The sequence below is a fragment of the Ornithodoros turicata genome, unplaced genomic scaffold, assembly GCF_037126465.1.
Source record: "Ornithodoros turicata isolate Travis unplaced genomic scaffold, ASM3712646v1 Chromosome49, whole genome shotgun sequence".
Taxonomy (NCBI): domain Eukaryota; kingdom Metazoa; phylum Arthropoda; class Arachnida; order Ixodida; family Argasidae; genus Ornithodoros; species Ornithodoros turicata.
This window is the reverse complement of record NW_026999379.1, coordinates 230385-302473: the sequence shown is the minus strand read 5'-3', so window position 1 is coordinate 302473 and position 72089 is coordinate 230385. Positions and strand designations below refer to the sequence as shown.

At 46.2% G+C, this 72089-nt stretch overlaps 1 long non-coding RNA gene across 1 annotated transcript; it reads right to left on the bottom strand.

Annotated features, from left to right (window-relative positions):
* Nucleotides 1–31053: 31053 nt before the first annotated feature.
* On the bottom strand, nucleotides 31054–34378 carry LOC135374248 (uncharacterized). The gene is made up of 5 exons (XR_010416807.1): nucleotides 33546–34378; nucleotides 32956–33050; nucleotides 32675–32782; nucleotides 32024–32132; nucleotides 31054–31264 (listed from the first exon to the last, which is right to left on the bottom strand). It is a non-coding gene; the product is annotated as an uncharacterized LOC135374248 (long non-coding RNA).
* Nucleotides 34379–72089: the final 37711 nt, after the last annotated feature.

Below are 72089 nucleotides of genomic sequence, written 5' to 3'. Positions count from 1 at the left end.
GCAATTTCTCCTCTCCCTGACTCGGTGTCACCACTTCTCAACTGACAACAGGTTGTTCCTGAAATCATGGAACATCCCGCTTTGTCCCTGGAGCGAGGGAAATAGCGATGTTGTTTCTCAGTCTACATTATCATAAAACGTGCCGTACTTGATTTTCTTGCCGCGTTATCTCGTTTGATCTGCACAACACATTTCGCGATGTGATGCGATAAACGTCACGCAATAAAACTACAAATGCATTGCTGTAAAAACGTGGCAGATAACAAAAGGCAATCACCGATTCCGCTGCTTAATAAATGTCTGCGTTGTATCAGAGTTTAACAAGAGAAAAACAACGAGGAAGCTAGGAAGCGGGGGCCCAAATGTTTTGAGGAACAGCGTGATTTCAGTATCGTCAAACGGTGACAGTGAAGGTGATAGGTAAGAGCGGCTGCCGAACTCGCGGCAACTCTCGACGATAGTACATTTTCGCTCATTTTTTAAGGGCACAGAGAAGTATTACCGTTTCGATTCCTGCTGACTAGACTTCTCAGGGTTGTGTTCTCCCAATTTGGAATTGCGCGCTCAGCTTGTTTTCAGGAATTATGAAGATTCATTACAAAAATAATTAACGGCCGCACTAATTACATTGATAATACACATACCGTCTACAACTATTGCACTCGAGACATTGTGCTGCTTGGGCATCTCTCTTCCTTTTGTCTTTGATTCGAGCGCCTATTTGAGCAACACCTACAAGATATGGAGAAGGCCTGTCCCTTGCGTCGCATTGGAAGGCCTGCTGTTACTATTGTGGATGCAGCCATGAAGTAAATGAAAGAACGAACGAGAAGAAAGCTCGAAGCAGGTCGCTGGCCTCCATATAGGTGACGTAAGCGTACATGTTCGACATTATTTAGGAACTGTTGGTTTCGGCAGTTTCTTGTGCCGAACGTGACTCTGCTTTCACCTCTAGATGTTCTGAAAATAAGCAGTCTTCCGCTTGTTTATTTTCTTATTTTTATTTCTCTAAGGGAGGGATTGATAACCGACAAGCATTCTTGATGGTGCCGGGAAGAGACTAAGACGCAAAATTTGGAATTATGGATTGAAGTGTCCTCATGATAAGGCCAAGAACAAACTGAAGCGTACGATACAGTGATCACTGAGTAACAAGGTGCAAGTAACAAAGTGAGGTGCGGTTACTGAATTCGCTTTCTTAGCTTATCGAGCATAATTTCTTTTCAGCATAATGTAGGATATTTTCTGAGCTTTTCCTGAGACGCTGTCACACATACGCCCCAGGACAGCCGGCGGAGCCTATACTGTGCCGTGCATAATGTGCATAAAATAGGCTCCGCCTCCCGTTTTCAACAAATCTAGGGCGAGAACGTTGTTATTCGGGATGTTGGTTGGCTAGGAGCGTCGTATGTGGTGAAGTTCATTTTTAAGAGTGATAGCTATAAGCCAGGTCATCAGTTCAGTCTAATCTTCCTTGGAGTGACCATGTGGATAAGGTGGTACAAAAGTCACTGCAGAGATTGTTGAGTTAAGACCAATGCTGAGGTACACTCTAAAAACAGAACTTCACCGCAAAGCACGCTGTGCGCCAACCATTGCCACGAATGATAGGGTTATTGCTTGTGATTCGAGGAAAGGGGTGGGCGTACGCGTTTTTGTGGCAATTTGGATATATGATAATTGCCACAAAAAGGCGTACGCACTCCTCTCTCCTCGAATCAGAAGCGATAACCCTATCATTCGTGGCAATAGTTGGCCCACAGCGTCCTATGCGGTGAAGTTATGTTTTTAGAGTGTACTCCACATTCGAGGTTAGGTTAAAGGAGGTATAAGGAGGTATCCTATCTGCAGGGATTTAGTTACGGGTGTAATAGGTGTAATATTGTTCTTCTACGCTTTGTAATTCTATTTACAATTTATTGTTCAATATTTCTCCTTTATAACGTGTGCTGCGTTAATACAAAAACGCACTTTTTTTCGGATACGGGCGACTAGACGCACCGCCATCCAGATACCTCTATCCATTGTTACGTCATTTGAAGAACTGTAGCACCAATCAGACGCCAACGCGGAGGTACACATAACGTTCTGCTCTACACTCTTAAAAATGAGGTGGTGGTGATGGTAACGAAGAACCGGCTTGTCGTTGTTGGCCTCACGTATGTGGGCTGCGTCACGACAGTAGCCAGGATGAGGTGAGATGGTGCGATAAGAGATGAAGGAATCATGATACCCGAAATTTAAGATTTAGGGCTGTTACTGCAGAGTTGCCGATAGGTCCGAGCAGCACTTATAGCCTTTGGGCGAGGCCAGATTCCTGGAGAAAGTAGACGAGGCTGCGAATTTTGGAGTGTCTTTCCGCGAAAGAGCCTTTGGGATGTAGGACATCATCCACCGTACAGGGCCAAGGTATTTCTCCCGCACCGCAGCATATGCACAGCAATGCAGTACACTGTTAAAACAGAACTTCACCACAGAGCACGCCCCTAGCCAACCATCATTCCGAATTATGTCATTATGTGCATTGATTTGTTGAAAATGGGAGGAGGCGCCTATCTGGGACAGAATATCTTGTCCCAGATAGGCGCCTCCCCCCTGTTTTGAACAAATCATGACACAGAATGATATCATTCGGTATGATAGTTGGCTAGGAGCGTGCTATGTGGTGAAGTTCTGTTTTAACAGTGTAGGATGTGCTCGATACTTTCAATTTGCTGACAATGTATGCAGTTTGCGTTGCCTAGAGAGCCAATCGTGAATAGTTGTGATTTAGTGAAAGTGCTTCTTGTTCGTTACCTGAAGAGCAGAGTTTGTGTACTGCGGGAAAGTTCTTTCTGCGGGAGATCAAGTCGATGATTTTCCAGGATGTCCCGGACCCCAGGGTGCTGCATAAGAACTATCTCATTGACGTCTAATTTTCTGTCGCTGTCTCCCGGGGTTGGCAAACTAGGGCTAGTGCTGTGGTGTGCCGCAGATGCTAGTTGGTCCGCTTTTTCGTTGCCACTAATGCCGACGTGGGAGGGGATCCATTGCAGGGAGATGTCTCCACCGATTGTCTTGTGTTGGGCACATGACGTTCGGATACATCGGGCTAGAATGTTATTGCATGTGGGGTTCATCACCATTTCCAGAGCGCTACGAGAGTCAGTGAGGATGACAGCCTTGCTGATTCCCTTGACCTGTACCGCAGCTGCTGCATGTAATATTGCCAGAAGCTCAGACGTCGTAGATCATATTGGGTATCGAACTGATTTTCCTTGCCATGCCACATTTAATGATGGGATATAAAAGGAGGAAGTAGCGCTCCTACACTCTGCATCAACAGAGCCGTCTGTGAAACCAGAGTGTGAGCGTGGAAACTGTCACTAATTAGGATCTCAGCAGCTGCCTTGGCTTCCAGTGAGCTGGATTCGCCCTTCTTCCTTAGCCCTGGAATGTGCAACGAGATATTGGCGGGGGGGGGATGTTTATTAAGAAAAAAAGAAAGGAAAGGTTAGCCAGGCAAAGAGCCGGCTTGCTATTCTGAAAAAAAGTAAAACAGGGGGAAGGGGAAACGAGAGGAGAGGGGAGATATTGGGCATTACTTCACGCCATGGAGTAGCAGGTCGTGGGATACATTCGTCGTACGGTAGGGGGCATTTGGCTTGCGACCTAGCCAGGCGGCCTAGGGGCGAGGTGAGGCTGTCTTGAAGACCGGTGAGGAGTTGTTTCTTGCCCAGAAGTTTTGCTTTGTCTATGAACTGGAGCCCTCTGAGTTTTTAATGGAGGCTGACGGGGTTTTCCTTTGACTCCAGATAGGTATAGGTAATGCTGGAGAAGCTGGGAAGACCAAGCGCTGTTCGTACACCGGCTCGATGGAGGCGCTCGAGGTGCAGCCATTGTGTTGGCGACAGGTCAGCGTACGGCGTCGCATACAGAATCCGAGATAGAATAAGAGCTCTGTGCAGAGTGAGCATGGTTCGTGCATTACAGCCCCATGCTTTGCCACTGATTCGTCTGAGCAAATTTAGCGATTTCTTCCCTTTAGCAATGGTTTCGTTCACTTGCTTCGTCCAGCGTAAGGAGCTGTCAATAGTGACACCAAGGTATTTGCATGCTTTACATCTTGGAACAGGGATGTTATTGATGCTTTGACGTGGGAAGTCCCTACCAACGTGTTTCCTTGGGGGGATGCAGACAAGACATTGGGACTTTTCTGGTGATATCTCCAGCCCTCTTTCCGACAAGGCCTCGTTGATGGCGTTTAGTGCTACGTCAGCTGAGTCGCGAATCTTCTCCTTGTTCGTTCCTGCTATGCGGAGACAGATATCGTCGGCGTATATGGTCAGTTGTGGCGCATATGGTGTAGGGCGCATTCGTTGTGGATCCCAGTCATGATTAAGTTGAACAGCGTGGGGGACAGTACACTGCCCTGCGGGACCCCTCGCGAAAAGATTTTGTGGAACTAATGTGGCCGCTAACAGACACGTCGAACTTTCTGTCTGACAAAAAGTCTAAAATAAATCTCAGGAGACGCCCAGTGATCCTGACTTCAGTTAGCGCCAATAAACAGGCTGAGTGCTTTACAGAATCGTACGCTTTCTTCACATCTAAGAACAGGGCAAGAGCGAATGCATTTGACTCCCTCGCCTGCCACTCCTGTGGCCACTTCAGCAATTGCGTCCGACGTACCTATGCCTTCCCTGAAGGCTGCAATATGTTCAGGGAAATGGTGACCTTGCTCTAAAGTCAATGACAGCCTCATTTGAACAATTCTTTCCAGTAGCTTGCCAACACACGAAGTGAGAGCAATGGGACGATACTGAGGACAATTGATCAGGCGGTCTGCTTTTCTTTAATATAGGGATGACACGGGCGTGTTTCCAATCAGGGGGTATGCTTCTCGAACACCAGACCTTGTTGAATAGCTGGAGGAGAGAGACAAGTTGTTCGTCGCTTAGGTTCTTCAGAGCCTGATTCGATATTCCGTCTGGTCCAACGGCGCTGCGTCGTTTTAGGCCCTTGACAGCTTACTGTAGCTCAGTCATGGTAATGTGTTGGCGAACCATCGGAAGCTGAGACCCTAAGCGATGGACGAGGATCATTGCAGCTGGCCACTTGCGCTAGTTCTGTGGCAAACTCTTCTGCAAGATTCTTAGGCTCTCTTTTGGAAGAAACGGAGAGCGTGACCAACGGGTTTGACGGTTGAGGGAGGCATTCAATGGCCCTCAGTGTACTCCATACTTTTGTGACAGGGGTGTGAGCATTAAGGGACTCACTAAACTGCTTCCACTGTGTGCGCCTCAGTTTTAATACGTGTCTTCTATGTGCAGCCCAGATTCGCTTGTACGAGATCCAGTCGACCTCTAGCCCAGTTCTTATTGCTCTTCTCTGTGCCCGACGTCGCACGGTTCGTAGATTGAGGTACTTAAGGTCAGGAACAGGCATTGATGGGGGATAAAATACTGTCTTAAAAATGAACTTCACCACATGGCACGCTCCTAGCCAACGACACTCTTATAAATGGTGGTGGTGGTGGTGGTGGCGTAAACCGGCTTACCGTTGTTGGCCTCACGAATGTGGGCTGCGTCACGACTATAGCCAAGATGAGATGAGATGAGGTGATAACAGATGAAGGAAAATGAACTTCACCACATAGCACGCTCCTAGCCAACCATCATCCCGAATGACAACGTTCTCGCCCCTGATTTGTTGAAAACAGGAGGCGGAGCCTATTCTGTGCCGTGCATAATGGCCACAAAATAGGCTCCGCCTCCCGTTTTCAACAAATCTAGGGCGAGAACTTTGTCATTCCGGATGATGGTTGGCTAGGAGCGTGCTATGTGGTGAAGTTCATTTCTAAGAGTACACCATCCCGAATGACAACGTTCTCGTCCCTCATTTCTTGAAAACTGGAGGCGGGGCCTATTTTGTAGCCAAAATGACGTACATAATACTACACAATAGGCTCCGCCTCCCGTAATTGAAGAATCAGAAGCGAGAACGTTGTCATTGGGGATGATGATTGGCTAGCATCGTGCATTATGCGATGAAGATACGGACCTATCAGATTCATCTATACAAAAGGTGTCACAACCAACAACTTAAAATCGCCGTTTGGAATCGACACAGTCTGCGAGCTAGCTTGGTAGAGTTCATAGCCCCTTTAATAGCGTACAAATATCTTGTTCTGCCAATAATGCAATATGCCTGTATAGTCTGGGATCCGCATCTTAAAATTCATGGGTAGAAATTAGAGCGGGTTCAAAGGATAGCCGTCCGTTACATTTTTAAAGAGTACAACTACATCCGCATCTGTATTGTGTCGCAGACGTAGTTTGATACGAATAGAACTATGCTTCGAGACACAGCGGCTGAAGTATCTGTTCCAATTAATCAAAGGTGAATGTAATTCGCCACACCTGATAGGAGACGCACGCGTGTCAAAACATGATCATTTTCTTGCTTTACAAGCGAGTTTTCTCTCTTTCCTCGCACAGTATACACGAGTGGAAGAATCTTCCGACGAACATTGTTAATGAACAACATGTCTCTGGTTTTCTCATCTAAGTTAGAAACTGTCTCGTATAAATATATGTCGTCGTTGTCTGATGTTGTGTTGTATTTGTAAGTTCGTATGTGTCGACCCGCAATGATGGGTCAACAATATTGTAAATTGAAAAATAAATACATTTCCATTGCTTTGTGGTAGCCAGTCCGACCTTATGGTTGACTCTCCCTTCTTCTTTTTCTTCCTTCTTTCTCTTGCGGAATAAGTAATTCGACGTTACTAAGGTACGTCATTCTGAAGATAACTACATTCATTTTTCATTGCATTTGGAATTATCCTGTGCCGACTTTTCAATACATTTGCTTCAGCACAAAACTTTGCAAAAAAGACAACAAAAACAGCCCTATGAAAATGACATCGGACACGTATTAAATGGAACGTATAAGTTTATTCGTGAATATGTGTTCATGGGCGAACAAGGTGACGCCCACCCCTGAATTAATGATTCTGGAAATACTGTGACGCTACCCTTTCCCTTAGTGACTGTTCGATTCACCGCTGCAGCAGCATCAATTACACGCCGCTTCCGGTGGCATGTTGATGTAGACTCACTAGGAAGTGACCATCTACCTGTACTGATCAGCATTGGTGGAGCGCATCGGCATCGTTCCGTTCATTACGCCAAAAGGACGGGCTGGCATGTATTTCGTGACGCGGTCGAGAACGCTGTTGCGTCATCTACACCCGCAAGTGAGGAGGTATTCTCCCATACTGTAGTCAGAGCTATACCCAAGGCGCTACGAAAGTTTTCCACGTCCCCGAGAACTTCACAGCTGTAGACGCAGAATGCGAGAAGCTTCGTCCATCCGCCGCTGCTCCGAGCGGCGAGCCCGCCGCTCCGGCCTTCCAATTTACTGGACTGAAGCCAAACGAATACAAAAGGTAGTCCATAGACATTTATGCAAGCTTGCACGCGACCATTTGAGGAACTTTGCGTCGTCCCTCTCTCCCCGCACTCCCCTCTCTCAGATTTGGTCCGTGCTCAAATGTCTCTCTGCACCTGTGATGCAGAGGCAGCCATTCCGATCGATTCCGATAGCTGCGGGACGCACAGAGCTACAGATCGCAGAGGAGTACTGTGCTCGCCTAACTGCAACTCCTAATCACGTACTGGCAGCTGCGAAAGACAATCCCATCGTACTGGAGTCATCGGATGAACCGTCTGTAGACGTTCTCTCCTCGATCAAAGAGCTTGACTCTGCAGTACAACACTCCGGAATGCACACCTCCCCGGGGGCAGATCAGGTCACATATAAAGCCATTCAAAACCTCCCAATGAGTGGATGACAAACACTCCTCAATATAATCAACCAATCTTGGTGCACGAAAACTGTTCCGAGTCCATGGAAATCCGCCATGTTAATTCCCATCTTAAAACCAGGAAAGTCGCCGCACAATCTCAACTCGTTTCGCCCAATAGCCCTTACCAGCTGCATAGGCAAAATCATGGAGCGCATGATCCACTCACGCTTAAACTGGTATTTTGAAACCAGGGCCTCTTTCCCAGAAGTCTTGGCAGGATTTCGCCAAGGAATATCGGCGATAGATAATGCCATAAGACATTGTCTCCAGCGTCCAGCAAGCTCGGACTGAAGGACAGCTAACAGCTGGTGTTTTCCTCGACGTGACGGAGGCGTACGACAGCGTGCTGCACAGCGTCATCATTGCCACACTCCAAGACGCTGGAATAGGGGACCGGCCGCTACCATGGATCCAAGATTTCTTCTCTGATCGGTTCCTATTTGTGCGCACTTCAGAGGGAGATACGACCACATATCCCGTTCACCGCGGCGTTCCACAAGGAAGCGTACTCAGTCCACTGCTCTTCAACATCATTATGGCTTCACTCCCCTTACAGTTACGTGAACACATCCACATAACAATATATGCTGACGACGTATGCATCTGGACCTCAGCTGCCCGCCGCGATACGATCCAACAACGTCTACAGACCGCTCTAGACACTATTGTATCCTGCCTCGCCGACCGTGGGCTCTCGATCTCACCAAGCAACACGGTAGCCACGGCTTTTACGCGCCGCTCTTTTAGCAAGTACCCTCTACATGTTGGGGGTCTACCGCTGAAGTTTGTCCCGCATTATAAATACTTGGGCATCATCATAGACAGAGGATTGACATGGTCGAAACACCTCAAGTCAAGTTTGACCAAAACCAACAACTATACCAATGTGCTACAACACGTCCCTGGAGCATCCTGGGGGTTGACGTTTGCTGACCTGCGTCAGCTACACTGCTCCCTCATAATAGGAACCCTAAGGTACAGCTTGCCGGCCCTACACGGCCTCAGTAGAAACGGGGAGCTGGAACTCCTACGGATCCAAGCACGTAGTCTCCGAGTATGCATTTTTACATGGAACACATACAAAGGTTCACACACAAGATGGTCTTGACTGTCCCGAATATCTCAGACACTAAAGCATATGTACAGCACGAAGCGCATATTGCCGAGATAAAAAGAATATTTCACTCGACCCCCATGTCATGCACTGAGTAACTGCAAACTAACTTGGAAAATGAGGATGAGTTATTGAAGAAAAAAATCAGTTAGATTACTAAATACTTACCTTTGAAAGTATTACCAAGATACCAACTTACTCGCAGAACTACTTAAGATACGTTACTTAAATACTCTACTCAAGTTACTGTACAAGTCTGTTGTGCTCTGCTCTTTTCACAAAATTCTTAGTTGATTCTTTCCAGAAAATAATATCGTGTCATGTGAAAGAATATGTACGCTTTGGGGGATGTAGAATCCGCAAGGAAGAAGGGCCGCGAGCATTATCGACACCGGACACGACGTTTTCTTTTTTCTTTTGACGTAACGGTCAGTTTGGAAAAGAGCAGTCTGCCTACCAGAATCCGTACAGGCTAGTACAATGTTCACATATGGCTGGCTTCGAGGGTGGTTTCTTTCATTAATGTTCTCTGTTAAATGACTCTACGTCCTCCACCATGACCTCCGAGAAAGCCACCCATGGTGGCTCCAGCCAAGACGAATACAAGGAGAGCAACGCCCTGTAAATCAAAGATGAAAAAGTCCCATAACACTTGATAATCTGATGTAAGAGTTGTAAAGTACTATAAATGTTATGAATTTTCCTTTTTTGTCACGATCCGAATAGTAATAAATCCGTGCGTGGTCACGACAAAGCGCTTTGCAATGCAAGCCTCTCCTCTCACGTCCTCTCACATTCCAACTGGTAATCTTTTGGCACGTGTGCGGAGAACCCTGACAGCCTTAGCAGAGAGCCCCGATATCACGAGCGCTTAATGCATTCCTCAAGTCACTCCTGAACATTCACTCTTAAAAATGATGAGGGTTGGGGGGGGGGGGATGCTGTACATAATTTGTACAAAAAAAGGCGTACGTCTCTTTTATATCACAACAACGGTCAGCCTCCAACCCTTACAAACAACTTAGCTTCGGCTTTTCCCCAATGGCGTAGACATTCGGCTTCCAATTTCCTTTCACGTGACACAATGTTATTTTCTGCGAACGATCAACTAATACCCACGTGAACGACACTTTCGTGGTCCTTGCATCAAGGAATTCCTGCAGAGAACCATAGGAAACGGTTCTTCATTTGCAGAACGGCGGCTCACTAGAGTACACTCAACACCGAACTAAATCCTATAGGCATTTTCTATACACTAGTTTTCCTACATGGGACGTATTACAAGTTTGTTACACACACCGTGTTAACTTATAGCACAACCCTAAGGGGAACCAACAAAACGTTAGAGAACATTTTTACCGTCAAGACACCTTCAGGTGTTCGAGACATAGCGTAGTAGCACAGTCTTCAAACACCACCCAGCGTCTATGACCCCGCCCTCCACCGCGCACAGGTATACCTACCAAGCTGTTCATTCTTGGAACTTGTGATGTGAACTGTGCCGTTCCTCCGCTGCGGTTCCATTTTATACAACCTCCGCCCACCCCACTCCCTTCTTTGCCACTTTCACTAGCTTGACCACTTTGTGCGCTAAAAATTGTCCATATAGCCAAGGTTGCCCTATAATCTGCTCCACATATAAATGAAAACGTCCAAACACCTTCCAGGCTCGATGCGTGCTCGCCGGTTGTTCGAATTTTATCCTCACTTCCGCGTCACCTTTCTGTCCTTTCTTCTTTCTTTCCTTTCATTTTTTTCAACGTAGAAGTGGCCTCCCCGGAGGCTGTCCCAAATGCACTTCGTGCCGTCCTGCTTGGTCTTGTTGCCTATTCTAGATAGCATTGTATCTAAAAACAAGAACTGTGAGAGACTCTATGTTCTCGACGTCATTACAACGTCGCAGATCGACTGGATGGCAGATCGACAGATCGGTTTGGACGATACGTATTCATACGTCATCCTCGTCGGAAGGTGTCGTAACGCGAGCACGCGGCACGCTCGGTAACATTTTACGTGGGAGCCAGTGGCTAGATGTGAATTTCGAGTAACGGAAGTATTAACAATGCCTCGTTTGTTCGTTCCTATACTGTTACCTCCATGAAAATAGAAACATAAATATCCGGTGAAATTCATGTTGCATTCAATGCAAATAACTGTAGCACACGTCTGCGATGCGATCCATAGTCCCGTTTAATCGCGGTGTCCTTTTCCTGTATGACACGGCCAGCACTAGGTGGTAACTTCTTCTTTTGTTTTTATTCCGTGTTAGCGCGGCGGAGAAACTGTGGCTATCAGCGACGTACAGACGGTGACACATGGAGAGAGGACAGCAGGAACGTGTTGGGGGGGGGGGGGTTAGTATGCATCCTGGGTCGACTTCGAGGGGAAGTGTGCCGATTATTCGTCTGGAAAGTCTGCCGGAACAACCAGGGGAAATCACGGACAGCACAACCAACGAGGGGACGCTTTAACCCGCTCGGCCACGCCACTGATCTAGGTCGTAATTGATTTCCTAACCCATTCTCTTCTACGGACCTCTTGTGCCGTGTCATCGAATCGTCGTTAACAAGTACATGACACGGCAATGTATGACATGACGCTTTGGTAAACCTGAGACTGCTAGAAGATACAAATGACGTGAAAGTCCCACGACAGGGAATACTACTACTTACCTGTAATTGATCCGTGAACTTTTGAACATTTCAAATGAGATCTTTCAAAATATCGGTGTTTAGCATCTTCGTGATTTCAAAATATTCTACAGGCGGACAAGTGATATCGGTTCCTGGAAAAATAATAGAGAGTTTTAGTATACCGGCCATAGGCTACCGGTGGGGCCGGTATTGACGTCATGCCTTCTCTGCGCGAGCGGAATACCGGCCTCCCGTTCCTACCGGCCGCCGGTCGGAGGGGCGAAATACCGCGCAGCCTACCGCCAGCGTACCGCTCGCTTCACCGGTGAGATCGACATCGAGATCGAGCGCCGCCGCTACGATGCGCTGCTGTTGTGATCGCTACCGGTGAAATGTCGCGGTAGAGTCGCGCTATGCTAAACGAGCCTGTTATACCGGAGCCGGTGACTGCGGTAAGCAAGTCCACCGGTAGCCGCGGTAGCCTACCGGGCACCGGTAGCGGTATACTAAAACTCTCTATTGATGTTACGCATTTCTTCACCGTCATATGAGCCTGCTAGTCCGTTAGACCTTCGTTTAGCTAGTGAGACACCATTTGCGAACATTAGTTTACACTGACAGAAAACTCTGGGTCTTTTGCATTAATCGTTCTTTCAGAATTTCCTTCGCCGTTTTCTTTTCATTTTTTCTTGCACAGATTGCAATCTTTTCTGTGTGTGTGTGTGTGTGTGTCTTTTTTTGTTTCTTTGTTGTTGTGTTTGTTTCATATGTTATAGCTTGTTAAAATTCTTTACTGAAAACCAAGATGAAATTCAGCTTAAAAGTGAAAAGGAAAAACTATTAAGACAGCGCGCGGAACACCAATAACCATCGTGTTCGCACAAAATGCCGTTACAAATTTTTCTAAATGTGTCTTAAAGCGAAATTTACCCTGTGTTCATAAATATAACAGGTCATATCACGACAAGGAAAGGTAGCAAATACCGCGAACCGGTTAGGAAACGTGAAGGGAAGTGCCTCAGGATGAGAGCCGCAGATATTTCGAACAGAGTTTCTCGTTCCGTTCGAAATATAGGATAAATAGCGGAAATATCGAAATAGCGGATTCCAAGAGCCTCGAACCACTTCAGTACGCGAGAGGAAGCACACGAACGCCAATACGTGCATTCTAACATCAGAGAGCAGACTGGGCATTGGGCCTGGCTCCCCCTGGCGTGACAAAGTGACCAGACTACAATTATCTCTATGCCGTCTCACCTCACTCACCACTGCTCACACCCGCCTAAGCTGAGCAGGCAGACCTCACTCCTTTTTCTCATTGAACGGCACCCCCCCCCCCCTCTCCTCGAACCCGGCCAGGACTAATTTACGAGTTAGTCATAACCATGCAACATTCCAAAAATGCGGCAGCCGCATGCGAACGCAAACAAGAGAAGACGCGTTGCTCCTAATGAGGCGAGGAACTAAAAGCGCAAAGACGAAAGCAGTCATCTACTTCACAGACAGAAGCGAAGATGCGTCATGCATCTCTTGCGACGCCACACAAGCGCTCGAGCATGTCGCGTTGCATTGCAGAAAAGACACAGGACATACTGTAGAGTTGTTTTTTTTATATAATAAAACTACGAGAACTAAGAACTATTTAGATGCAGTTTTCACAGGTGAGTTATGCGGCCAGGCGGACATCCTGTCGGAAAGCGTGCGTAATTACTGGACGACTAATTACCTAAAACTCGTTAATTAACTTAGTAATTAGATGCTTTCAGGGAAACGCGAGATAAGTCTAATCAAAGTGCGGGAAACAAAATTTATGCAAATTCTTCCAAATTTGTCGGTACACTGCCAGAACTCCATGCATATAGAGTGGGTGAGTGTCCAACAGTTAGAGGTCAGAGGGAGACCGCCACTTTTGCGCCCACGTTCTTATGCCCCTGACTGTATGCGTTGTGGGGTGGCAGGCTCCACCTACGTGGAACCACATTCGCCATACTTTTTTTTTTCTTTCGAGCCAATCCGATTCAATAATATGGCTCGCCGTGTTGTGAGACATTTACGGCAGTCCTTTGCTTGCGGCGAACACGCTAGGACGACACATCGTCCTATAGTGTGTTCGCCGTAAGCAAAGGATTATGTACCAACCTACCCAATTATTAATTATTTGCTGAAGTTTCAGGAATAAGACACAGGAACGGCACCGAGACTCAGAACCAGTCGAATGAACATTCTACGCAACTGGGTAAATCTTCGTGCAAAAGAAAGGTACAAAAAAAGCCAGAAGGGTGATTTCCTCTCAATTCGGGGAAGCCCGCACGTCGAGGTCCTTCGATTTTGCTACATATTTTTTTGTGTGAAAGTCACATCTTTGTGATCAACATTGGCACCAATCTCGAACTTCAAATCGGAACGGATGCCGAGAAAAAAAATTGAAGCGCGCACGACGGTGCCTCATCGGAGCGCACGACGCAGCACTCGGGCCGAAGTTTGAGACAACCCTATGCGCCCTACGTACAAGTGACGGGGACAACATTTTTTCTAACCGTTCTCTACATACTGAACTGTAACTGTGTGGCATACGCTGATACCTACTACCGCCCTTTCGCGTAAGAAAAAATCTTGAACTTTGTGAACTTTGAACTTTGTCGCCTTCCTGTTGGGGAAGTGGACATTAGACCAAAGTGATTTTTACACCGAAAGATAGCCAGTTAAGTGATCTTCCTAACGGTATGCTGTTAAAGATTGTGAATGATAAAGCTAAGGCGGTATGAGGGAGCAAACCGGGATCACCATCGAAAAATACGCCGACTTCACGGATCGATTTGTCGAAAACCCCACCTTTAATTTTCTCGAAAAAAATATCATGTATTCATCATTCTATTGCCTTTCAAGCGGTATAAATTTTGTAGGGACTAAAAACATTTGAAAACCATAGCGGAACGAAAAGGCGACACATGGTACGCAGTGACATCTCACAGGCGTACGGCTGGATTAATACACCGCAGGCGCGCGCTAACGTCTGTATATCCACGTTACCATTTATTTCCTGCGTTCCTACATGCAAGCGAATAATCCCAAACTGTTTCTTGTACCGTTGTGCGTATTTCCATTTCCGCAGTCACGAGATATCACGTTAAGAGAACACAGGTTGACAGACAGCTATTTAGTATTTATTCTTTACATGTATTTTACTCTGTTCCGCGTACAAAGTGTATTTCACATGACACGTACAGGTTGGCACTGGACATCACGAGGCTCGTGGCTCGTGAGTCTATGATTTCACGGGCACAAGACCACAAAATTGAAATAGATAAACTGCATGCATCACGAACCAGCGGGTTTGGACTACGGAATGTTCGGATCCTGAAGCCAGGTCCAATCACTCAGGCGGATATATGTCGATGACGCTTCTTGCTAGCAGGACGTCTTCATTGTCGAACCCTCTATTCCATTTCTTATACAACACGTGGGAGGAACGAATGCCTTCGACGGGACGGACCGTCCCCCACTCCTCCTTTCTTGCTTCTCGGAACACCGTGATGTCGCTCGACGGAATTTCCAGCAGGTGCGTTGAGTGATTTTTCTCTTTGAGAACACGGACGAAATCACCAGGTGTTCGAATAGCTGCAGCAACTGTACACCGCAGGTTGTGTAAGCTTGCCACATGTTTCAAAGAACCGCCAACACCATCGCAAGCATTTTTGCCGTGACCACTATCAGAATACAACGTTTTCGTCACAGCCACTCTCTCGCCGTCTTCCAGTACGTGGATAACATCCTTCGTGTTAGGGCTTTGGACAGTACAGTCTATCTCGTCTTGGAGATAGTATTTCAGCGCAGTAACTACGTCAGCCTCGCTGACAGGGGGTCCCGTGTACTTCTCGGGCATTGCCCACACTCCGTGCTCCGCCCTTAGAGCTCTTGATTTCTCTATCACGTATTTTGTGGCTTCTGGGATTAGTCTCAACGCTTCTTTCTTTGTCATGCTTTCATGAAGAAGTGTTATGAGTTGACACCGCTTTTGATGCGAGGTGCACTTCTGGTACGCGCTCCTAATATTTTGTACATAGGTAGAGCAGCTCGAACAACTTGCATCGGACGTCGTAGGCTCATCCACATTAAATGCCTCACTGATTTTGCGGCCTATTGTCTTGCTTAGTGCGTTGCCAACTCCTTTCTTTTTACGCGAAACGTACGACGCTACTCGTTTCCGTTTTACTGCTGTTGGGTTCCGCAGTGGAGTGACATCAATATTCGCAGTGGAAATACTCTCGTTAATTTCAGCAACAATTTCTGCAGCAGCATCATGGCCTTTTGGCGTTAGATCTTATATTGTTTAAAAATATAAACACGCCTACACGGTGACGGCGCAAGAAACTACTAGGGATCATTCTCCTGCATATGGGAACGCACGAAATAAATGGTGACGTGGATATACAGACGTTAGCGCACGCCTGCGGTGTATTAATCCAGCCGTACGCCTGTGAGATGTCACTGCGTACCATGTGTCGGCATGTGTCGCCGTTTCGCTCCGCTATGGTTTTCAAATGTTTTTAGTCCCTAGAAAATTTATACCGCTTGAAAGGCAATAGAATGATGAATACATGATAGTTCTTTTTGAAAAAAATAATGGTGGGATTTTAGAGAAATCGATCCGTGAAGTCGGCGTATTTTTCGATGGTGATCCAGGTTTCCTCCCTCATACCCCCTTAGCATTATCATTCACAATCTTTAACAGCATACCGTTAGAAAAATCACTTAATGGGCTATCTTTCAGTGTAAAAACCACTTTGGTCTAATGTCCACTTCCCCAACAGGAAGGCGACGAATCTCACGCAAAAACGCGCTCTGCGGCGTTTTTTTCTCACGCGAAAGGGCGGTAGTAGGTATCAGCGTATGCCACAGAGTTACAGTCCAGTATGTAGAGAACGGTTAGAAAAAATGTCGTCCCCGTCACTTGTACGTAGGGTGCGTAGGGTTGTCTCAAACTTCGGCCCGAGTGCTCCGTCGGGCGCTCCGATGAGGCACCGTCGTGCGCGCTTCAATTTTTTTTCTCGGCATCCGTTCCGATTTGAAGTTCGAGATTTGTGCCAATGTTCATCACAAAGATGCGACTTTCACACATTTGATTTGAACATTTGAACACATTTGATTCACACATTTTCACCGATTTGAAGTGTTCCGTTGATTTCTGTGTGTATGTGCGTGCGTGCGTGCGTGCGTGCGTGCGTGCGTGCGTGCGTGCGTGTGCATGCGTGTGTGTGTGCGTGTGTGGAATCTCAGGTTGTGCAACAAAACGTGTTACAATAATGGGCTCCGTGCATATAGTCTCCCCTATATCGTCAACTCATTTAGAGTATCATGTTGTGTAATGTAATAGTCACACCTACATCGCCTCCACCCAGACTTGAACCCCTGAAATCGGCAACTCCTTGCATTCACTTCCTGAGACAAAAAAAAAAGACAGAAACAAGGGGGATTTTCCACCGCGTACTGGGCCCTGCTGTTCCTATACATAGAAAACACGCGCTCATACATTTGTATAAGAGATATTGGTCGATAACATAGAGGCAGTATAAAGTAACGTTACTCTCAGCCAAAAGCGAGCTTACCCAATGTGCATCTTGCATCTCGTGTAGAGAAGGTGCCTTCGTGGGTTAGAATGGGCTGTGGTAATTCGCGCCGAGTGATATTGAATATATTTTTACACATGTATTCGACATTACTTGCACCCATGTGAACATGCTGTCCAAGTTTTGCAGAAACGCAGGCATCTACGCCTCCAAAGACTGCTGCTGCTGTGATATCGCGAAATATGGCATTCCACCGGCACAGCTAGCAGCTCCAACGGCCAGCGGCATTGGGAGAGGTCACCTGATTATTCACCAGTAGGGAGTAGGAATTGCGAAGCATTTCACGCCTTCGCTCACAATGGTTGAGCAGCAACATGCTGAACAATCCGCATCTCCCTATATACTATATATCTTCATATCTTCTTTGTCACTCATTCTTCTCCCATGCAGCATATTAGAACTGCATAACAAAGAAGTAAACTACAAATATCAGCGTGTCAAGTCCCTTTAAATTCTTTACGTTTAACGGCACGTCTGGCCTTTGAATTGAACTTATGCAAAAGTCGTACCTTCCGCTTTAAGACTACGCGACATCTAGAAAAACAACGGGTAAACTGACTTGGCTGTAAATGTGTGCAACACTGCTAAAAGGTTTAGACGCTCAAAATTTTGGTCATCAATAATGTTCGCAGCCGATAAACTTGGGCACACTGGAACGTGTGAGGAGGGAATAGATCGCTAGCCAAGCAGGAAAAAGTGTGTTTCAAAAGTTTCAAAACGCACCGACTTGTAGTGCGCCTGATGAATTCCGCTGTAGAAGAAAGTTTCTAGTGACAGCTAAATACAGATAGATTTGCGCTTTATAACGCATTTATCATCCAACGGAGATAAAAAGCGCTACAACCACTTTTAAACTTTGAAAAACCGATTAGCTGCAATGCAATCACACGTGAGCAAAGTCTTGAGGAAAAAAACTGCAGTTTTTATATACATGTTATGTACAAGTGACGGTGTGGGCATCTCTTTTAGGTTTAGCCTTGACTTGATGAACGTTTGGCGTTTCTAATGTATATTGACGCGAAAGAATCTTAATATCAGTGCCATCCGTGTCCGTGACCGCCGAGGAGAACGACCTTGCCGCCGAAGCCGCCTCCGTGTCCACCGCCGTAACCACCGAGGTGGCCACCACCACCGTGAAGCTTGTGGACGTGGTGAACGGTTTTCACGAGGTAGGTGGGTCCCTGAAGAGCCTGAACATGGAAGCCATGCCCATGACCGCCACCAAAGCCTCCACCGAAGCCGCCTTTGAGAACAACGACGCCACCACCGTGGCCACCGCCGTATCCTCCCCCGTGACCACCGAGGAGTCCTCCCATGGCGGCTCCAATGACTCCGCAAATAACAAGGGCAACGGTCTGGAAGAAATATCAAATACGCTATGACACCAAGCGACATAACACGTATGATAACGTCCCATTTAACTACATCACTCCATTTTTTTAAGCTTTCGTCAACTGTTAAGGTTGGGCCCTTATCAAGTATACAAGCACCTATACAAGTATACCATACCGCATCGTTGCACCTCGGCACCAGTTGCATCACACGTTATATGAGTAGTCCGCTTCGCATACTAAACGTTACCCAATAAATCATACTAAGGCGAGTGCCGTATGCATTCTTCTGGTCCCTTCCGCCTACTTAATCAAGCGCACAACAAGAGCGATGGAAGAATGGAACCCCAGCAACCACAAGAAACCAAAGGGAGGAAAATAAACCACATGAAAGGGCAGGAGGAATCTCCACTCCACCTGCACCTCGACTTGCCCCGTTTATCCGCTGCTTAAACTCTCTATACAAACCCACAAAACTCGAGCACTAGATTAGAAGCACAAGGAGAATCACACAACACAGAAAACTATGCTTTACGTTATCCTCCCCCTGGCTTCAGCAATACACTAGTCCTGCGAAGTAACGAACGATCAAAGAATGTTCGTCTTCATTCCACCTCAAAATTCAACAATACTCGTCGAATCTACAGCATTGCGACGACACCTCAATATACGTCCCAACAATCGTGTTTCAGCGAGCCCTCGAGCTGCACAGCTTCGACAACGCTCCCCTGAACAACGCGAAGAGGGCGTGCGTGTTCAAGCAGGCTTTGTCGAACCTCTACATCTTCAGTATCGTACTGCACAAGATACCTACAAAGGTGTTCATTGTTGGGATCTCGGACGCTGCTGACGTGCTGTCTGACTGTTCTTTGCCCACTATATATACATATATACCTATATGGTACTTCACACTCTCCGCCCACCTCGCCCACTTTCACCCGTTCAACGACTTTTACGCAATGTAACCGAATTTATCGCACGATATTTGTGAAAGAAGGAAATGGCAACACCTTGTTCCGTGCAGAGACTCTCATCCACATCTCAGAATAGATGCCTCGTTCGTGTCTTCGGGGGAGAAAGTCCGGTTGCTTTATTCGACTTTTCCTTTTGTGGCCACCCGCCCTAAAAATCTAAAAATGCATCGCATCTTAACGCTATACAGAAGCGGATGAAATACTGTGCCATTACCCCGTGCTTTCATTTTATCTGGGGCTATAATTACACCGGCGCTTCCTTCCTAAACTAGGAAGCCAAATGGTGTCTAATTACGACCTGACAACGACTGACCAAAACTGTGTGTGCAGTGTATTTCACGATGCTCAATCGCTAATGAGGAACGCTTCTGTTGTATAGGATAGCCGTAGGAGCGCCACTGGGGTGGACTGACGACATTGCTGCTCTGAAAAGACTGAGTAAACAGTTTGAAATGCATGGATTTTCAAGAATGCATTGGAGTCGGCGTCCCTGAAAAGCTCCTCCTGTTGTGATTTCGTACGTTGACTTTGTGGGACCATCAAACCTAAACCAAGTTCTTCTCGGGTACAGGATTATCCTTAGGCTCTTGTTCCCGTCAGGAAAAGAAAATATATTAATTGTTTTCTGGTTCACACCGGTTTAGCATATTAGTCCTCAGCCCTTACAGACATTTCAGGCAGTTATGGCAATTTCGGGTGACGCATTTGGGGTGCTTTTTCAGCCCTTAAAGCGAGCGGTACATTCGGATGATGTAAATGGAGCTAGAGCCGCGTGTTTGAGTCATGCAGCACGGAGCAGTTTCAGCCCCTCTAGGGCGCTGTTTTGGCTCCTGCTCGGAGAGGCCGAGCCGGAGGTGCTCCTAGTGTACTAGTGCGCAGCACCTCTTGTGGTAAGAGTGTCTGGTGAATTCAGGTGTAGACCGCCACAGGGCGGTTCTTGTGTGGAACTCGAACCGGGCGGGAGCGCTCTCACTCGTGCATCGAAATACATCACCCAAATTCGCCATTAGTAAAAGGACGAAGTAGAAAAAGTCTGCCTTGTTGGTGCTGCATAACAAGTAGACAAAATTAGTAAAAGGAGTGGCATAGCAGGGTAAGCAACCTCAGAATTTTTTCGTATACAAGGAAATCTATTTGAAAACCAGATTTGACTCTCTCTAAATGGTTTTAGTTTTCTGGTTTTCTATATAATACGCGCTCCCAAATGCCGTAATTACGTTTGTGCGTATACATAAGTGGGTACAGGAGGCTGTACCCGCTTTTGCCTTTCGTGATGTCAAAATATTTGCCCATAAAATAAAAAAAAGGCAGCACAGAACGTAAATGTTGATGACGTGGGCGCTGTTGCACAGGCGCCAAAGGGTTGGCAAGCCAAACATCAAACGAGGATTGCAAAAATGCGAAACGTAGGGGAAACACAAAATACGCACTGTGGTTAGTATTCAACGTTTTTGTGGTTTTAACATAGCGTATACTAGTGAGCTGCAGTAGGTAGGCAGTACGTTACGAAAGCGGTACGTTAAAGGTAAACTGTATAGTCAGAGATCAGCAGGGTGTTGTCAGCCAATTCGAATGAATAAAGCGATTGGCTTATCATGTTCTTGCAACAGTTATCGTGAATATAGCTGCATGCCGCAAGTAGACTGCATTATCGCACGAAACTACGTCTTAAGGTGCGTCCTCACTATGCCGATCGGCTCTCCCCGCTGGGCTTTGTCTATGGGTGGCTCACTGCGCCGATCGGCCTTCCCAATCGGCATAGTGAGGACACACATTTAGAACGCGGTCTTGGGATACGTGCGTATTGGATATAGGGCCATGTTTTTTTTTTTTTTTCAGAGGCATATATGCAGGCGCCCCTACTTAAGGCAAATAAACCATGTTTAGGTCCCTTTAGTGCATCATAAAGACATCTATTCATTTTTCGGGTCGAAATTGCGAAGGCGATTTTTTTTTACTTTTGTTGGCGCACATACAGATCACGCGGACAGGTCGTGCATCGAAAGCGTGAAAGGCAAGAACGAAAACCACGCATTAATCTCAAATCAATGCCAGCGCTACACGTGACGACTTCATTCTGTAAAACGTTGCCATCCATCTGAGGCGGGTTCGCAGACGAAGTCAAAATATTTTGGATGCAGGCCCTCGACGGAATAGAGGAGCAAGACAACTGGATTTAGAATCGATTAAAGAGACAATGATGACTTCGTAGCGCATATCCATAGTTCACTTGCAGCTTCTATCGCCAAAGAATTAACGTTACCACGGCCTACTGCAGACCTGGACATGCGCAAAGCTCCCAGCACCGGGGTAGTAGTTCTGGCAATTGCTATGGCATTCGGCGCTAGTTAGCACTATTCATTACCACGTGATTTGCCGAAACCGCGGCAATGTATCGTGGGCTGCGTTGACAACGAGAAAGAGGTACGGGAGAGGGTGGCATGTGCGTAGCAATAACTTGTGTAGCAGACGAACGACGGGGGCAATGATAACAATGTACATGTCCCTTCCTCTCCAATCCTATGTGGCGCTTGTAGCAGCCACTATGGTAATTAACCCATTACGCGGCTCTCCGATAGGCGATTGCCATGTCTCCAGGTCGCTAGTATAGAGTATGTCCTGAACGTTCCAAGAGCGTAGGTTGCTTTAGTCTAAAATAGCCGTTATTCAGTGACAAGTACAACCCCAAAAGGTAAAAGACAAATATGCAATTTAATGCTTTAGTGCAAAAACACTTGGCAGAACATTAAAAACAGCAACTACATGGTAGAAGGTCACCGACATAACAGAAAAGAGCTGCTCTCAATATGTAGTTGAGGCCGTAGTCGAAAGCATGTTGTCCTCTGCAGGTGTTGCCTCCGTGAGAGGCTGAATAACATCGCGTTTGCCGAAGCTATTCCTTTCGGTGGTGGAAGGCGGTACAGTTGACGACCCAACACTGCGCTTGGCGACATCTACGGTGGCACCTGTAGAAGTAAACAGCGTCGTCCACGGGCCTCCAGACGGTGTCATCTCTGCGCTACGCTCGAGGCGAATGGAACCTTCAGTAGTAGACGGAGTCACCGCGTTTCGGCGATAGTTACCCCTTGAACGAGTGCTGTACACGTCGGTCTGCGCTGTGGGGAAACCCTGTTCGGATTGTTCGTAGGTCTGATGTTCTGTAGAAGCCGGCTCGCTGTGAAGAGCTTCAACCCAAGCAATTATGGCTTCTCGTTTGGTCAATCCAGGAGTGTCAGATTCGTAGGCTCCCACCGTTGCATTTTCATCGTATCCATGCACCAAGGGCGTGGACACGTCGACGGAGCGCTTGGCAATACCAGTGGAGGCGAACGTTGTAGAAGGCACGTGGCGTCTGACACGAGTTTCCGTTGAGTCTGTGCTGTTCCCCAGAGCTTCGGAAACGAAATGCCTGTCCTCTGGATCTTCTTCGGGTAAACCTGTTGAAGCAGAGACATCTCTTCTCCAGAATGGCCAGAAGCCCGAAGACGTCGATTCTGTGGCAGTTTCAGGTGAGCCTGTCGTTGTGGTAGGGCTACCATACATGGCAGCGGAGGTTGCGGTAAGTATGGTGGCCAGCACGACCATCTTTTTCCAGGACTCCATGGCTGTTCGCTCCGAGTTGGGTTCTTGTTCGTCAAAGGCTCAGTAGCAGCTTGTGACAGCGACAACGGTTCCACTCTCTTTTAAAGCCATTTTGTGATGACGTATATCGCTTGATTTGAATTTGGTGGGGGCGTAGACGTGGCTATCTGAGGCAGTCACGCGGGAAATGCGATTGCCTTCTGATAACCCTGCACTGGCTGCTAAGATGTTAACTGGCAGAGGTGACCTGAGATTACTCGGGCAGTGCAATCACTTCGGCAATACATGCGCGTATCGTTATCGTTTATTCATAGGGTTTGCTGTTGGCGAACTCCACTGGTCGTTGTAGCGCAGAACAGCATACACAGGATTGAGTGTGCGTGGTGCACTGGTGGTCGCTTCAGTGAAACGTGCGTCGCGTCTCACTTGCCGTTCCGTTCATTTCTACACTGAACCCACACCGGCACTCTACACTGCGCTGCACGAAATCGAACAACGGAATACGCCACTTTTGCTACTAAAAAGGTGAATTATTCATACAAATCCTTTTCGAATTCGACCTTTCTAAGGGCTACTAAACTTTCCTTTCTAACCTGCGCTGACCAAAAAAAAAAACATCACTCGTCCCAGACAGCTCGCAGTGTTGATGATTCGTGAAATATGATACTGGTTCCAAAGAAAGTTCAAACACTCACAGAGTTGCGATCCCCCTGAATGTTCAATTAAGGTCGTGAAAAAATCTTACTGTCATTTACAGCAAAAGCTTTTTTGGTTCTTCTGCCAGAACGCTGGCGCATGTTTTTCGTCGGTAACGAAACCATCCGCTAAATAAAACCGAAAAAGGATAACCAATAATTGGCAATAAAATATTTCATGTTAAGCTGTCGTGCATGAAGCTGCGCTCCTCCGAGTGATCATTTTTTTTTATTTTTTCTAGCTTTACGTTTTGGTCTTGATTGTAGGACACGTGACTGTAATTAAACGTGACTGAAATGAAAGTGGTGAAGAAGTCCAGCGCGCTATTACCGTCGCGGGTTGGGGGGTGGGGGTGGGGCGAGAATTTGTTAGGAATAGCAGAACAAGTCGGGAACCGAGTTCAATTTCTCCTGTTTTTTTCCTTACAAACAAACCAAAACAAACAAACGATTTTTGATATTGGACTCGTGCAAAGCAAGTTCCTATATAATGCCGGACACGTCCTCACAGAAAAGTGACGCTGAAATCGTTGTTCATTCTGACAAAGAAACGCAAAAAGAGTAATAATGTAGACAAAAGAAAAACAACATTCAAAAACAGAAACAAGCGCAGTCCAAATCAAGGCACGCTACAAGCAAAAAATGTTGAGACGCTATGTAACATGAACAATAACAACAATAAATGATGGAGAGGTGATGATGACATGGGATGTTTTCCCCTGGTGGCGTGGTGTAGCATGAAGGTGACCACCAGACCCCGGATTCTTAAGCAAATGCCTAGTTTTTCTCTTCACCTTCTTACAGTGCACTTTTGATACAAGAGCACGAATTAGGTGATGGGGAACCTGCATAAGTGATTTGATTGTGCCTATATAAATGCATATATCGGTTTTAGTGCCTATTTTAGCATAAAAAATTGCTTAAAATGGCTTTTCGGCTGCAGAATGAGACAACGCTTGTGGAGGGCGTCACACTGCATGTCTTGGCAGCGCTTCCGGTAATTAAGCGGGAGCTGCTAGTCGACACCTCTTTCAACTGTGTATTTTTGAAGGGCGCTGCTTTAAAATACCCGGTTGCATGCACACTACACAACTAACTTGACTCCTACAAAACTGCACATTATCCGGGATGAAAAAAGATCATCTGTGGAAATCTGCCTGCGTCATTTCTTACTAGCGCTCGCATAATGGCACATCGTGTTACGACATGCGTCGTACAACGACCGTTTTTGCGTTTTCAACGATGTGTTGGCTACCGAAGATGTCACCGATGGTGTCACTGTTCGCGAAGATCGCGAACTTGGCATGAAGGTGGTGACGCATCTGGCAAAGGTTTCATCATTTTTTCATTCGACACATTTCTGGCACTGCTGAATGCTCTTAAGCGCATGTGGCCAACCATACGAAGAGACAGTCTAAATACACACATCGCCCGGGAACCGGTAAAACGTGTAGTTTTACATGAGCTCACCAATAACGTTATTATTTGTATAACAATTCAGTTTGCTACAACAGTCGATACCGTCACACGCTCGTTATTCTGTGCGCGTATTCTCATTTCCGATCGCAGCGAACGAGCAGCCACACAGGCGATTTAAGGCGGAGACACCTCCTCCTGCTCATTTTGCTTCATGTAAGCTGCAACCGTTTGGAAAGTTCAGAAGAGCTGGAAGCAGTGATACAGCAGGTCAGTGAGGAAATAGCACGTTAAGTACCGTGAAAGGGGAAAATGATAGCTGAATCCAGGAGGGAAAAATGAGAGCTGCAGAAGAGCATCATAACGCAGAGGAGGAAAGGCTAGAGTTGTGTATAAGAAAGCAAGAAAAAAAGGCGCGCTCCGAGAAAGAGTATAATGGTATGGGTGAAATTTTCTAATGACTAAACATGTGTGTTTCTTTTATACTGGGCTGCCTGGTCCGTCACCTCTTCGGAAGGTCTATTGTGGCACTTGGCTGGAGGATTCGTGGCTCGAGAAAAATCGAAAACTGTTTATACAAACCTTTAGTACGTTAAGCGATCGCGCTTTCACCGAATCACTCTGTAAGAAAGTGATTCGGTGAAAGCGCGATGGCTTAACGTACCAAGCGATTCAAATGTTTCCGTGATGATCGAGTAGAAACGAGTAGAAATAATATGAATTATGGAGTAGTCATACACGCAAGATGAGTTACTTTTAATACTGCACGTAGCATTATTGGGTTTCCGGGTGCCTGGCACCCTCGCGCTTTCGGTCAAAAATTACGCTGATATCACTGTGCCATCTGCGTATGGAGTTATATTTATACCAGCGTACTTGTGGTGCTCTCTCAAGATATACTTTGAACTCTGAATAATTTGCCTTTGAAGAAGTAGTATGCATACATGTCGGAAAGGATGATTTATGACTTATGTTTGTGGCAGTCGAGCACACATGCGCGTACCACACACTCGTACGTGCGTGCATGGTGTGCATATATATAGAATAATATATATATATATATATTCTCTTTTTTGTCCCGAAGAAGGCGGAGCTTCCGCCGTAACGTAGACATCCTCCCTAACTTTTATAGTTTTGAAGTTTTAATAAACCCCTTTTTTGTTACTTCCCCTACTTTCGTCTTCTGTCTCCCATTTATTTCAACTAGATATATATAGATATATATGTGCATATACGGTATACATACAATGCATGCATCCATGCACGTTTGTGTTATCATTTGAAAGCTGGTGGATAGAGCGACTGCACTGGGATGAAGAAAGGATGAGACGCACAATCATTTTTTCCTACGGGCATGGCCTGAGAGAGAAACTGTAAGCCAGTAGGGCGACGTATTTCGAAATATAATGGCAGTGTAATTAACTGAAGAAATGGCGTAAACCCAGACACGCTGGAGGACAAAATTCATGATCAAGGACCCTGAGCGTGCGCTACAGCAATGCTGTTTGGTGTTCGTTGTTCGTTTTTCCATAACTAGTTGCGTATACACATACGAGTACTCCTGGTTGTGTATGAGGTAAAGGTTGTTTGTTGGTTTGAGCTGTTTTGTGTTCGTTCTAGCTCTTGTACCCTACGCTCAGCCTTCATCATCATGATTCGCTGTGTAAATACTGCAGGGTAGATTAAGAGGTTAACAAATTAAAATCACACGACTCCCCTACGTGAAATTTAAAACTGGCGAAGGTAAATGACATATTTAAAAATTGAGACCGGTTAAATGCGAGGCACACCAATGCTGGTATTGTTCTCAAGCGTATAATGACAGCGTCACACATGCGTGCAAAAGCAACGAGGTAGAGTTTTGGACACGACATCAGTCGTTTCATTGAAGAAATAGAGGAAATCGGTTAGTGAGTATGGGAGAAAGTCTGAAGGATGTGGCCTCGCGTTTTGGTGACTTGTCCAGAAAAGAAACACTGTAACTAGCCTTGATGGCATTTTCATTCAATATCCTTGTTAATAGTCAATTTGAGCATTTAAAATCGTCACACGGTAGGGTTATGCAATACACAATCTCAGGAGCAGCCGAATATACGTCCGTGCTCGCCAAGCGCGCACAGAGAAAAAAACTGTAAATTGTCAAGACCGTGATCACTGTATGCATTCATTTAGAATTGATATGTGTCAATAAACCTGATACGATTTATTTTTCTCTGTTCTCGTCTAGCAATGTTGCCATGGGTGATTAGTATGGTTGGGTCAGGAACAGTGAAAGGGAATACAGCGCAAACGAAGTGCGCGACTGTAAACGGCTGTAGTTAATTATGCCCTGCTTATTATTTAATACTGCCCACGTCACCTCTGACGTCATTTACTTACAATAGTAGCAGTCCGCGCAACGCATGGCTTGCGGTGTCTATCATGACGTCATTCTGAAGACGCAGGAGCCTATGGCAGTTTCCTGCATATACCTTGGATAACATCTAACTTGTACGTGACTATTTGGTAAAATGCAATAATTCCCTGTCTATTTAGGGGCTTTGGAGCAAAAGTGAGATATCAAAATGGGAGAAAGCCCTTGTTGAAAGTTATTGCATTAGTCGAAATCCTGACACGAGCAAGCACGCTAAAATATCCATCGCCCAATTTCGCAATACAAATGAGCCGAAACTGAAATAGGACACGAGGCACGAGGAAGGACAACGATCAATCACGTCGGAACGTGCTTTGGAACTATGGAGATGATTGGTGTACACTCTCAAAACAGAACTTTAGCGCATAGCACAATGTGCACCAACCACCGCTAGGAATGATAGGTTGGACATCATCAACCGCTTCATAGCTGGACAGATCAACCGCTTTGCTGCCCAGATACGCCGTCGATGGTTAAGGCCATGTCTTCAATCCGACACGGGTGCTCGCGGATTTCACTTCTGCTCTGCATGCAACAATTTCAGGATGGATACTGCAACGTATGTGCTTGCTTCCGGAGTTCCCCCTCCCCTCCTTTTAATACAATGGCTTAGAACGAGGATGGTCTCCTATTCTGTGCTGTATTACTTTTGCGAAAGAGCCCTAATTAGAGAGTTATGTAATTAACATGAGGTAATTAGACATTGCGCAGTCACATAATCTCTTCGAGAGAATGACCGCCTGGTCGTATCACCCACCTCCAAGAACGAACTGATATATATTGAAAAAAAACAAAAAAGAAAGGAACGCGCATCTGTGTTCGTCTCATGGATTTTTAAAGTAAAAATATGTAACGAATAAATTCGGACACCTTGTGAGTGTGACTACATATTAATTTATTTTCTGACCAGGACTTATGCTACGAACACAACTAATAAAGCTGTAAGCTGCGCTCCAAATCAACTTGAGGAATTTTCTTGAGAAGCAGTGCAAGCACAACGCTCATAATTCAGCAGGTGGATCTCTGCGACTGCACCCTACGAAATAAATTGAGTAAATTGGTGAACAACTGCAGTCTCTCCTTCCTCAGCTAGCCATTATTACGCACTTCCGATAAACCTTGAAATTTGCTTTCTATCACTGCAAACAGTTCTTAAGTTTCGCATAAGCTTCTGTACATTGAATCTGGAAAGGGACCAATGACAACCGCAATGCATCTAATCCTCGAAATGACTAAAATTTCTCTGTTATTCTCTTGGAGTGTTCCCGGGCAGGCATCATACAGGACGGTCGTCGGCATAGATCTCGGTTGGTCAAATACGTTTTTTTTTTCTTCTTTTCGAAACCAAAACACTCATTGAAATCCTACATATCATGCGATCGACTGTACAAAAAGCTGCAGTCAGTACAGAGCTTCTCGCTTTTCGAAACAGAGCGTCTATTGCCTACAATTCAGCGTGAAGCATCGTTGAGAATGTTCACTATTCGTGACAGCATCTGAGGCCCAAACTCACGTATAGCACATGTTACACTTATTTTTCAGGTTCTCCAACCCCTACGCAACGCAAAGCGGAAGCTGTTTTGGCAGGCCGGGATCCTGAACGAACGTTGGGATTGGCCTTCGCGCGGTAGCTCCTGGCGAGGCGAGGCAATGCATTTAACGCTTGCTACAGAAGATTAATAAGTCGGAGGTCTGCCTCCCGCATTCTTGAAGCGAGCCACGGGAAAGCATTACTAACAAATTAATTCCTCTCTCAGTGTGCATGTTAGTGAAATATGCGGGACTCACCAGCGCAGAACACGGCGGCCAGCAATGTTAGCGCAACAACAGGGAAACGGTTATCCAGCAACATAGTCCGCAGCGCACACGCCAATAACAACGGAGTTTCCGGTTGGCGGTCATCGTACACTCTTAAACCCGTACCTTTTATTGTAACTTTTAGAAACATGTAACGTCTATATAGACGTAGACTTCGAGATTTATTATTGGTTACACCACTGTAACGTACATTTAGATGTTAAAAGCTACCGAAATAATGTCTTTACAGCAGCAGCAGAAGTTACATCTCGGAAAAAACAAAAACAGCTTGATGTAACCTATAAATGTATCCTTTACTCCGACACTGGAACTTCTAAGCAAAATTTCCAACGACTATTTCTTTGTTAGGTTCGTGTCGTTTGTTTTTCTTCTGTTTTGCAGCATAATGCCGCGTTTCAGCTTCCCATTCGAGACGACAGTTGCGAATCTACGTGCACGCTTTTATTTTATATCTGTTTCAGCGTCATCTGCGTCGACTACATATTATCACTGCTGTATCAACACGGATTGTAAGTTTGCAGTCTGGCATACTGTTAGCATGTTTCTTTCTACAGGGTGGAAAACCATTCCAATGCCGCAACCACCAAGATTTCCGCATTTCCGACAGTCTATTTCGCTGCGTAGCCGAGCCTGGTCTAGCCACACTGAGAGCGGTTTCCTTGAAACTCCGAACCTCCGAACGCTCAACATGCGTCCGTCGATAGGTGCAATCTGTTTTCATCGGTGATTTGGCTCGTCAATGTTCCTCGCGTTCATCATAGCGCCGGCAGGAACAAGGGGAATGCGAGATTTCGCTACCGAACAAGGATATTTTCGGTGTTCTGAGGGGAAGGTGTAGTAAGTGCGAAGATTGCAAAGAATACATAACCGAAAACGAACATCATTCACCGCAGCTCTGGTTTACACAGCTTCATACACTGGGTAAGTGTACATTTTGTGCTATGTACGTGCATTATTTTGACAGCAAGAGCTGTTAGCGCATGTTTGTTGTGATTATCGCAAGCGTTCTGCGGTCATGCATATGAACGGCACTTACGCTTGCTACTTTTCGGCTCTTACTTGGTCGCAAAGTCAATACACCGGCGTGCGTTGTGCGAGCTGCGGATATATTCATGGATATCTATAATTCGCAGCTTCCTACTTGTTGTATTCTTACGATGTTCTAACCCAGGGAGCACATGGTGGGCTAGTAAACGTCTAAATGACGTCTAAAAAAAGAGATAAGGAATGTCTATAGAATGTCTAGGCAATTAGACCAAATGTCTAGTATCCGTCCACTAGACGTCAAATAACACGTCTAACGTTACGCCACCTAGCCATCTAGCCCTAGACATCCGATGTCTATGTACCTAGCCGTGATTTACACATTCTTTTGACCTGGATGTCTGGAACAGGGTCAGACACTTAACCATGTATTAGACATGAAGTCTACAGCTAGACCAATTTTATCCCTCCATTCAGGCGACAGGTCTAGGGTTATACATTTCCTGTACCTTACTTTAGCCACCTTTAGACCTATTTTAGACCATGACTGGTCCTGCTACCGTCTTGGCATGCATTCATGCAGAAATGTGATATAATTGATAGCAACACGAATCTCAGCATAAACATTTATTTGCAGTAAACCACACACGAAGTCTACGGTACAAAACTCTGTCTAAAACTGGATTGACTTTGCCGCCAAGCAGGCGTCTTGTGTTTTGACTGAGGAGTGTTGAACTGGCAGCAGGGTGTTGATGGCCACCTCATTCCTTTCTTCCAATGAGTGATTGTTGGCGCTGCAGCACTGCCTCCAATGACTCACTGTGGCTAGAAAATAGAACAAAACATGTCAGAAAGCATCATGTAGCCTGCTAGTTCTAACTAGTTTGTTTAGTGGCTATGCACACTCTTTTACGGGATGCTTGTCTGGCCACATAAGAGTAAAAGCTGTATCAACACTGATCTGAGAGACACAAAGAAAAGAAGCTGCACGTACAAAAATCACAGAACTGTTACAGCTACACAACACAAATTGCAGCAACAGCTGAAAATCTGTTTGCGCGTCACTACCTGATGTGGACGCTAGAGCCCTGCACCATCTGCGGATGGAAGCGGATATCCGTAAGATACTTGCGGATTCGGACAAGAATTTATCACTTTCTGCAGTGTGCGGATCGGATGGCTCGAGGTCAGATGCGGATATACCGCATGCTGTAATTTTTCTACTAGCAATTTATTTGTATTGCGCACCGACAGCGAGCGCATGCCCGGGTTCACCTTTGACCATGCACGGCCAAGACAGGAGAGAAGGCATTTTGGCGCGAGTCCTTCCATGAGAGCATGGAGGCATCCGAAATTATACCAACATTCTTCCGGCTGTGTTTACGCGTCCTTCGAAACTTGCGGATCTAAACGGTTGCGTATGCAACGGTGCGGATCGGATAATGTGCACGCAGATGCTAAAAATCTTATCTGTGCAGGACTCTAGCGGACGCTGCCAGGATCTCAGGGAAATGAGGATGTAACAGCTGTCGCTGTTAAAGTACATCAATGTGTCAGGCGTTTTCTCGTGACACACAACCTTACCTGGTCGAGCAGGCGACTGCTAAGCACTCCATGATTGGCGCAGCACTTCCATCACTGCATTACGCTAAAACAACATCTGTGCTGCTCTCATAACTTTGGTGCAAAAATTCTGTACAGGATAAAAATAAACACTGTGTATATTATAAAAGACAATACAAAGCAAAACCTGTATCACCACATCAAATATTATAAGTACGTACAAGTAGTATACAAGTTTATTCACATGACGTCATCCGCAGGAGACCGCCACTGTCGCTAGCAGGCAGATTTGCTGCCATCGGCCTTGGTAGATCTCGGCCCTATTGTAGATTTCAGTCAAGCTGTTACCCATATTATACTCACCGCATATCTGGTGTTTAAAACTTGTTGCTCTGTGATTTGTAGAATATCCAAGCAATTTCCATATTTTTTGGTGTTAATAGTCACCTAAAAAGCATAATGCAGAGAACAAATGCAAGGACTAAACATTGAGGGACCTACAGTATGGCGCTGAGGTGACTTCAGTGAATAAACCTTTTAGGAACTCAAATCTTGCACTACTACCAGATAGCTGTTTGGGTGAAGTAAGACGGAATGACATAGTCACGCTGTTCTCCATACAATACCAAGGATGTCTCAAAACGACAAAGCACAAAAATACTAGTTTTGTACCGTTTGATGAATATTTTGTCTGCTGCTCACACATGTTGTGCGGTTCTTTAGCAAGCTTCTGGCAGTCGTTTCTTCTACATCGCACTTCCCTGCTGACTTTCACAGCATCTGAAAAAAAGTTCGAAACCATGTGAATGGAAAGCAGTTAGAGTCTTCCACCAACTGTATTTGCAAAAAATTTAAAGAGGCTCCCTCCAGAGTAAGATTCGGGGGCACATCGAACATCAGGAACATTGGAGGACAACACCAGTCACACGTCAGAGACAACTGCTTCCCCTCACCTCACAGGGAACTGTTAAGCTTATGTGCAAATAGCTGTTTCGTAGGGTAGGTTACCACTATTTTCATATCCACCGATGCAAGATAGTCCAAGCACCTATAAAGAGAAAAATTCAGTTGCTATGAAACCATGATATGCAAACAAAAGTACTTGCGCAAAATTTTCAGTGTGTAGTTTCACTACCAGCGAAAAATGCAACAACCGAAGTCGGGTTGACATGACAATGAACTAACCAGCATTTATGTTCCGGCATGTCCGCCCTCCAAACCGTAACTGTCGACTTTCGTTTACTCAAGACTTCAACAGTCATCGAAAACTCGTGAATCTCGATGATTAATTAGTGATACCGTATTTGTCTTAGCACCAAGACGAACCAAGGCACTTAATGAAACGTTGTACCGCCGAACATACAACGTTAATCACTACTTTGAATGCAAGTGCAGTCAGGTCAACCCACACTTCCAATATGCTTCAATCGGTGATACGAAGCCGAAATAGAGGAAACGATATTCCGATATTATGCACGCATATCTACTACATGCGATTTGGTGTACAGAAACAGGCACATACTTTAATGAAGAGTGAACTCACCCCTTAAACTTGAAAGCCAGAGAACAAAGAAACGTTGTCCACCACAGTACTCTGCGAGCTCTGCTGCGCTCAACAGCTTTTATCACTGGACAGCACGGCGTACGTTCTCGCTATGCTCAAAAATTGCAAGACAAAACGCGCGGGAGATTAGAACTTCGAAAGATTTTCGTATAACAACCAGTGGAATGCAGCCGCGAAGACCCCAACTGCTACCCGTTGCGCGTCCGGAAAGTTTGAAGTTTCAACCGTTGAAACTGAACTGGTTCGAACTGGTTGGATGGATGGATGATGGATGGTGATTGGGTAGACGGGCAGACGTCATTGCCATTGCTTTAGCTCGTGCTTTTTGAGTACTTATTTTTTGTAATACTTTAATTTCCGTGGCCGTTCATTATAATTGGGTGGTGGAGGTTAAATGTTAAATAACACATATGCCAATCCAGCGGAAGTGACACCAACATCATCATCATCATGCCATCGCCATCGTTGTTGCAGCGACGAGTGTCGTATTTTGTGATGTGTGTGTTGAAAATCGCTGTTCTTTTTGCAAACATTTTATCAGTGCCTTTGCTACTGAGCTACAGGTGTGCCTAATATGTAGCGCATTGCCTGTTCAGCGGTTTCAAAGAGATACCATGGGCAGTTTCAAGATTTTTTGAAGTGTCCTGAAATCCCTGAGTCACGTCAGATTCCATTTTACTGCTGCTGTGTAGCTTGTGGGAAAATGTTATGTGCAGTAAACAAACATCTGCTATCTGCTGCCCACAGTACGTGCAAAGTGCTTCTGTGTTTGTGGAGCTATGGTTTATAGTGCTGCGCTGCACGATTCGTCGGAGTCGTCGACTTTTTTATTGACGTTTCAGGGATTCAATAATTTAGTTGCTGATTTCTTTAAGTTGGTGTAACGTAGTATTGTACAGGGGAGTCACTAACGTACAAAATTTACATTTACCAGCAACGGTAACGCCATCAGGAACGCTAGTTCAAGAGACATTGCCCCGAACAAATGCGGGCTTTCGTTAAGAAAAAAAGATATACATTCAGAAAAATAAAATATTACTTCACAGCACTTAGATTCTGGTAATGTCTTCTAGTTGTGGATGCTGTCAGTGTATATGCATGTCAGTGAGCCAAAAACACTCGGATTATCATATGTATGGACATTATTTAAATTATCTACGTACCTCAGTCAGACTGCCTTCATCTGACTGATCTTTTGTTACAATATATGGGCATACAACTCACATAGCATACATACTATCCATTTGGTCATAATATAATTGGACAAAGTTAATGTGGTCCATTCATGCATAGTTTCTGAAGGTTGTTGCAGAGTCCAGTTTTATTACCTCAGTATGATCATTTGCAAACAGATTGTACTTGCTGCTCCACACACGTGTGATGGAAAGTAAGAAAATAAGGAATTTCCTTCATGTATGAGGATCATCCAACAAAAGTTCCTCTGCTGTGAACAAAATAATAAACCTATAGCACAATATTGAAAAAATTTATGTACAGATTAGAGCTCAACGTTACTCCCTAATATAGTCACCTTATTTAGCTGAACATTTTTGATACTGTGATACCAAGTATTCAATACGTTGTCTGTGCCATGCTATGCCCTGTTTACAAAGTGAGGCATTCAATTTGCATTTCACCTGATCAATTTGTGTTTCATGATCACTTGCGAATTGGTGACTGCCGAGGGGCGCTTTGAGAGGAAGATGGAACAGCAGATTGGGCAAATTTTCATTTAAGTAAGAATCATCACCTTGAGCACGAGGAGAACGAAGTATACAGGAAGCTCACGAAAAGGAAACTCACGTTTGTGTGTCTCCTGTATACTTCATTCTCCTCATGCTCAAGGTGATGCTTCCTACTTCAACGTTGTACCAGCTCGCTTGTGTACTTTTTCTCTCTTTGGCAAATTTCCAGATGAATTTCTGGAACAAATCCCGAGTCTTTCAAGACGAGTGCAGACAGCGTTGACGTGGTTGTACTACACCCTTCCAAGTCCTGTGCGTTTTTCTTTCATTGTAGTTTGACGCTTTCCCAGGATCTCGCAGTACATCTTTGCATTTACCGTGGTTGTGCATGTGAGGTATTCTACAAGTTGCAGACAACGATAGTCCTAAAACACTGTCGGCATAGCCTTTCCAGACGAAAATGCGAGTTTGACCTCCTTCAGAATGCTTTCACCGGGCACCCATCATGGCTTCCTATGGTATTTTGTCTCAGCACTTGCATAATGCACCCACGTTTCATTAATAATAATTGTTCCAAGAAATTCATCTTGACCGTCTTGATACCATTGAAGGAAAATGCAAGCTGCATTCATTCGTTGCTCTTTACGAACGTTACCGAGCAAATGTGGCCCCCATCTCGCATAACTTTCGTTGACCAAGCTGAAGGAAATTTGTTCCCATTAGTATCAGAGTGCAGTACCAGTGACCCGCCAGTCTCCGTTAACAATTCTCGGAATTTCAGAAAAGAAACGTCGTTTCGTGGTGTTATAGCTGATCTCCCACTGTACTGTTCATTGTGCAGATTTTCACGACCCTATATAGAGGACACACCATTTCAATGCCTGTAAAGTGTTTTGTATAAACAGGTGTTAACTGTCAGTGGATATTCTCTAAAGCACTCTTTTTTTCTTCAACGAAAAATAGGATAACTCTTCCTTACTAGGATAGTCAGACGTACTTGGAAATATTACATCCATGCTTGAATGCCTGACACATAGGTGAACGGCACTCCATTAACCAACATCTGCAGTGCCGGGATGTCACACCCAACTACTACACCATTCAGTTTGTCCTAGTGGTGTTTCCTTTGAATAACAAATATCGGGGAAACTTATTTTTGGATGACCCTCCTAATTCCAGTACCCTTTCTGCATTTGGATACATTTTTTAGACTTCTTGTGACGACTCTTGTGGACAGATACCAGCATGGAAGACTTAATAACAATTGGGGTTTACATTGCGAGACAACTGAGATCATGAGCGACGCCACAGCAGTCGGTCTGTGGATTGCCCACGCAACGAAAGCTCACCACACAACGCACCGTATTTAATGTCCCTTGTGGAAGATGGCATGTCCAAGCAACCTGTATCCTGGCACTAAGTTGCTGGTGTTTTTGGCCGGGTTCGAACCAGCGATCTCGGGATCAGAAGGCGAACAGACTCAGTCACCAGGGCCGGTTCACGGACAACTTGAACACCACAATTATGTTAACTCTGCCATCAAGTAATTCAGTTTCCTGCATATGTTTCATAGCAATTGAACTTCAGTTTTGTAAGCCTGAAAGCTAAGCTTAGGACCACCTCTTATAATATAGTGACTGTATTTGATGTGTGAATGTGCTCACACCTCTTAAAAAGCTAATAAAACAAAATCTTGATGATTTCTAATATGTGGTATATACAAGGCCAGCTACAAGACGTCTACAATTAGACGTCAATTACTAAATGTCTACAAGATGTCTAGTAAATAACTAATTTTAGACGTCTAAATAATGGTAAGACTTTTAGACGTCTAGTCAACGTCTAGTTTGGGCACTATCCCTAAAGTCTAGGGCTAGAACAGGTCTGGACGTCTAGTTGACTACCATGTGTTCCCTGGGAAGACTCAGTCGTGGAACGAACGCCTTCCCGCATTTATGATGTTCTCTCAGCGTACCTTGTGCTTTCTACGGATGTAATTCAGCAAAACATTATTTCATCCACGTTGGTTCTCAATGCGGATGGAAGCTCTACATTGCTCCAAATAGAGGTATACAACGCAACAGTTTTACCATATTGATGATGATAATTAGGGGTTTCATGGCGCAGCGACAACGAGTTTTATCGTATTGCTAGCCTCCAATTTCACGTATGTAACGGTCAGATCACATTTAGTACGTACTGGCTGCTAGGCATAATGCTAGGTATCATGTTTGCAGATGGAGCAGAATAAGATGCTGTAAAAAAGACCGCGTCTCGTGATTCATGCGTCACACGACACATTGATAGGGAAAAGTATGTGATCTTTAGTTACTGTTTTCCTTTTGACTTTTGTGGTGGCGCTTCCCTGCTTGAAAGGTGTTCCATAAAACTCCATCTAGTGCTAGAGGTTATTTATTGGCTACCTGCTTATTGTCTTCATCCAAGGAAGTTCTTCGTGCAGAGGCTGGGGAGTGCTCATCAGAAAGCAGTATATGAACAAATAACATATTGAGTGGTTCCGTAAATGTTGCTATCGATGCCCAAACATTTATTCCCAGGATCCCACATGCACGTTCACATGCCGTCACCAGCGCAATGGAGTACTTCACAAACAACGGTCCCACAGCGTCTCCCACGCTGCAGTGTCTCCTGCATTACCCTACACTCATGTTTGCCAAGGTTGTGTGCGTTTTATATAATGCTGTATCGCCTTTTGCAACGCAAAGCTGGAATAAATATTTTTTGCTCCGTTTCGTTATGTATGGCTTAGCAAAAATAGTTCAATTGTTCTCTACTCGCTGGCTTCCTCGCACTTTTATGCATTGCTTCTCACTTTGACGATAGTTTTTCTTTCCACATATTTTTGGTAAAGCGACCATGGCTTCTCCTCGCATCAGAATCGCTCTTGTGCACAATCTGTCAGCATGTGGCCTTTCAAGTGTTCGTAACATCAGGCGTGATACAAGACCTCTAAATATACTTCCGTTTTTGTAATATACAATCCTTTTCTGTTGGTGCATTTTGACATGTTCTGTAATTGTCTGTCGATGTCCGCACAATGTACAGGGTGTTTGCTTTTATTCGCATCAGAGCAGCGCTCATTTGGCAGGTGGATTGTTAATTTTCGCAAATTAACCCAACCGTAGTTACAAACATTTCCTGACGCATGTGTTTGTAACTACAGATCGATCAATTAGCAAAAATTCACATAACCCATCGGCCAAATGAGCGCTACTCTGTTGCGAATAAAAATGAACATCCTGTATAAAAAGCCGCACGTTGGCGTAACCTTTACCAGCAGGTGCTGGATTGAAGGTCGTAACCTCTAATTAGTGGGCTTGTTGTAACTTGTATAAAAGGTGCTGCTCAGAGGGTACTTGGTAACTCCACTAACTAACTAAAATAGACGGTAAAATATTGCGATTTGTTACCCTTTACTGAAGTGTACAGAGTTAAGAGTGATACCCGAGATCTCCAGGAAAGAGTCGTTATGTAATCGATTAAAATTGATTTATCATGAAAGCACAAACACAGACGAGTGAGCGACGCTTTGTTGTGCACACATCAGATTGACGTTTCCTGCATTCCCGGCGATATCTATAGGGCATATGGAGACGAACAAAAATGTTCGACACACAAAATAATATTTACTATAACGAGCAGACATGCAAGAACTGCCGGATGCAATTTAATGGACTGCACGCACAAGACGCACAAGATGCCAGTGTTGTATAATGGTTAATAATGTTGTACCACGCATACGACTTGCTTGTTTCCTCAACTCCAGCTTTGCTGCTGTTGTACGCAGACTGCGAAACAATTGCGTAAACATAAGCTTCAATAAAAGAAAGCAAATGTAACGCAAACGGTCTGCAAAGACAACGAAGCGGAGAAGGTAACGAACAACAAAATAACGAAAATACAATGGCCCGCAAATAAAATGGTACACTTTCACTCCGCTTCCCACATCGCCGAACGAGAAACAATTCGTTATCAGGAAAGGGGTACTTTGTTTCGCAACGAAGTCTCGTCTTGATTCTTCGCCCAATAAACAGCCAGATACCTATTTTGGTTGCAAAAATCGATGGCTCCATCAGGTTGCAAGTTGCACGCATAACGTGGTGGTGTAACTGCTTGCCGTAATCGGCCTCGCAAGGCGGGCAACGTCAAGACTAACGCAGGTCCGTAAAAAAAAAAAAAAGAAAAAACGGGAAAGACAGGACTGTAGATTCGGATTTGCAGTGAAGTCCAATCAGGGGTTGAGCGATGAGCGGTAGAACACCAGAAAATGAAAATAAAAATCACTGTGAGGATGCTTGACTAAGGTGTTGAAGAGTACAGGGCGAAAGGGCCACTTGTGATGCGTTCTTAGAGACGATATATCAGCTTGGTATCCCTCAGGAAGGAAGCCAGTTTTGACGCGTGGTAACGTCTTTCTGCCGGCGTTGAGCCGCCAAAGATGATGTCATATACTTGCGAGCCGTTGCGGATGATGGGGTCTAGATGCTTAGATCTTTCCTGACTGTAGGCAGGTCATTGTATAAGGATGTGTTCAATTGTGTCAGGGGATGTCGGACATAAAGGACATGTTGGATCGTGCGTAGTCTTCAGGCGGTGGAGTACGACGTTCGAATACATTGAGTTTGTACGTATGCGGTGTAGGAGTGTGGCTGTGAGCCTGGAGAAACTTTGAGACTGGAGTGAAGGGCGTGCGTTGGACAGAGTGAGCCTGGTGCTCGGACTAACTGTAGATATTAAACTCTTGGCTGTTTCTTTAGTGGTTCGATGTGGTGGTGATGGAAACGTGAGAGCCGGAAGAGAATGGGCCTCGTTTGCTAGGGGGTCAGCTTTCTCATTGCCGGGAATTCCAACGTGGGAAGGAATGCATTGCAGAACTATGTCTTTACTATCCCGTCTCAGGTCGGAGAGGGCTTTGCGGATGCAGCGGATCATAATAGATGAGTGGTCTAAGTCTTTGATCTGGTCTAATGCGCTTGATGAGTCAGTAAGTATAACTGCCTTTGCACAGTCGATGTACTTCAGTGCTGCTGCTGCGTGTAGGATTGCGCATAATTCGGCCGTAGTGGACGAGTGTGACTTACAGTGAAGTTTAGCTTTCCAACAGTTGCCGGTTTTGGGAATGAAGTAGGATCTGGTTGTTGACTGTTTCAGACAGTCAATTGACCCATCAGTGTATATCTGAAGGTGATTACCAAACTTTTCGTCTATGAGGCCAATAGCAATAGACCGCATTACAGTAGGCGCTGTGCTTCTTTTGCTGCGGATGCCTGGTATCTCGGTGGATAACTTTGGGATGTACTCCCTCCATGGTGGTGGGGTTTGAATCAGTGATGGAGCCGGAGTGATCGCGACTTTTTCTAGATATAACTTGGTTAATGAGCCGGTCTTTGTGCTCGAGCATTTTGATAGGCTATCGATGTAGCTGAAAACAGATGATGCATTGTAGATTCTGTGAATTATGGCGAGTGCCATTCTTTCTGCGTGCAGACTCAGTGGTATCTTGGCGGCCTCGACGAGGGTAGCTTCTATTTCGGAATATTTTGGAAGACCCAGTGCGATTCTGATGCCTGCACGATGGAGACGCTCCAGTGATTGCCAACCGTGTATCGAAGGTTTTATGAACGGAGTAGCATAATTCAGCCGACTCAAGATGAGACTCTTATATAGAGTGATCATGTGTCGCGGGTGGTTTCCCCAGGTTTTACCACAAAGACGTCTGACTATGTTTAGCAGGGGAGTGTATTTCTGCACCATTGCTTCTACTTGGGATGCCCATTGGAGTCTGGAGTCGAATATTACTCCAAGGTATCGAACCCGTGGGACTCTGGGCAGAGTAGTATTGCCGACGCTAAGTCCTGGATAACTGCTGCCGAGGCGTTTTCCTGGTGGGGCACAGACCAGAGTGACTGTTTTTGAAGTGGAGATGGTCAGTCCCTTTTTTCCAAGTCCAAGAGGTTTTCAACCACCTGGCTAAGGACTACTTGGGCACAGTTTTGAATTCGCTTTTTTGAACGGCCTTGGAGGAGTATGCATATGTCATCTGCGTATACAGTAAATTCTGCTAGGATGGTTTTGATGGGAATTCCCACGTGGATGTCAGATAGAGCTGCGTTGAAGAGGAGGGGAGAAATTACGCTGCCTTGAGGTACTCCTCGTGTGAGGCGTCGGAGCGTGCTGGTAGCGCCGTCCACGGTTACTGTTACGGTCCTGTCCGTGAGAAATGATTGTACATATGCTTCTAACCGTCCTTTAACTCCCGACTTCTGAAGACGATGCATGATGGCCTCATGTAGAAAAGAGTCGAACGCTTTGTCCACGTCCATGAATACTGCTAAAGATATTAGTCTCTTGTTCTTTGCTTCGTGGAGTTTAGTTGACAGCATCATGAGGGCATCGGCTGTACCACGATGTTTGCGGAAGGCACAGAGATGTTCTGGGAGCTTTCCATTATTCTCCAATGTCCAGGTGAGTCGTCTCTGCACCATTCGTTCCATTAATTTTCCCACGCAAGACGTGAGGGCAATAGGACGGTACGACTTTAGGTCATCTAGGGGCTTGCCGTGTTTCGGTATGGGGATGATTGTAGCATGTTTCCAGTCAGAGGGGATGTGACCTGATGTCCAGACTTCGTTGTAAAGATCTAGAAGTTTGGTCAGGGCTGAACTATCAAGGTTCTTGAGCATCTGGTATGTTATCTGGTCTGATCCGCAGGCGCTTGCTCTTCTACATCGTCTCAGAGCATCACAGAGTTCGTTCATGGTAAACAGGCCATCATCTGGGCCCAAGGCTTGCGGTGGTGTAGATGAACCGTGTGTAACTAGAAGCGTAGATGTGCTTGATAACAGAGACGGGGAGACTAAGTCTGCAAAAGCTTCTCCGATATCTCTGGGCTGTGATCTAGTCGCTATAGCAACAGTGGCTAGTGGCCTTTTAGGAGTAGGGACACCCTCAAGTGATTTAATGACACTCCATATTTTCGTAGAGGGTGAACTCTGGTTAAGCGATTCAGAGAATTGCCGCCATTGAGTATGGCGCAAATTTACAGCGTAGCGTCGGAAGGCCGCCAATATTTTTTTGTACGTAGTCCAATCGCTTGTGCACCCCGTGCGAATTGCCCGACGTTGCGCTCTTCTTCTGGCGGCACGAAGAGACAGATATTTGAGGTCTGGACGGGGTTGTTTGGGAGAGATGTTTATGGACTTGGTGGTCATAACGAGGAAACGAGGCTGTCACAGCCGGCCTAGCGGGCCCGTGATTTGCTCCTCGTCACGCATGACGTAACTTCCTGGTGGTGGTGGTGGTGCGATGTTATAAGGAAGAGGAGTGAGGTCTGCCTGCTCAGACAAGGCGGCAAGTTTCACTCCTTTGTGAAAGGGGAGGGGGAGAAGGGGAAGTAACAGAGAAAGTATAGAGGATCAGAAGTTAAAAGATATGAGTAATTAAAAACATAGATAGAGAAATTAGTAAGAAGGGGGGTAAGAGTAAAGGAAAAGAGAAGGAAAGCGGTCACGACAGTCCCACAGAGGAAGCGAAAGCTAGGAGCGCGTCTAGCGCTTTTCTACGGATGTGGGTGGGATCCTGCGGGTACAAAATCTCGTCTAGAGAACCACAGGGAAGTGATAAGGCACTGAAACTCGAGATCAAGGTGTCTCTGGCTGCTTGAGACTCTGCACAGTCCATGATGATGTGCGCCAGGTCACCAAAACAGAAACAAGCCTCACAGCGTGGCGATGACGCGAAACCCAGTTTATAACGAAAAGCGGGTGTCATGACGGACTTGCATCGGAGTCTGTGAAGAAGGGTAGATAGCTTTCGGTTGAGATCCTTCACGGGGCATGGTTGGGAGAAGTGCCGCACTTCCGGATAAGCAGTGAAACGGATTTCTCGGACGTACGCAGAGAACTGCTTCCTATTATGTTGTGGGTCCAGAGGTGCAGGGACCTCAGAAGGAAGCTTGTGGTAGCTGTTGGCGATCCGGTCAGCTGTTTCGTTGCCAGATATTTCTGCATGGGAAGGAACCCACTGAAAACCCACGACAGTACCGTTGTTCTTGAATTGTTTCCATATCTCTAGTATGGTATGTGCTATGGGGTCGTCGATGCGGCGGTTACATATTCGCTGAAGAGAGCACATGGAGTCTGTAAGCACAATAGCACTCTTCTCTGCGACCGTGAGTAAAAATTCCAAGGCCTGCTTGATGGCTACGAGCTCGGCTAAGGTTGAAGACACTTGAGTGTCGATGCGACCGCCCCACGAGTGCTCGAGTGCAGGACACCAGAACGCTGCCGTACTACTTCCGGTAACGGGATTGGTGGACCCGTCGGTGTAGATTTCCAGTGCACCCTCGTTTTTTTCAAGGACGGCTTCTTGTACAAGCGCCCTGGCCACAATGCTTGGGACATGTGACTTCTTTCTGAGACCCCGAAGAGAGCAAGAGCATTGCGGTCCCTGTCGAAGAAACGGTGGCTCTTCCTCTCTGGAACTCGGCCTAGGGCCAACGAGCATCTTGTAGGTGTACCTCCCCAGTTTCTCAAAGCGAGATCCGCGGTGGCGGCGTATTCTGCGGATGATCTTCTTCCCAGCGTGTGACCTGTGCAGTCTGTCATACTTTTGCAACAAACGTTCAGTAGCAAACAGACGAACGGGCATTGACCCCGCCTCACCGTAGACAAGTTCGCTGGATGATTGCTGCGGGAGACCCAGAGCGTTTCTTAGGCCAATGCGGTGAGCTGCCTTGAGCTGAACTAGCCGTGTTGGTGGCGGCAGGGCGTATGGGAGAGCGTACAGTATGCGGGAAAGGACAAGCGAATTGTGTAGCGTGCACAACACCTTGGAAGAGCATCCCCAATGGGTACCACGGAGTCGTTTCAGTACATTTTGGAAGGCTCCGATGGTCGACTTGATAGCCACGACCTGCGGACTCCAACTGAGCTTCTCGTCAATGGTGACGCCCAAGAAGCGATGGGTCTTGACATGAGGGATAGTGTGGCTGCGAAGTTTGATCTCGATTTTCCTGCGGCGTTTCCTGTTGATGATCATTGCTTTGGATTTCTCTGTCGAGATAGACAGGCCAGCGTTTTCAAGGTAATCCGCTGTCGCATCTAAGGCAGCCTCCATTTGAGTTTTCATTTGTCCCATTTTACAGCCAATGCACCAGAGGGCTATATCGTCAGCATACATTGATAGAAAGATCCGTGGGCGGGCCTTTGGGAGGCACCTCGGCCGAGCAGCCAGTACGACGTTGAACAGCGTGGGACTCAACACACTACCCTGTGGTAACCCGCCCACAGAACGAGGAGTGCTCAGGACTTGACCTATCCGCACCTGTGCAGTTCTGCCAGTGAGCAAGCTGACCACAAAGCGGAGGGCCCTTCCAGTGACGCCGGTAACCTGGAGACAGTTGGCAGCAACTGTGCCGGTGACGTTGTCGAAAGCTTGACGAACGTCCACAAACACCGCAAGCATTGCGAGCATACGCTTCTTGGCGCTGTCCGCTGCCGATGAAAACTCGAGAACGGAGTCGGCTGCACTCAGACCCTTTCTAAATCCTGTCATGCAGCTCGGTAACACATGGTTTGATTCCAGGAACCACCGTAACCGAGATTGTACGAGCCGTTCCATAAGCTTTGCGAGACACGAAGTGAGCGACACCGGACGGTACGAGGACAACTGGAATTTAGGCTTCCCACGTTTAAGGATGGGAACCACAACTGAGTGCTTCCACGAGGTCGGAATGTCACCGTATTCCCAGATTGCATTTAAGTAGCTGAGAAGCCGGGTCCTAGCGTCTTCACCCATATTTTTCAGAGCCTGGTAAGAGATCCCGTCCATTCCGGGTGCGCTTCGTCGACGGCATGATTGCAGTGCCCGTGTGAGTTCTGCCGTAGTGAAGGGCTCGTCTAGGATGTGTGGGTCATCGGCGAATGCAGCAGTAGAATGCGCCAGGACTGGCCCCGGGTGGGGCGCGGCTGTACTGATGAGGGAGTCGGCCAGAGCTTCAGCTGTGTCATCCAACGACAATCCAAGTCGCGCTGCTAGGGTTGGAAATAGAAGGGTTTCCCTGGCTTTTCCTGTCATCGCGTTTATGGTATTCCACACAAGGGACCTTGGAGTGCGTAGGTCAAGTGAGCTGCAGAAGGAAGCCCACTGTCGGCGGCGAAGACCGATGCAGTGTCGCCTAGCGACGGCTGATATACGCCTGTACTGAACGAGATCTATGCGAGTGCCAGATTTTCTTAGCCGGCGTTGTGCCCTGCGGCGTGCGGCGACCAAGTTAAGAAACTTGAGGTCAGGAGAAGGGTCACTTCGTCTGCACCAGTAGAACTTGGTTGCACTGGGTACGCAGGCGGGAATAGCATCGGCAATAGTACCCTTTGCTACCTCCAGCTGCTGCCTGTATTGGTCCCAGACTACGACTTTTCGTAGCACCTTGTTTTTATTGTGTTTTGTTGCAGTGTGACCTCTCAGTGTAATAAATATGGGAAAGTGATCATTCCTCCATGTATCTGCTTCGACGAACCAAGATATTGGGACATCTGGTGAGTGAATGCTCAAGTCTAGGACACTGTGTTTGTCTGGGGGCCCGTAGAAGGTAGGGGAGCCGTCGTTTGCTACTATCAGTGTCAGTGTGTCCACAGCTTCTTGGATTTCTCGGCCTCTTGCATCTGTTTTAGCGCTCCCCCAGGTTGTGTTGTGACCATTGAAGTCACCGCACACCAGTAGACGGCCACGGCACCTGCTCCGGATGAGGTCAAGGCAGGAAGATACGTCGACCTTCTTTGCCGGATGGACATACGCTGACACAACATCGAGAGACAGATTAGGGAGCATCACTCTTGCTCCGACAAATTCTGCGTCTGGACTACAGGCGGAACTTAGGTCTATTTGAAAGTGCACAATATCATTTCTATCCAACTAGAAACGGCCGTGCACCGATACAGTCTTAAACATAAAGTCTCCTCGCGGGAAGCTCGCAAGATAATCCGAGAGAGTCAGCAACGCAGGCCAAATAAAGCAGAGCACACCAATGACCAGGATGTTCCCAGGGCTATTCTCACCCTAAAGTGTCCCACTGATCGTCGACAACTCGGTGCACAAGTCAAACCCTCCTACAGTGAGGCTACGCAAGGACCTGCCGCAGAAGACGGAAAGGAACCCGTGACGTAACTTCCTCGTTTTCGTTAAAAGTGGCGCAATCTTTGGCTTAGGCAAACTACATACCGTGATCGGTATTATACGAGAGAGTAACTCAAGTGAAAAGACGTTAACGTTGCATGCTCCCACAGAGAACAACAAAATGGCGGAAGGTTTCTTTGCCTGTACAATAACGGAAGCTGCGAACCGTGAACCACGCAGCCGTAACCGTCAAGATGGATTTCAGTTAGATGAAATAAAGTTTAGGAAGCTATTCCGCCTGTCAAAAAGAGCAGCCCACGTACTACACTGTTAGAAAATTTTATACCTTTTAGGGCATAAACGGCTTTTCCCAGGGCGCATACCATTTGCGGTACAAACGCTTCGAGGTAAAGTAATTTTATACCTCCCTGAAGGTATATTATTTGCACCTAATGTTATAAACATATATCCACTTGAATGTGTATTCTCAAACCCGGGGTCTAATCTTGGAAAACTGGTATATTCGATTTATTTCAGCGCTTTTTATAAGAGTGGCACTTTCATGATCTAGCTCATAACAAAATTAGAACGAAATAATATTGAGCGACAAGTGCTTTAATAACATCAACTACCGCGAGAAGGAAAGGGAGAAAGAAAATGCCTGGAGACGCACGCCCACAAACGTACCCACTAACTCATATTCACAATGTGCAGGTGTAAAGCGTAGAGGGAAGCTCGTGCAGATTACTCGCCACGCAGGAAGCAACGTGGGAGGATTTAGTGGAGAACAGATACTGGTATAATACATGGCTTCGGAAAACGTGGGGCCGCGTTCGCTGGCACGGTTTTCACGGCACCTCCAACAGCATTCAACCTGGCTGCTAAGTCTTCCCAGTCTCTGTCGCGATGTTGACAGGTATATGGTGGACGAAAATGTTCCTCGGAATATATTACGGATGTAGCTCTGTATCGGGACCACGGCTTTTTTTAAAATAAAAAAGAATAAAAATCAAACAGGAGCTAATTAGTAACGAAATTAAACAGCAATGACCCTCGTATATTGCGCGAAACGTATAACAATTTAATTTTATCGCCCGTTTCTGGAAGGCGATCCGCCATCTTTACTGAGGACCTTGTGATCTAACCTGAGGCAGTCTCGACGCCCTCACCGCGTAGTGCGTGCCTTGGGGGGGGGGGGGGCAGTCCCCCCAATCTGTAGAACCTAACTCACGAAAGTGAGGGGACGAGTTAGCCCAATTCAACGACCCTACCTCTTGCAAGATGGCAAGTTTCGACTCCGTTAGGCTTAGCACGCCTGTGTCCAGATCCGGTTGTTGAGATCCATATAAAAAGTTCTTGTACACAGAATTTTATAGTTCTTATATTTTTAGATTCAGTATATGGCCTTCTTCCACTTCTCTGCAATATTTACCTTCCTAACTCCTTCGCTAATTTTTAAAAACGAGTGATCCCGATGCGGAACTACACACTAAAATACCGTTTGTTTGCATGCATCCGGCCATAACCTCGCACTGCTGGGCAGTTGTTCGAGCACTGCGAGAACCACGCGACGACGCCATCGTTGCTGCCTTCCAAAGAACAGTCGAAAAACTGAAGGAGTGAAGCGAGGGAAATGACGTTGGGGCGCTCGCGCCCCAGGCGTAGTCAGCTAATATCACGTGCATGGCCGTAACCACAGCGACAGCTTAACGACATCGGTTCACGAAGAAATGTGATTGCGCCAAGGGGATATCGTCGTTACGTTTCTTCTATTCGGTAGCCTCCTGCTTCGCTTGCCGTGTTAAGGGCGGAGAAGAGGATGAGAAGGACGGCGCGCATCGCTCGGGTTCTGTACCTTCCCCCATTTCGGTATGCAGCCGAGTATGTTCGGTCGAAGTTGTGGTCAGAGATTACGCCACTGTCCCGTTGACGAAGCGAGCACGAAGTATGCCCGCTGAAACCCGTCTCGCGCTAGTTTTAACGATCGGCGTTGATCTCGTTAGCTCGTGAGGTGGACTTCCGATTAAGCCCCCTGATCGTGCCGGGAACGCGGACTGGTTAGTGAAATGTATATGTATTAGGGAGAAGCACTTGTGTAAGGTGAAACAAGCGCTGCTTTTTTCGTTGTGCAGGTGTTTTTGCGGGAAGTGCAAACCGATGGATACCGCGAACGAGTGTTTGTGCTGCCGGGAGGTAGAGATCGTCTGTAAAAACCAGACGGTCAACTGCATTACAGACAACGAATATTTCGAGATACTCTGCCTCGACACCGAAGTTCTGCGAGTGTCTATTACATACATCCGAGAAAGTGAAGAGTATGCAACATACGTGACAGCGCCGTGAACAAGTGAGTGTTTACGCGCTGCTTGAACGACAAACTGAATGGAAAAACCTTATTTGTGCAGGAAATTCCGTTATATCGCCTATCGTCAATTCACAAGGTGGATATGGGGTGGTCTGGGAAAACACCATAGGAATATTCTTCCTACTTGCGTCGTGCATGCCATTAGGGATGATTTTCCATCAGATGTGTATAAGGGCTTTGAACCTGCAGAAAATGTACCTGCACAAAACCTGCACAAAATGTATATTGATTCCTGGAAATTTTCATTTCTTGCTTGCTGCGAATTTTTCATTGCTTTTTCCTTTCAGATAGTCACACAATATTGTAATTATTATGTTTGTGCATGGACGCCTGGGGCATATCTATTTGTACATGAGTGTACTCATGTCTTGTATATATGGAGAGTACAGAACATAATTTTTATAATTGTACTTCACCTGAACTGTGTTTATAATTTTTTATATACTAGAGATTGACCAGGTTTGCAAATGCTAATTAACGGTTGAAAACACTTAACTTGATTTCACTAAAAGGACCACTTGTAACTGATCCATTATCATATGACCAACTAACATTTGTAAAGAAAGTCCTTAGTGCTGACTTAAATGGTATAGCACCCCTTCATCTAAGTTCACAGTTAACCATGCAGCATGGGTGTGGCCAATGGCTCCAAAATGGCTACATAATTTATTGTGCAGTAACAGGCACACTCTATCTGTGCAATGCTACTTTTTAAGATGAAACACATTGGCCCTTTTCTGCACACAGTATTCGATTCGCCACCATTCGAGAACAAAACTACTGTGAACAGTCTCTGTGAATGGGAATGACTGTACCCATGTATTCTTTTTTTTTCCATAAGTTCTCGGTTACTGTGACCGAGATATTTTTGTAAATAAATTTTGACAGTCCTGCAAATACAAACTCGCTTCAGTGTACACAACAGACTTCTCGGAACAATTAATTGAAATATAATAAAACAGCCGAAACATTTTGTCACAACTCCGTATTTTTCTTTTTTAATGTCCAGCAATTCAGCAGACAGAGTAGGACTTTCTGCCCTCTGATGTTTTCATGTACTTCATAGAGCTGTAAAACCTGAAAAAAAGAAAAGAAAATAGAAGTATAGACAGTTTTGCCTTTCACTTTCGAGCTTAACAAGAAAGTTACAGTTTACCATATATGTGCTTTTGTATTGTCCTGTTGATAAAAAGGGTACAGGAATAATAATGGAGCACATAGATGAAGCTGAAAACTTTTCTTCGAGAGTGTGCTAATTGTGAAAAAAGAAATATACGATGAAAGTTGTACAGAAACAGCAAATGTCTGCTGACAAAAATTTTAGAAATCTGGATGTTACTACCTCATGTAGTTTCCGTCGAAAAGTAGGACTACTCGACATTCTTCAGTTGCGGCAGGGTGCAGAGGTGGAAGTTATAATGTGTGGCTAGAACAAAGATTTGGCATGTTCACAAGGTCATTAGTGCACATCAACATACATGACAACATAGACGACATGATGGCTGCAAACTCACAATTATTCAACAGAACAAGAAACGGAAAGCATGAGTAAAAAAAGATAGCGTCCATGCAACACGTGTAGAACCACATAACCTCGCGGAAGGTAAAATCGGGAGAGCAATAAATGACTTGCGTCCGAAATTGGGTAACTTCGCATAGTTAGGACCAAGGATATGGGCTGCTCCAATACACACTCTGTTTCTATTATACCCTTTCAATTGTTTCGCATGCATTTTTCTGCTGCATCGAGCGAAAGAGCATTAAGGTACCTAGATTCACTCTACATTCAGAATTGCAATAAATATTATGGGACTCTACCCCATTTCTTGAATTAATGTGCTGAAATGGAGTAATAGGTTGCCTCAGAGCGATGACGGAAATCCTATGGTGTCCAAAAGCGTTAGAAGTGCTTTGACAATTTGTGTGGGGCGAGTGAATAGCACTGCAAGGCATATTTCCTTGAGCTTGACTTGTAGAAGCAGCATACGTGTATCAGTGCATAATTGATGTTAATATACAGAAACTATAAAGCTACCACCTTAGGGTGTTTGTATGTCAAATGAAGTCCATTGGTAGCAGCCCAAAATTCACATACGAGGTCCTTACCAACAATATGCATGTTAGAAGTGTCCTTGTTTAAGAAAAAGGGTTCTGCTGCAATTGTCCCCCTCTGTGCCCTCGGCTACGCCATTCTCTGTGGTTAGGGTCCTGTTATGCACCTGTGCGAAGACTTGCAACTGAAAGACAATGATTGATGAATTGAATTGATGAATGACAATCAATTGATGCATGACACCAATCTCCTTTTTCATTCTCTCAAGGAACCTACCGCCCCTCACTGTGCAAAGAGTTGCGTGGCATGATGATGCTAGAGACGGACACTTACAAAACCTATGAGCAAATCTGTCTGTGCAGTCCTGTACTTCTCATACCATAGAGTACAATGAAGTCAAATCAATAAGTCAAATCGCAGTATAGTTAACTTTAATCAACAAAAACCTCAGATAAGGAGTCGCAACACTTTGTATGAGTAAAACGTTCTGGTGGCCACCTTATCATCACTGGCATCACGTAACAGTATATACATATTCATGGATCAGGAAGCATTAGGTGCACCTTCATGCATTTTGTGAGTATGGAAATGGGAGGTAGGTTGTAGAACACACTTTCATGGAGAAAGGATTAAGATTTCTAAGAAAAGCAAGTAAAACAATATCAAACAAGTCTGGCATTCTATAACAGGTGTAACAGGCAAAAAACAGAAAGCAAGTAAAAGCGTATGCACTGCAAATTCAGGGAAGAATCTGGTTCAATCCTAAAATTTCAGGCTCAAGTTATTGCGTGCACCTGGAGGATGACAGCTACATTCTGGGCTACAGACTCATATTCTGGGCTATAGGTTTTCAACATGCCACTTGATTATTATGCCACGAATTCAAAAAGAACTGTTACATAATCCGGTGAAGGCAGACCATGTCTATTTAAAGGGGCACTAAAATGCAAAAAGAACTATTTACATGAAAGTACGTGTTCGGATTATAGTATAATACAATCGAAACTAGCTCACAAAGCACCACCATTTGAAGAAAAACGCACTGTAAACAGTCTTTGGCAGCAATGAGCACGATTGAAGAGGGGCAGCAACGATTGGCAGCATCCAATGAGGTAGTAGGAGAAGCCTTTCGTGTTCATGTGGATTTGGAACGGGGCTGGCCGTAGCACGTACACCATATATGTGCGACATGATGTGTGTTGGTCACATCACTTTTTCAATAGAGATTTACTGAATCGTTGCCCACAACAGTTATCACAAATGTTCCACTGACAACAATTATATTCACGTCCTTCGCACTATTGTTTTTCACAGTTACTGCTCCATAGCATAGCATGTGCGGCAGACATTCACTGCATTCGTGCCGAAGCAAGGAGCCTTGAATAGTTCCGACTGCACCTTCGTAATGGAATCAATGTACATATTGAGTTATGATGACAGATGCAACGTTAGCATGTTAGCAGGTACGATGTCAAAGTCCGCCTTGGGCACGATAAAGCTGAAGACCAGTAGTTTATAGGAGCCACTGGAGCCAACTGACTTGGGTGCGGGTGCCAAATATGCCGGCTGTTGATTTATTGCGCACCGTGCTGTCCAGACTTACCATCCTGTGCCGCCTTAGGGAAGGTACCCAGGGCTGCTGCCCCTCTACCCCCCCCACATGAAACGGCTCTGACTGCATGTAACACCGTGTAAAGTTAACTTGTTTTTTTTTTTTAATTTTAGTGCTCCTTTAACACCCTATCCGAAGTAATTGGTACTTCCCTGCATTCATCTCTGGAGGCTTTGACGTTGGAGTTTTGTAGAGCGGGCCATCCAAAGCAGCTCCCAGGTCAGGACTGCAGTTCCAGGTTGCCTCATGAGAGCTACAGTGCAAGGTAAAGGCAACAGGTATGCAAGGGCGACGCAATATTACATCACTCTGGTGGAAAGCGAAGCATCCTTCTCGCAATCAGGACCTCTTTGGATCCACGTGGGGAAGATGCAGTCATTGGCGCAGGCTCAGGACTTTGGTGGGCTGCTACCATGGCACTGTATGTTGTGCTTTCACACACTTTCACAGCCCCCTTTAGAAGGTTTTCCACATAATCTGTAAAGAGATAAGCAGTACAAATGCCTATATCATAAACGGAAAGAAATTTCCATACTGTAAGTGGCCTTTGTCTTCACTGTAGAAACTACTTCTGCCCCTTTCATTGTTTTTAGGAGCTTCCTCGTGAACATCTGCTGTCCATCCTTTCCATAAGCATACTCCCGGTCAGCATTTTCATTGAAGTGCAGGGCAGCTATTTGTCTCCTATAGGGAGTGATAGAAGAGATAAGACATTGTAAATGTGATACCTTACAAATAACCTTTTTGACAACCTATACAGTAAAGAAAAAAGGTCAAGCACTACGTCAACTCCTTGTCTTTCTTCCCATTTCAAAGCGTGGGTACGCACCTAGCACGCATAACTTTCGGTGTGTATGCTGTAGACTTATGAGCGAACTTCAGTATGACGGAATGGTATGACTCCAGCCCTGATGTCTGACCCACTCTTGATAGTTGTTGAACATCCTTGAGTAGCCTTGGGTTCAGTACAATCTTCAGAAGTCTTGCATAAGCTACGGTACCTGTACATTCAGAGCATTTGTTGTCCTTGCCATGTACACTGTACATACATTATGTGTAGTACATGTGAAGTATGCAAGACGCACACTAAAGAAAAATGTGCTTATCCTAATTCAAATTACCAGGCTGCAGCCACGGCCTTTCTCCAGCTGTGTCATGTAAGCAGCGATGATATGGACCTTCGTGACCAGTATGGACATTTGTAATGTGGCGTGTCATGCCTAATCAAGTAACGTTAGTGTCAGAGCTCCATATATGTTAGTATATGATTAAGTCTTCCACATGCTCAGTAGCAGTTCTCAATTCCCCTCTGCCGTGGAATTGCACCAGTAGAGATGGTGCAAATATGCTGCACCCATGGTTTTAAAGGAGCACCTGCACTGGTTTTAGCTGCTGTGTCCAATTTATTCTTCAAGCCTGCATACAAAATTTAAATACATAAGCCCGCAATAAAAATTCATGACATAAATTCAACGGGAGAGCACTGAAATGATCATGATGTACAGCGTATTAGTAGCAGTGCAATCCACCCTAGGGTGTAGGTTACACAATAAACAAGTAAATATCACCTTTCACCACATGCAAGGTATCAAATCCATGCACAATGCTGGGTTTCATTTCACGCATGTGCTTTCTGACTGCAGGATGTCGATCAGTCGTAATGGATGCCACGATGATGTCGTTTGATTTCAGTTCGGTCAGGCATCTCACCAATCCCATCTTTTCCATGTTTGTGCTGGATGCAACATCTGGAGAATAGCGCAAGAAGAACAAACAAAAAGAAATAATCAAACTATGGCAGCTGGTAGGCCTTATACGAGTAATATGTGCCAAACACTTACCTCACCAACCTGTACTTGAACGGAGCTGACGATTTTCTTTGAATGGGCTTCCATAAACGCGTATGTCATGTACTTGGCATACTGACCAGGAGAATCACATCTGTCGTCTCCAAGGAGGTCAACAGCCTTGTCTCGAAGTGAAAAGAGCAGGTTGTTGTGTTCTGCATTCCAAACCTGTAAGATTTGTGCAATATAACAGCCATTATTGCAGAAAGCAAACTCAATACCTCCTTATACACTGAAGCACCGATGCTTCTCAGTTACTATTTATCACAATCATATGATGATAATTAATATTTTTTTAGATAGGTTTTCAAGTATTGTGCAAGCGACTAGGAACTAGTACCTGTGATACAGCAGGCAGTAGGCAACCTTTCTGATATGTGCCGTATGCAACATTTGAAATCATTTGTATGTTGATGGAGCTCAGCAGTCGAAGAACCTTTAGAAATAACGTTTTATTACGTATGCTCCCAAACCTGCAAGTACACACCTTGGTGGGACTGGCTCCGTTGAACAGCATTGCACCGGAGAGCGAAACGTTTCCTGCAACCATCCTGTTCAATTCTGGCTGACTGTTCCAAGATAATTTGTGGCCGCTTGCATATTCGGACACAGCAGTGAGAAGCGTGCCCCGAACTGATGTGGTAACCTTGCATGACCCACTGCAACTGCGACATGCTTTGAACAATTCCAGTAGTGGAGCTGTAGTGCCAGTAGTGGAGCTAATTTTCACTGTTCCACTGGACATTCAGGTGTAGTGGTGTCTCTAGATAATTAATTGGCCGTCCTTAGTCATAAGTTTACTTCAACAGAAAGTGTTCTTGTACCCTTCAAGGAAGCTATCCTCAGATGGGTAGTAGCTCTCATCAGTTTCTTCTCGCACTGTTGATGTCATACTGATGTTCTGCACCTGTCCAAAGATTCCAAAACTGTTACAAAGCCGGCGTAACAAAGACACGTAACAAAGCACCTAACAAAGCTAACGGTTCCACCTGCGAACTTGGCAGAATCTGCGGAGTGGAGGTCGATGTAATTATTGGCCCAAGTGATGTCCTTTCAGGTGTCTTAGTGTCCATGTAAGGATTGCAAACATTATCAATTGGATACAGACTCACCCCTATTCTACCTCTTGAGCAATCGCACAGCTGTAACTGGTAGAAGCACGAAGGGGAGACGAAGCCACAAGTAGGAATGCTGTCACTCCTGGCAAATCCGGATCATCAGTTTTAGAATACCAGCTTCCAGCTATTTCTGTCATGTTAACTTGAGTGCCAGGATCACACACACACACACAAACAAAAAGAGTAATAAGAAATGCGGATCACATTGAGCACTAATCTTGTATACATTTCTTACATGCAGACTTCATAGTGGTTGGAGAGACAGTACTGCAGTACGCATGGTCGAACTCGACTACAATTGTTTCCTGCAAAGTAGGAAAGTTCAAGCACTGAGTATATTTGGTTCTGAATTCTTACAGTGCAGATCTGGACAATAGTCTTTTTTACTGCGTGCTTCACAAACAGTGTCCGTCGACGTGGACAATGTGCTGGCAGCATCAGTAGTGTCATCCGATACGGTGACTTCCATGCACAAGTCCATGAAATCATTGCAGTCGACCTGAAACAGTTTTTTCAGAAAAAAAAAACAAACAAATTTTCAAAAGATGACCAAATGAGGAGATCTCTACATACTACTAAGCAGTCTGGCGCCACTTCAACACCGGAATGTCCCTAAAATTAAAGTTGTTAATGTTCACAATGTCCAGTAGTAGTTAAATGGTATACGTCATAGCTATATTATAATTTATACATGTGTGACACCTGTACATACCTGAGACGTTGTGTTGAGCCCGTCACCAATGCGAAGCAGAATAACAGGTGACGGAACGGCAGTTTGCTTCAGAGGTTTTCGCACTTCGCCTACTGCGGCATCTTCGTAGTCATCGGCAGCAAAATGGGCTGAGCACACACGACACCGAGTGCTTCGAACCACTTTCGTTTTCGCGCATTGTCCTGTGGAATCTTGTGATAGAAAACGCCCGTCGTCGACGATGAACGATTTCCGCATCCCCGAACGCCACAACGTACACCAGGCATACGTAAATACGTGATACGTGACACAACAGTGACACACAAGTGATTTGATTATTTTCAGAGACTTTCACTTTCTGCTTCGCGCGGCCAGTATGACCACCCACGGCGTAGAAAATAAGCACAATAACACAGACGGCCTTGCAAACGGCACGGCGGGTCGTGCCGGCGAAGTAACTGAATGTTTTATTAGTATATAAACTATGTTCTTAAAATGCCTGGAAGTGAACGTTATTTTTAAAATGACGTTTAGCTATAACGATAGTGTGTGTCAACTTTGTTCTCTACAAACTAATTGTCACGTGGTACAGGTTGACCAATCCCGGACGCCCTGCACCTGAAAGGCAAGTTATTCTTTTTTGCCGTTCGTTGGTAGTACCGTGCATGTTCCGGCAGCCTTCAAAACATTTATGCGTAAAAAATATTCCGAATTGTGAGGTAATGCTTCCTCTGTGTTACCAAACAACGATAATGTGCAGGATGGTGGGCCAAAATATGGGGGTGATGTTTCACTTTTCGGTCCCTTGAAGGGCTGAAGTCACAGTGGTTCAATCGGAGAAGGTCGGAGGTGGGCGGTGCTTCAATGTAGGCTGGCTTGAGCCGGTCCACGCGGATCGTGTCTTCGGTACCGTTGACGTTCATGTAGTAGTTCTTGCCGGAGCTTCCGATAACCGGGTGGAGACCGGAGTATGGAGGAACGAGGGACTTCCGGACGGTGTGTCAGTGCGGATGAACACATGCGTCGCCATAGGAAGATCCAGCGGGACGAAAGGGGTGTAAGAGGTTGAAGAACGTGGGGGCACCGAGCGCAGTGTGCGGAAGAACCGGTGTAGTCGTTGAACAAACAGGGATGGGTCAGGCTGGCGGAGGGCCAAGGGCGCGGACGCGCACCATGTCGATAGGACTACAACCCAGGTCGGATTTGAATGCAGCGCGTAGGCCGAGTAGAACCAGCGGAGCTCGCGGTCTTCTGATTCCATGCGGGCGGTCTTCATGTGGCGGTGAAAACGCTCCACGACACCATTAGATGCCGGATGGTAGGATGTCGTGTGTATGCGGGAGGTGCCAAGGATCCGTGCGAAAGCGGAGAACAAGTTGCTCTCAAATTGGCGACCTCGATCGGTGGTAACCTGGGTGGGTACTCCGAAACGGGCAACCCGTGTGGCTAGGAACGTGGCAGCGACAGTTTCGGCAAACATGTCGGGCATCGGGCAGGCTTCGGGCCACCGGGTGTATCGGTCCACTGCTGTGAACAGGTAGCGGAAGCGCGACGGCGGCGGAAGTGGGCCGACAATGTCGACGTGCACAATATCGGAACGGCTGTCCGGGAGGCCAAATTGCTGGTGCGGTGATATTGTATGCCGGTGCACCTTGGATCGTTGACACGGAATGCACGAACGGGCCCAGGCTCTGACGTCGGCGTTGATGGAGGGCCAAACAAAGCGAACGGTCACCATGCGCTGGGTGGCACGAATACCGGGGTGGGCCAGGTCGTGGACCGCAGCAAAGGCCGCGCGGCGGTACGGCGCCGGGACGAAAGGCCTAGGCCTTGCCCCAGTGGTGTCGCAACAGATGGTCAAGTGAGAGCCAGGTATGGGGAGATCCGTGAACCTGAGCGAGGATGTGCCACGCCGACGAAGCTGCAGAAGTTCGTCGTTAGTGGCCTGAACAGCAGCGATTGCCTCGGCCGGGAGTAAGCGGTAGACGATGGGAGATACGCTCGCAATCCGGCTGAGGGCGTCTGCAGGAGAGTTTGTGGTGCTGGGGACGTGCTGAATGTCCGCGCAAAACTCTGCGAGATAGGCCATGTGCAGGATTTCCCGTGGCAAGTATCGGCTGCTCGCCGACTGGAATGCGTGCGTAAGCGGCTTGTGGTCCGTTAGGATGGTGAATTGCCGACCCTCGAGAAAGTGGCGGATGTGGCGCACAGCAAGATAGGCAGCTAGCAGTTCGCGGCCGAAAGTACTGTACTTCTGCTCCGCCGGCTTGAGGGCCATGGAGAAGAAAGCGACTGGTTTCCACGCCTCATTGATCTGCTGCTGAAGTACTGCACCGGAAGCAATGCCTGACCCGTCGACCATCAGGGAGGGGGGGGGGCGCCCAGCTTCGGATGGGAAAGCATGGTACAGCGGGCGGGGTCGGTCTTGACCTGAGTGAATGCGGCATCGGCCTCTGGACTCCACTGAAGGGCGGACGAAGGTGTTTTGTGCCCGGCGAGGAGGGTGTCCAGAGGGCGCGCAGTCTCTGCACAGTCGGGTATAAAACGCCTCTAGAAATTGACGAGGCCGCGGAAACGGCGTAACTGGCGCAAGCAATGAGGGCAAGGAAAGTTGGTGATCGCCTCTACCTTGCCTCGAGAGGAGCAATGCCTTCGGGTGTCACCTTGTGGCCCAGAAATTCGGTAGATGAGACGCCGAACTCGCATTTCTGTACGTTGACCACAATTCCATGTGCGGCCAGTCGTTCGAAGAGCAGCCGAAGGTGCAGTTCGCGTTCTTCTGGCGTGGAGCTTGTCACCAAGACATCGTCGATATAGGCAAAGACGAAGGGTAGTCCACGAACCACGCAGTCAATGAACCGCTGGAATGTTTGAGCCGCATTGCACAAGCCGAACGGCATGCGCGGGAACTCAAAAAAAAACAAAAAAAAGACGCAATCACCACTTCTTTTGGTCTGTTTGACCAAAAGGGGTGGTGATTGCGGTTTTCTTGACGTCTCCGATTGCGACCGGGATCTGGTTGTAGGCCTTCGTCAGGTCAATCTTGCTGCATAGAGAGTTAACCGTGCGTTAAGCGTGCAAGTTAACCGTGAAGTCCTGAAGGCGAGGCAGTAGGTAGCGATCCGGAACGGTGATAAGATTAAGGGCACGATAATCGCCGCATGGGCACCAGTCACCGGTCTTCTTTGGGACCATGTGCAACGGCGATGACTAGTCACTTGAGGAATGCCGGGCCACACTGATAGCGAATATATGGTCGAACTCCGCGCGCGCAATCTTCAACTGCTCCGGGGCGAGGCGACGAGGCCGCGCGAGAACAGGGTCCTCGGAGGTCTTGATGTAGTGAACCACACCGTGACTGACAGGCTTCGACCAATCAGGTGCTTGCGTAAGGGTGGGAAATTCACGCAGTGATGTCAGCGTACGGTGACAGCAAGGCAGAAATGGGCCTGAGCGTCTGATATGGAACGTCACTAGCGGAGAAAGATCGGACAGACAAGCTCGTGGACGAGTGTAAGGGCGCTACGTCGACCGTAAGGCGGACGTGCTGAAGGAAGTCCGCCCCCAAGATCACTCTGTCGACGGCCGCTACGAGGAAGAGCCATGGGAAATTTTGGCGCAGCCCAAGGTTCAGCGTAAGGGACACCTGGCTGTAGACCGGAATGCCGACGTTGTTCACGGCAGTAAGGTGGGAAATGGGCTTGAGTCGCCGGTCAAGAGCGTTTGCGGGCAGCACACTGACTTCGGCGCCGGCATCGACGAGAAATCTTACCCCTGACCATAGCTGGGCGGCCTCACTCATGAGGACACTCCTGAGGACGCCTCACCCTCACCTCACAACGATGAGGTGAGGGTGAGTGAGGCCAGACCACGCTGAATGTTCCTCATGAGGAGATTCGTGAGGCATTGTCCCTCATGATGCCCACCGTGAGGGCCCTCATGAGGCCAGTCGTCGTGAGGCCATCAATACGTGAGGGTACAACGTATTCCCTGAGGAGCCTCACCGATGAGGCCGTGAGGCCCTTTGTGAGGAACCTCACGGGTGAAGCGGGAGCCACCGTATCCCCTCGCTTGGAGAAGGATTGCGGCAGATGACATCACTCTGCGCGAAGGGCCAATGGAAATTCGAAGATCTTCGTGGATCGCCATGTTCCGTTCTTAGGTTTCATTCCTCCAAATACAGGGTGGTCCACCAACCATGATCGAAATTAATATTTAAAAAAAACGTTCGCCCCCGGAGAGAAATGCGGTCACGGGATTTTTTTTTCTGCCAATAACTTTTGACACATATTGGTAACATTTTTATTTCATTTCAGTTGACGACAACTTAATTTCTTGAATTGAACTCCGAAATTTTCCAATGCAACCTGACGTTCTCTTTGCGGAAAGGGGTGCCCCGTGGTCATTTTACTCAGTATAGCACATAACCCCACTCGTAATGTAATGGCAATTGCCGAAATAAATTCGTCGCAAATCCGCGGAGATGAGCCCTTAACTCGGCCTCGTTTTTGACGGCTTTGTTTTGGTTGTTTTGGGTTTGAGCGCAAAGCTACTAAGAAAGGAAGTTACATTGACACGCCATACGAGGGGGAAAAGGGTTACAAGCCTTACCCACGGAACAAACACGCGCGGTGAGTGCGGGAATCAGAGCTATCTTATCAAAAATAATGTCACCCGACGTGTTGACAGGTAGGGAAGGAAATACATTTCTGGAGCGTTTTGCACTCCGGTCTCAGTGAATGCAGTGAACAAGTAAATGGCAGCGATGGCAAGCACCGTGTATTCCAATCAATAAAAAAACAAGGATGATCATTGCTCTGGGGGCTGTAGGTATGGACTATGACAGAGCAGTCCTCGAATACAGTGAAATGCTTCCAGGAACTAGGGTGGTGAGCTCTTGTACCATAAGACATGCATTTTTGAGACTGTCCACAACAGGAAGTTTCAATTCTGGTACCCAGAGCCGGGCACACCCAATTACTGCCAGTGAGTCGAGACAAACAGACAAGGCCCTGAATGAAGTAAGAGATGATCTCCACGTAAAGTCTGCGCACCCTGGCAAAGTGAGTACAGACATCAAAGTCAAGTGTGCTGAGGATATTACACAAGCACAAACTCCACCCGTACCACATGAGCCTTCATCAACATTTCCGGCCGGGCGACAACGAGAAACGGCTGGATTTCTGTAACTGGATCCGATGTCAGACCTAGGAAAGCAGAAACTTTGTGAACAGGGTCATTTGGGCTGATGAGGCCCACTTCTGCCATAGCGCTCAAGTGAGTCGCAAGAACGCGCATTATTGGAGCCAAACAAACCCACACTGGCTACGGGACTGCAAGCATCAGTACGAGTGGGGATTGAATGTATGAGCCGGGATTTATAACGGAGCCATTATTTTGCCAATCTTTTTCACGGGATCCCTAAATGCCAACCGCTTCTGTAGCGAAATTTTAGATGCCGTGTTCAGCTTTGTTGATGACCTGCCTCTTGCTGAACGGACCCGCGTGTGGTTTCAGCACGATGGGGCTCCACCTCACAGCACGCGGCGAGCAGTACAGCTTCTCCGTCACATGTTCCGGGAGAAGTGGGCTGGCCGATTTGGTCCAGTGTCATGGCCAGGGGCGGATTTAAGGGGAGGGCGAGAGGGGAGGGGCGACCGCCCCTATACGGCTGTGTTGCCTATGTAAAAACCCTATCTCCTGGATGATGCTGTGGCGCAAAGCACGAAATTTTCTTAAGACTGCCCCCCCCCCCCATGACAGACCCTTAAGTCTGCCCCTGATCATAGCCCGCCAGGTCTCTTGACTTAACGCCCATTGACTTTTACCTCTGGGGTCGCATCAAAGACGAAGTATACAAAAGCGAACTAGGATAGCCGGCTGACCAGCAGGGGAAAATCACTGCTTTCTGCTCGTCGCTTTTCAGATCCGAAATAAAAAGGGCCGCGGAAGATTCAATTCGGAGAGCCCACCTGTGCATTGCAGCAGATGGCGAACACGTCGAACACTTTTACGCTAATGATAACCTAATAAAAGTGCACAGGAAGTGTGTTGAATGTGAAGAAACCCGTAGCATGTTGAAACAAACGAATTGAAAAAAGAAGAGAGCTGACAAGAATTCGTGCATACAACTCTCTCTCTCTTTCTCTCACACACACATACACAGATTCATGACAATAAGATGGTGCAGAAAAACTGCGAGACCGCTATCAGCGGTCATAGTGGAAACTACCGCGTACGCACCCAAAAGCAAACAAACACACTGAGCAAAACGCGAATAAAGGAAAAAGAGCGTGACCCTGAAACTGACGTGGGCAAAGCTGATACCTGGCAGCGGAACTCTTCGGTGGGTTGGGTATGTGACCCTTTCCTCCTTGTGTGGCGTGTCAATGTAACCTCCTTTCTTCGCAGCTTTGCGCTCAAACTTAAAAAAAAACAGGCGATGCCAAGGTCTCTTATTTCCACGGATTTTCGGCGAATTTATTTTGGCAATTGTCATTGCATTACGAGTGGGGTTATGTGCTATATTGAGTAAAATTATGATGGGGAACCCATTACCGCAAAGAATTCGTGAGATTGCCTTTGGAAATTTCGGAGTTCAATTCAAGAAATTAACTTTCCGTCAATCGAAATGAAATAAAAATATTATAAATATGTGACAAAAGTTATTGGTAGAAAAAACTCCCTTGACCTCATGTCTCTCCAGGGCCTACGTTTTTTACTATGAATTTCTATCATGGTTGGTGGACTACCCTGTATGAAGGCTACCATGAAGAATCTCACAGGTGAGGGCATAAGACTTTTTCATGAGGGACCTTACAGATAAGTCATGACTCTCTTAGGCGGTCACGTTATGTTGTTGCATAAGGTGCAACCCCGAGAATAGGGAACACGATTTCGAAGTCGTGTTTTGAGCAGGAATCCGAGCCGGAACTGAACCCGAACCGAAAATCGAAAAGAAACATTATTTTCTGTCGAACCCGAACCGAACCGAACCCCAACAATTTTTTTGCTTGTCCTGAACCGAACCGGAACTGAACCAAAAAAAATGATACGGTTACCGGTTCGGGAATCGGTTCAGAGGTGAAATAATTGTACCACCGACCGACCTTTTTTGTTGTTGTTTGTTTGATTCTTTATTTTTTGTATGATGCCAGCTGCGAGTACAAGTTTGTGACTTTTATGATGCCAGTTTTTTGTCAGAGCAAAAGATGGCCCTGACTAGCTTCTGCCAAAAGGCACTTCGCTTTTCGTTTTCAGCAGACGACCACCAGAGTACAATACAGCAAAATATCAAGTAAATAATAAATGTGTCTATTACTTGTTTTGTGTTTTCACCTGAAACGGTTATCTCACACTCTTACAACCGTGTATTGTGAGGGTAAACTCGCTTTCATGGAGCAAAACTACTGCCGAAGAACCCATTAAACCAGGACCGAAAAAGGTAATGGTTGTAAACGTCCCGCCGCTGACCGCTTTGCTTTCTTTTTTTTTTGGGGGGGGGGGGAGGTTCTTTCTGAGCCGAACCCGAACCGAACCAACATACCTGAACCGGTTCAAGCATATAATTTCGGTTCAGTGGAGCTAAACCCGAACCGAACGAATATGCCTGAATCCGAACCCGAATCGTACCGAAAAAAATACCGGTTCCGATCCATGGTTTTGAGCGGCCCACTACCTCGTGTGCATTCGTTTTTCTGCCTGTTTACTGGAATAGCAGCCTCGTTTGGAGAGGCCCTGTACCGGGTTTTCGAAAGCGCGTGCAGCTGCTTTTCCTTGCTAATTTCGAATGATTGCAACTGGACACACGCGTGCTGTGTCGTGCCAAAGGCGCCATGTGCGGCATTTTGGTATTTTCTTTTTAAGCAAATGTTACCGCTGCTGGGAATGTAACGAGGCTTACTCTTTATTTTGACGTCTCTTGTTCTTAACAGCATAAAGCTCAATAAAGCAGCCTTTACCGGGCTCCCCAAAGCCCGTGCGACAGCAATAATGAAGGAAGTACTAAGGGAGGAACTAAAAAAGCAGAACAAACAAATAACAATAAAAAAGATCTATGATGAAAAACACCGAGACTGGGGAAGAGACGAAAAACAGACGTTGAAATTGGAGTTTGTATGCGTCGTCTGTTTTTCGTCTTTCCCCAGTCGGGTTTTTCATCATGGAGTTGTAAGAATTTTCAAAATCTTTCTTTGCCTCCTCAAAACGAAGCCAGGAAAACTGGAATATCCACACTGTAGCGCGCCTTTGAAATGTAAGAGAAGGAGAAGAAAAAACAACAACAAAAAGGCACGACGTGATTGCCGGTGCGATTAGTACCATTGTTGTGCCCAAACACTTCAGCTGTGAGCGTATCCTCCCATTCTGGCATCAGCGTCATAAGGTTCTGAGAATCGAGTACAGCATCTCTTCAAGCACTATTCCCCGCCACTACCCGATCATTTCCGTAACGGTACATCTGCACTGTAGTATTTGGGGCTCCACTTTACTGATGCCAAACACTAACGTTAAACCTCACTGTCACCGTAACAACTATCAGCACGTTGATCCAAGCACAGCACGAAGCCCTGTAAACGGTTTAATGCCACGCAGTATCATTAGTACCAACTACCGACACAGTAGATAAACGCCGACGTCTCATGTGAACATGACGGAAAGTTCTTTTGAGGCTCACGTGCCTCCTAGTGACTTGAAGACACGTGAGGCCATGTGGGTCCTCATGAGGTGAAGGTACGTGAGCCCATGAGCGCCCTCATGTCCTCCCTCATGACAGCCCTCATGAGGTGAGGGCACGTGAGGATAAGGACACGTGAGGCCATGTGGGTCCTCATTAGGCGAAAGTACGTGAGGCGCCGTGAGGACATGAAGGCCCTCATGAGGTGATGGCACGTGAGGATGAGGACTCCTGAGGCCATGAGAGCCCTCATGAGGTGAAGATACGTCAGGCCATGAGCGTCGTGAATAGCCTCAAGAGATGAAGGCATGTGAGGATGAGGATGGTGAGGCCTTTCGGGATCTCGATGCCCTGAAATGAGGTTCGTGAGGACAAAATTTGAAATGGAATGTGAGGATGAGGGCGACTGAGGTTAAGTTAGTGGTAAAGAAAATTCGGTGAGGGTGAGTGAGGCTGATAAAGTCCGCGCTTCGTGAGGTGAGGATGAGTGAGGCCGCAGGAAAATGCCCACCTATGCCCCTGACGTGTGGTCGGTGACGAAGTACAGACGGCTGCTCGAGGCGTCGGAGACGGCCGCAGCCGTTAGCGGTCCCCGGAAAAGTTTCGCTGCCAGGAGCAGGGACTCCTACATCTTCCGGCGTGGGGCCGAAACGGCGATGGTAGTGCCAAGGGCACGTGGCAAGTGCAAGATGGTAGTGGCAAGTGGCAAGCTTCTTGGTCGGGGGAATGAAATCGTGGAGAGCGCCGACGGCTGCCGCACCGGAATCGACGTCGGTCAAAGCTCCGACGGCGCGACCGAAGGGGGGTCGGGTGAATTGCAGAGGCCATCAGCTCGGATAGACGGGTGAAATCCTCACGAAGCTGCGCAACTGGATCGAGTGCGCTGGCGAACTGTGGCGGTGCAACACCCGGGTGTGAGGTGGAAGCTTGGGTGGTACGCGAAGGACTTCGAAGGTGCTGGGTGCGGCGTTGGAAACAGCGGCGATGTGCGGGGTGGACACCTCCATTATCTTGTCAGCGTGCTCCGCCAATTGGGGAAGCTGTAAGTCGGAGGCTGTGGCCAGTATCATCTGGACGTTGGTGGGAAGGCGCTGGAGGAAGGAGGCCATACCTTCAAGATACTGAGCTCGGCTGTGAAGGAGCCCGATGCCACAAAAGATATGTTTGTTAAAGGTGTAAGTAAATTATAAATTATGTCACACCAGATTGTTGCACACACTTTCAGAACATTTATTAGGCTACTACATATTATCTAGTGTGTGCGTGTTCACGCTGTTTGGTGGTGGACTCTCCCTTTTTTCGCTATCACTCTATTTTGTCACAAGTCTGCACATTAACTGCAACGTTTGTGACCCATTGCATTCAACTGCATCACAGAAACAGTGAGGGGAATAGGAAGGCTTTCAACACCTGACTTCTTTTTCTTTCTCCGTTTATGCTGTTGTAATGTGGCTGTAAGACTACAGTTGTGCCACATTTGCCATTACTGTATCAGGAATCTAAAGCATAGAACTGTAGGTGAACTCAATGAACACACTTTTTCTGGTGCGTTGTGGAGGCATAGTCAGTGTATCTGACCTGCATTCTGTGGCTTAAGAACTTAAACATATTATTTTTCCTTAACAGGGTACGCCCATCCCAGTAACTCCGAGTGTGGTGTACACAGGGCCACGCCATGAAGAGGCGCAGCATATGCATCTTCACGTAGACAAGATCAGTTTGTGCAGAGTGATTGACCTAGAAGAGGGCGTGGCAGCCATCCTTGCTGCATATTGGATATTCCAAACCGTGTGCTGCCGAAAACCATACAACGTGCTTTGTACACTTGAACAACTCTGTCTCGGCTTCTGTGACACTTGGCCAAGGACCCCTGTCATAAAATCAGCGGTGTCAGCGGTGCCTGATGAGCTTGTTACTTTTTATTTCACGTTACGTGTGTCAAGTGTAGTTCCTTAGTTGGTCAAATCGATACAGCCCAAGAACGAGGACATTTATTGCTCTCCCGATTTTACCTTCCCCGAGATTATGTGGTTCTACACCTGTTGCATGGAGGCTATCTTTTTTACTCATGCTTTCCGTTTCTTGTTTTGTTGAATAATTGTGAGTTTGCAGCCATCATGTTGTCTATGTTGTCATGTATGTTGGTGTGCACTAATGACTTGTGAACATGCCAAATCTTTGTTCTAGCCACACATTATAACTTCCACCTCTGCACCCTGCCGCAACTGAAGAATGTCGAGTAGTCCTACTTTTCGACGGAAACTACATGAGGTAGTAACATCCAGATTTCTAAAATTTTTGTCAGCAGACATTTGCTGTTGCTGTACAACTTTCATCGTATATTTCTTTTGTCACAATTAGCACACTCTCGAAGAAAAGTTCTCAGCTTCATCTATGTGCTTCATTATTATTCCTGTACCCTTTTTATCAACAGGACAATACAAAAGCACATATATGGTAAAGCGTAACTTTCTTGTTAAGCTCGAAAGTGAAAGGCAAAACTGTTTATACTTCTATTTCCTTTTTTCTTTTTTTTTTTCAGGTTTTACAGCTCTATGAAGTACATGAAAACATCAGAGGGCAGAAAGTCCTACTCTGTCTCCTGAATTGCTGGACATTAACAAAGAAAAATACAGAGTTGTGACAAAATGTTGTTTCGGCTGTTTTATTATATTTCAATTAATTGTTCCGAGAAGTCCGTTGCGTACACTGAAGCGAGTTTGTATTTGCAGGACTGCCAAAATTTCTTTACAAAAGTATCTCAGTCACAGTAACCGAGAACTTATTGAAAAAAAAGAATACATGGGTACAGTCATTCCCATTCACAGAGACTGTTCACAGTAGTTTGGTTCTCGAATGGTGGCGAATCGAATACTATGTGCAGAAAAGGGTCAATGTACTTCATCTTAAAATATAGCATTGCAAAGATAGAGTGTGCCTGTTACTGCATGATAAATTATATAGCCATTTTGGAGCCATTGCCCACACCGATGCTGCATGGTTAACTGTGAACTTAGATGAAGGGGTGCTATGCCATTTAAGTCAGCGCTAGGGACTTTCCTTACAAATGTTAGTTGGTCATATGATAATGGATCGGCTACAAGTGCTCCTTTTAGTGAAATCAAGTTAAGTGTTTTCAACCATTAATTAGCATTTGCAAACCTGGTCAATGTCTAGTATATAAAAAATTATAAACACAGTTCAGGTGAAGTACAATGATAAAAATTATGTTCTGTACTCTCCATATATACAAGACATGATTACACTCATGTACAAATAGATATGCCCCAGGCGTCCATGCACAAACATAATAATTACAATATTGTGTGACTATCTGAAAGGAAAAAGCAATGGAAAATTCGCAGCAAGCAAGAAATGAAAAGGTTACGGCTGCGTGGTTCACGGTTCGCAGCTTCCGTTATCGTACAGGCAAAGAAACCTTCTGCCATTTTGTTGTTCTCTGTGGGCGCATGCAACGTTAACGTATTTTCACTTGGATTACCCTCTCGTATAATACCGATCACGGTATGTAGTTTGCCTAAGCCAAAGATTGCGCCACTTTTAACGAAAACGAGGAAGTTACGTCATGCGTCACGAGGAGCAAATCACGGGCCCGCTAGGCCGGCTGTGACAGCCTCGTTTCCTCGTTATGCGTGCAACTTGCAACCTGACGTAAGGAGCAATCGATTTTTGCAACCAAAATAGGTATCTGGCTGTTTATTGGGCGAAGAATCAAGACGAGACTTCGTTCCGAAACAAAGTACCCCTTTCCTGATAACGAATTGTCTCTCGTTCGGCGATGTGGGAAGCGGAGTGAAAGTGTACCATTTTATTTGCGGGTCATTTTATTTTCGTTATTTTATTGTTCTGTTACCTTCTCCGCTTCGCTGTCTTTGCTGACCGTTTGCCTTCCATTTGCTTTCTTTTATTGAAGCTTATGTTTACGCCATTGTTTCGCAGTCTGCGTACAACAGCAGCAAAGCTGGAGTTGAGCAAACAAGCAAGACGTATCCGTGGTACAACCTTATTAACCATTATATACAACACTGGCACTTTGTGCGTCTTGTGCGTGCAGTCTATTAAATTGCATCCTGCAGTTCTTGCATGTCTGCTCGTTATAGTAGGTATTATTTTGTGTGTCGAACATTTTTGTTCATCTCCATATGCCCTATAGATATCGCCGGAAGTGCAGGAAACGTCAATCAGATGTGTGCACAACAAAGCGTCGCTCACTCGTCTCTCTTTGTGCTTTCATGATAAATCCATTTTAATCGATTACATAACGACTCTTTGCTGGAGACCTCGGGTATAAGATGACCGCCAACCGGAAACTCCGTTGTTATTGGCGTGTGCGCTGCGGACTATGTTGCTGGATAACCGTGTCCCTGTTGTTGCGCTAACATTGCTGGCCGCCGTGTTCTGCGCTGGTGAGTCCCGCATATTCCACTAACATGCACACTGAGAGAGGAATGAATTTGTTAGTATTGTTTTCCCGTGGCTCGCCTCAGGAATGCGGGAGGCAGACCTCCGACTTATTAATTTTCTGTAGCAAGCGTTAAATGCATTGCCTCGCCTCGCCAGGAGCTACCGCGCGAACGCCAATCCCAACGTTTGTTCAGGATCCCGGCCACCCAAAACAGCTTCGGCTTCGCGTTGCGTGGGGGTTGGAGAACCTGAAAAATAAGTGTAACGTGTGCTATACGTGAGTTTGGGCCTCAGATGCTGTCACGAATAGTGAACATTCTGAACAATGCTTCACGCTGAATTGTAGGCAATAGACGCTCTGTTACAAAAAGCGGAAAAGCGAGAAGCTCTGTACTGACTGCAGCTTTTTGTACAATCGATCGCATGATATGTAGGATTTCAATGAGTGTTTTGGTTTCGAAAAGAAGAAAATAAAACGTATTTGACCAACCGAGATCTATGCCGATGACCGTCCTGTACACTCTAAGAAAAAAAGGAGTAAAACGGGGAGTAATTGCAGCTTCTACTCCCCTAGTCTGCAATTACTCCCCATTTTACTCCCCTAACCCAACATTTAGTCCCGACATTTACTCCCCAGGACTGCAAATTGTCACTAAACTTCACGAATGGTCTCCTGAATGCAACAGTCACCGTAAATACGTGCCCTTGGTCAATTTGAAGGGCATAAGGCTGTATAACTCAGACAACGTAGCAATTTTCCAGCCACACAGAGTAAGAAACAGTTAGCGCAGCTTTCTTCGCAAATTGTGCCCTAGTATGGCGCAAGATTTTATATCTCTCGATATATCACGGTTGACGGTTTGCTTCAAAGTATTTTCATGCTTGCGCACCAATTATGTACCTGGGGCTCTTACGACAGCGCGTGAAATGCGGTCTTCACTCTGTGACATTCATTTACTCCCGTGCATTTACTCCCGAAAGGGACTATTTTTTGTGGCAATGCAATTACTCCCCAAAAGGAGTAAAAGTACTCCTTTTTTTCTTAGAGTGTATGATGTCTGCCCGAGAACACTCCAAGGGAATAACAGAGAAATTTTAGTCATTTCGAGGATTAAATGCATAGCGGTAGTCATTGGTCCCTTTCCAGACTCAATGTCCAGAAGCTTATGCGAAACTTAAGAACTGTTTGCAGTGATAGAAGCAAATGAAGCAAATTTCAAGGTTTATCGAAAGTACGCAATAATGGCTAGCTGAGGAAGGAGAGACAGCAGTTGTTCACCAATTTACTCAATTTATTTCGTAGGGTGCTGTCGCAGAGAACCACCTGCTGAATTATGAGCGTTGTGCAAATTCCTAAAGTTGGTTTGGAGAGCAGCTTACAGCTTTATTAGTTGTGTTCGTAGTATAAGTCCTGATCAGAACAAAAAATTTTATATGCGTTCCTTTTTTTTTCCCAACATATATCAGTTGGTTCTTCGAGGTGGGTGATACGACCAGGCGGGCATTCTCTCGAAGAGATTATGTGACTGCGCAATGTCTAATTACCTCATGTTAATTACATAACTCTCTAATTAGGGATTTTTCGCAAAGGTAAGACAGCACAGAATATGAGACCATCCTCGTTGAAAGCCATTGTATTAAAAGGAGGGGAAAAAACTCCCGAAGCAAGCACATACGTTGCAGTATCCATCCTGAAATTCTTGCATGCAGAGCAGAAGTGAAATCCGCGAGCACCCGTGTCGGATTGAAGACATGGCCTTAACCATCGACGGCGTATCTGGGCAGCAAAGCGGTTGATCTGTCCAGCACATCACCACCTACACTGTAAAAAGATTACTTCACTGCATGGCACGCTGTGCGCCGACCATTGCCACGAATGATAGGGATATCGCTTCTCATTCCTATCCCTATCATTCCTAGCAGTGGTTCGTGCACATTGTGCTATGCGCTGAAGTTCTGTTTTGAGAGTGTATACCAATCATCTCGATAGTTCGAAAGCACGTTCCGACGTGATTGATCGTTGTCCTTCCTCGTGCCCCGTGCCCTACTTCAGTTTCGGCTCATTTGTATTGCGAAATTGGGCGATGGATATTTGAGCGTGCTTGCTCGTGTCAGGATTTCGACTAATGGAATAGTTTTCAACAAGGGCTTTCTACCATTTTGCAATCTCACTTTTGCTCCAAAGCACCTAAATAGACAGGCAATTATTGCATTTTACCAAATAGTCACGTACAAGTTAGATATTATCCAAGGTATATGCAGGAAACTGCCACAGGAAGCCATCCGTTGCGCGGACTACTACGATTGTAACTAAATGACGTCAGAGATGACGTCGGCAGTATTAAATAATAAGCAGGGCATAATTAGCCACGGCCGTTTATATTCGCGCACTTCGTTTGCGCTGTATCCCCTTTCACCCTCCTTGACCCAGCCATAATCATCCATGGCAACAATACTAGACGACAACAGAGAAAAATAAAACATATCAGGTTTATTGACACATATCAATTCTCAATGAATGCATACAGTGATCACGTTCTTGACAATTGACAGTTTTTTCTCTGCGTGCGCTTGGCCACCACGGACGTATATGACGTATATTCTGCTGCTCCTGAGATTGTGCATTGCATAAGCCTACGTAACGTTTATTTCTCTCTTGGGGGTTCCCCGGAGGCCTTTGCGCCGCTGGCGTGCGTACGCGACGGCCCCATGCCGGAAGCGGGCCGCTGGGATGTTCCTAATATGGAGCACTAGCAGCCTCTAGAGCCCAGCCGCTCCCCCATAGACAGGGGACCGGCTCGTCACAGCGCTGATGCCACAAGAAAGGTGCTCCCACCTCAAACCTCCACGCTGTACGACTGGTCTGCCTCAACCGAAGTTTCTGGCGAGGATATGGCTGACCTTCATAGCGGTATCG